The following is a 72,089-nucleotide window of genomic DNA, read 5'->3' on the forward strand; positions in this document are numbered from 1 at the left end:
GACATACAGAAGTTTCGCATTTTCTCATGGTTTCCAACGCCATATCATTTGCTCCATTCCAAGAAACCATTGAAAAATTAAAGCAAAATACAAACTCGGTACAACTTCTACCATTTTCAAATTATATTTAAACCGTTAATAGTTGTAAGAAACCTTTTTACATGAAAAACGGTGCATTTTCATAAGCTTTCCATATCATTTGCGTCGATCAGACTAGCCATTTTTAAATTAACCCCGAAATACGAACCCGACTGTTCAATTTTAGAAATTTCATCATTTTTGAAATTCCTCTTTAACCGTAGGAAATTTGGAAAAACTTTGAACATATGAAATGAGGGAATTTGCAGCATCTATTCAACGCCGTCTCATTTGCCTTATTCCGACAAATGGCTTAGAAATAGGATTAAAAATACTATTCACATTTTTTTGTACGAACACACGCGGTTTTCAAAATTGCTCTTAAACCGTGAATATTTTAGTAAAAATTCAACCTAGGCCGTTATCAAGGTGCCCATAGCTTTCAAACAATATATCGCAAGCCCTATTTGAACACTTTTAACAGAAGTTCAATCGAGCACCCGGAAAAGTTCAACTAGTATTGCTTGGACGAGTGAGCGTGGGATCAAATATTATTCTCATGTGGTGGTAGTTACGCTCACCTTTTCTACCACGGGATTCTTTGAGATGTGTGTTTTTTTAAGGCTCTGTTTGTAACCATTCAGATTATATAATTCAATTTTTATAATCTATTATGTCTTTAAATAGGACAGATTATGGTGTAGATTATAAAAACTAGATGGACAAATTATTAAAAACTCATAATCTACTCTACCCCAGCTAAAATCAGATTATGGATTGCTAATGGCCCATTACCCTTGTAAAGTTGTAGTTAATTACATTCCTACCACCTTCATCCTCCTCTTTTTAAAGAAAAACAAAGGACAGACAAGTCATTATGCAATGTAAAACCTGAATTACAGTTTATATAATCTGACCTCCAAATATGTCCACTTAAATTATTTTTATAAACCAGATTATATAATCTATCTTCAAAATCTAGATTATCATAATCTATTGTGGTTTCAAACAGGCCTAAACGGGTTGCCCGCTAGCGTTTATTTACCAACCCGTTTGGCAGTAACAAACCGTGCTATTTTCTTGCCTCGGAAATAATCAGTATTTAATTAGCTAGTCACATGGCCACCGCCCCGCTGCACTTTTGGATGGATCTTTAGCGGCTCGGCAGATTTCTTCCGAGTGAAATATCCAGTATTAACCAGTTTTTGCATCTACGATCTACATAGTAGGGCATTTGGAGTTAATGGCTTCTCATTCTCAATGGATCTGATTAAGAATTTTGGTCGCACTACAACCGGGGATCATAGGCATCTGACAAGGGGCATCAGCGGTTATCGGGCGATAGACTCGACGGAGATCCGTCGGTGATTGTGTGGAACGTGCAACAATGCCGATCTGATGCGTGTAGCCACGATCAATTCTTGCTAGTAATAGTAATCCCGATGATGTATGCATACCAACACATATGCACCGCGTTTGTATATCAAATGTCTCAACTGGTTGTACTATACTATAAGTAACATTCTTCTACATTTTCCAAAACAAAGTGTATAAACATTATACTCCTTTCCCCAAAAGACTATATTCTACATACTCCGGCGAGCTTTAAAAATATGCTCGGGCCAATGCTTCAGAATTACGTACATAGATGCACACTTAGTATTTAGGTCCAAAGAAAAGTATATATACATGTCTCTTTTCAGAAGAAAATGCTATATACCGCTATTTCAAAAGGGATGCAGACATACTCCATACTAGAACTTGTAAATCTACTCCCCTCCTCTTTTTTGTAGATGTACTCCATACTACAAGGAAGAGTATGTACTACTGTGTTCCATACTTAGAAAATGAACCATACTCCATACTCCATACTCCATACACCATACTTCATGTTTTTTCTTGCAACACCATACTCCATGTTTCTTTTGCGTTAATATACTCCATACCATATTCATGTTAGCATCACATACTCAAATAATACATGAGTTACAAATCAATATATATTGTACTATATGATAGGAAAAAAACTATGCAGTTAATACTATGTACTCCATACTTTCTATTTTTAACAAAAACTAAGCGCATCTCTAGCAGGCCCGTATAAAGTCGATCCATAAAAATCGTTTACAGTGCGCGAAAAACGGCTTTTGCGGACCAGCGCGGACGCGGACGGAGGCAGACCCCCAAAACGGGCACATAAAAAGGATATTCACATAAGATGTTATTATACGGATCGTCAATGTGGGGTCTTCTCGGACGCCGCCGCGTCGACACGCAAACCAGAAAACCTCCTAATAAAACATAGTTCGAATTTAACAACGATTCCAGCAAAAGAGTTTGAATTTAAACAATAAAACATAGTTCGCCCGCGAAATGAAAGCATAGTTTAAAAGACAAATGCAAAAGGACTTCTTGCATCCTGGTCGCTCTTCACTCTGCACCATCGAGGTCATCGCCGCCCCCGAATCCATCGACTCCCCCGAATCCATCGCGTGCACTTGTTCCTACTCCGGCACTTGTCCCTACTCCGGCACCAAAATTATCGGCGATATTGGTTCTGATTCCAGACGAGAAACCATTGTCGCCATAACATGCAAGCATCCTCCTCTTCAAGATTTCTCTCCTTGACATATCATGTCATTCTTTGCTGATGTCGTCCATGTCATTACGGTTCAAAGTCATGATCCTATTCTCTTCGGCAAGAAGGTTGGCCATGGTTTTATTCTCAGCGGCACGTGCTCTTCTCTCCTCAACGTCCTTGAGCAATTTGCACCTCTCTTGCTTCTCTCGTGCCTTCTTGTCGGCCAACTTCATCTTTGCCTCGAAAGACTTCGCTAGTAACAACTCATTTGATTGCACCATGGCATCTATCTTGTCCTGCAAGGTCGATGCTTCGTGTTCCCTTTTGATCTTCTCCTTTGTCTTTTTGTCACCAACGGGCTTGTTCAAGTTTCTTGGGCCATCATCATCTTCATCTTCATCCATGTCCATAAATGAACCTCTCTTCGGCGGGGATTCTTTGTTAATCAACTTCCACTTGTCGCAATCAACTTCCACTTGAGCACTTCCCAACAATGCTCTAGTTTAAATTTTTTGCCTTCGGAAGCTTCCATGTCTTTGTACCGTTGTTGGGCAATTTCTTCCTACACAATTAAAACAAAGTCAAACTGATGGAATCATTTCACATGATGAAAACCGTGTGCACAAGTTACTTTGGACGTGAAAACAAACTCACATAGTCGGATTCCATGGTTCCACTTGGAGGAGCATTGCGAACTTGTTCCAAGCAAGCCGCCCAACGGCTACAAGTCGGCTTGATCATGTCCCAACGACCTTGAAGTGACCGAAAGGTCCGTGTTGTCCTATTGGGATACTTGGCCATGAATTGGAAGTATTGCTCTTCAATTCTTTGCCAATACGTCTTGGCGGTTTGGGACACACCCATTCAAGGATCCGTAGACACCGTACTCTAAGCCTTGATCAAGATTTGATCTTCCAACATCGTGCAGTTCTTCGATCTCACGCTTTTTTTGCTTGCGGTTGCTGATACGTCCCCTCATCTACCTCTCCCACCTCATCTTCACCACTGTGGTCATCCACGCCACCCTCCAATTCATTGTAATCGAAACCAGCCTTGGGCTTGATCGATGTCGACGACGTTGGTGGCCAACAAGTTCACGAACTTGGCAGCCGCATTGTTCGAACCACCGCTACATTGAGTGACACCACATCACGACCTACCACAATGACGAAAGATCAAAGCAAAAATAAGTGAGCGAAGATGCCTTCCTTCCGGCCCTTTCATCAAACACCTCACCTGCGGTGGAAGCAATGCCGTAGAAAGGCACCGTCGGGAAATGTCTCGTCGGGGCGGAGGGAGTGGACGAAGGTTTTTTCGTAGGAACTTTCTTCCGCTTCACGCCCGAAACCTTGCTCATCTTCCCCGTCGGCGACCGGGCAGATTGCGCAGTAGGGGCGGTGCCCGGCGCGCCTTCCCTTTCAGCGGGGCCAGCCGGAATGACGCCCTGCACGACAACGTTGCCTTGCCGTTTGCGGGCAGGCGCGTTGGTGGCTTGGGCAACGGCGGGGGCGACATGACGGGCGACGAGATCCATCGGACAGGATTGCGCGTGCGCAACCTCCACGTTGACGAGATCCGCCAGCTGGGAGGCTTCCATGGCGGCGAAGAATGACGGGGAAGAAGGCGTGTAGTGCACGGTGGACGGGACAATGGCTGCCGATGAGGGGGGAGCGGAGAACGGCCGCACGGAAATTTCCCTCGCGCCAAATCTCGTTGCAGATAAGGGGCAAGCTTGGGCCGGCCTCCCACCCCTGAATGTGAAGGTTGAGGGCGAACTTTTGCCGCACCCCGCAAAAAAAATACGGATAGGATGCGTTTGCGGGGTGTGGTAGCATTTTTCGTCCGACCCGTATTTTAGCGATTATTTTATGGGTTGAGGCATTATACAGGGTGTGCTAGAGATGCTCTAAGTGCTTTACCTTGACTCATTTTCTTGCATTCAACTAAAAAAAATAAATCAACAACACATTCATGTGCTTATCTGAAATCTGATAAGCAGTTTGTTCAATGTACTTTCGCAGAAAATAAGAAGACGGTTGAATCACCACGTCGCTTGCCGGATTATTATATTAGAAAAAATAGATTTGGTGCTAGCTATTCGATTCCACTCACACGTTAACCCATTTTCCTCTTCCTGGTTGACTTGTCACTTGGTGGTACAGTGAGGGGGAGGGGGCACGTGGAGGGCAGATATGGATAACTACCACCCCTTGTAGACAAAAAAGTTGTAGATAAAATTTATAATATAAAAATAATGAGTTATTCTTCATTCGAAGTGACCTTACGACTGTTTTATAAATAAATTTTATTTTGTATAAAGATAGTTACATGCATATTGATTGAATATATAAAATTTCGCAAAAAAAAGCAAAAATGTAGATCATAAGACTAGAAAAATACATTTTATGTATATTTTACACTATGTTTTTAGGTTTGTAACTTTACATAACGTAAAATATTTTTTACGGCGATTTAATATTTAGGTATGAAGTAAGAAAAAATTACGAATCACAAAAATATGGTGTATTGATGGGAAAATTGAGGAGGGTGAAGAATAATGATTTCTCACCCACGGTGACGAATAGCGCGATCCTATATATATACCATGTGGGGTAACTACCCCTCGGTTAGGATGTATTTTTCATATATATATATATATATATATATATATATATATATATGGTGGATCTATTCTACAAACACCCTCTAAGACTCTTATTCTACACACACTTTTGCTTATTCTGCTAACACCGTGTACTAAAGAAAATACAGCCACCAGCCCACCACCCCACCTACCTCCTTCCTTCACCCCACCCGAAACTTCTGCCGACATCCCACCCACTCCGTAGCTCCCCAATCCCCACTAACTCTATGGCCAGCACCCCATCGGAGGCCACCAAACCCCCGGCGACCTCCCATCGCTGCCACCCCACCGGAGGCCACCCAACCCCCGGCGACCTACCACGTCCCCACTATTGGGGAACGTTGCATGGAAAACAAAAAAAATCCTACGCACACGCAAGACCTATCATGGTGATGATCATCTACGAGAGGCGAGATCGGATCCACATACCCTTGTAGATTTCTAAGAGGGAAGCGTTAAGAACGCGGTTGATGTAGTCGAACGTCTTCGCGATCTGAATCGCAATTGTCCCACGAACTCCATCCCGCTCTAGTACCGAACGGACGACACCTCCGCGTTCATCACACGTACAGCTCGATGACGATCTCCGCCTTCTTGATCCAGCAAGAGAGACGAAGAGGTAGCTGAGTTCTCCGGCAGCACGATGACATGGCGGTGATGGTGGTGGAGATCCTCCGACACGGTTTCGCCGTGCCGTACCGAACTAGCTACGGGGTGACACGAAGTGGTGGAGGGAGAGAGGGCTCCACTATGGCTTGGGTGTAAAAAGACTCTCTTACCTCCACTATATGTAGGTGGGAGGGAGGGGTGGAGCCCTAGGGAAAAATCCCTAGGGTTTGGCCGGCGCAAGAGGAGAGGGAGGAGTCCTCCTCCAACACAACTTGGAAGGTGGAGTCCTCCTTCCCCAATTCGGTTTGCCCACCTCTCCTTTCCTTTTCTCCTTCTTTGACCAAAGTGGCCCTTCTTGGGCTGGCTATCAACCCATTAAGGGCTGGTGCGCCACCCTTGGGCCTCTTTGGCTCTCTTCCGGGTGGGTGGCCCCTCATGGTGGAACTCCGGAACCAATTCGTCACTCCCGATACTTTATCAGTAATGCCTGAAAACCTTCCGGAAGCCAAATGGATACTTCCTATATATCAATCTTCGTTTCCGAACCATTCCAGAAATCCTCATGACGTCCGAGATCTCATTCGGACTCCGAACAACCTTCTGTTACCAACATCAATAATTCAACTATACCAAAACGTCACCGAACCTTAAGTGTACAGACCCCGCGGGTTCGAGAACTATGTAGACCGAGACACTCTCCGGTCAATATCCAATAGCGGGACCTGGATGCCCATATTGGATCCTACATATTCTACGAGGATCTTATTGGTTGAACCTCTATGTCAAGGATTCAGTTAATCCCGTATATCATTCCCTTTGTCCTTCGGTATGTTACTTGCCCGAGATTCGATCGTCGGTATCTCCATACCTATTTCAATCTCGTTGCTGGCAAGTCTCTTTACTCGTTCCGTAATACAAGATCACATGGCTAACTCTTTAGTCACATTGCTTGCAAGTCTTGTTTGTTATGTTGTATTACCTAGTGGGCCCCGAGATACCTCTCCGTCATATAGAGTGAAAATCCTAGTCTTGATCCATGCTAACTCAAAGGGCACCTTCGGAGATACGTATAGAGCAACTTTATAGTCACCTAGTTACATTGCAACATTTGATACACACAAGGCATTGTTCCGGTGTCAGTGACTTACATGATCTCATGGTCATAGGAATGTATACGTGACATGTAAAAAACATTAGCAACAAAATAACATGATCACATGCTACGTTTAAAGTTTGGGTCTTGTCCATCACATCATTCTCCTAATGATGTGATCCCGTTATTAAGTGACAACACTTGTCTATGGCTAGGAAACCTTAACCATCTTTGATCAACGAGCTAGTCAACTAGAGGCTCACTATGGACATTGTTTTGTTTATATATATATCCACACATGTATTTGTGTTTCCATTCAATACGATTCTAGCATGGATAATAAATAATTATTTTGAAACAGGAAATATAATAATAACTATTTTATTATTGCTTCTAGGGCATATTTCCAACACCCACTGCCTTCCTATGGGGTCGCGGCAGCCCAAGATCTGCGCAGCTCCGGCGAGATCGCCGTCACCCATGAGCTTCCCGTGCATCCGGGCGCTGCCGTCCACCGCACCAACCTCGGCGAGCCCCACCGCCGGCATCTCCCCTCCCAACCATGGCCCTCCCCCCGAGCCACCACGCGAGCCTCCTCCGTCGCACCAGAGATCCCACTAATGGGGTGGGCCGGACTTCAACCCCCCCCCCCCCCCCCCGCGCCCTCCTCCTCCTTCCTCCATCTCTCTCAGAGCCCCAACCCCGCGTTCTCCTCCTCCTTCCTCCAGCTCGGTTGGATCCCTCCCCAACTACTCTACCCACCAGAGCCTCCTTCCTCTCCCAACCGGTCACGTAGCCCCGGTGCCCTCGCGAATCCTTCCCCGACGCACCACCCAAATCTCCATGCAGAGCCGCCATGAGTCTTCCTTGTCGTGCTGCCCCCTCCCACTCCTCCACCTGCGCGCCGCCCAGTCCCACGCTCCGGGAGATGCCCGCCGGCAGCCGGATCTGGCATCGAGCAGTGCCCGAGCAACTCGATAGCCCCCTATCCCCAATGTTGGCGGATGCCGATGCAGCATGGCCGTTGCGACCTGCAATCCATATCATCGGTAGCCGGGAGGTCTCTCTTGCTCCCTCTCCAGCATGCCAGGTCACCAAGTCGACCTATGCCACCGATGTGTATTTTTTTTGTAAAAATAGATGCAATACATTCACACATTGCTTGCAGTTTGCGGGGCTCGTATGTGAAGTCCGTGCGGCACATGGAATTTGTTTCTCAAAGATGATTTGTGTTGTTTTCACGCACATGTATGTGATTTTATTTGAAAAGAAGTACACCTAGTATTCTGTCGCGGTTCATTTTTCTTGACCATGGGGTTCGCTATCATAAACTGCAAACACCCTTAAGATACAAAAGCTTATCTTTTTTGTCTACTTTGATTAACCGTTTCTGTAATCCATGTGCATTATGTTTTCATTCTACTTGAAACAGAGAAAAATGACGCTAAGCCCGTTATGGAGCTTTTAAGCTACATGTATAGTGAATGTTGACAACAACTGAGCCCACTCGTCTGCTCGACATCTTAATGGCTTCAGACAAGTTTGCGGTTCTTTTTTGCGTGAGGCATTGCAGTCAGCTGCCCACAAGCTTGCCTATGACCACCGAATCTGCACTCCTTTACATAGACCATCCTTGCTCCATTTCAATGGCAAATGAAGTTGGGCCTTTGATAGATGCAACCAAGGAGTTCCTTGCCAACAAATACAAGGATTTTTATAAGTTAGTGCTTCCCATATGATGAAGCCATGTTTTATTTCCTTTTCTGAGAAAACTACAAATATAGATGTCACAAAATCATTTATTCAGTGTACTCATGGTATGGTTGGTCTCATTTTAAGTTTGAAAGTGAGGTGATGAACATTTCTCTTGCTGGGATAGATCCAGTACATTCACTCATTGCTTGCGGTTTGCGGGGCTCGTATGTGAAGTTCGTATGGCACATGGAATTTGTTTCTCAAAGATGATTTGTGTTGTTTTTAGGCACATGTATGTGATTTTATTTGAAAAGAAGTACACCTAGTATTCTGTTGCGGTTCATTTTTCTTGACCATGGGGTTCGCTATCATACTCGAAGTAGTTCATTTTCTTTGTGCATGTAGTAAAGAATGAAAGTAGTACACTCGCTCAGTCCGTGTGGTCCACTTGAACGTTCTACGTGTGTTCGACATGAAGCACGGTCTACTTCCTTGTGTGAAAAAAATCCACATCTACGAAAAAAACTATGAAGTTCGCTTGCCCGATCGATGCAGTGCGGTCTTCAGTCTGATGCAGTGCGCTCTTTTGTGTGATGCGGTACACGCGTCGATTTCGGTGTCGCGAAAAACGAAGTGTCCGCGTTTTCAGTAATTTTAAATCTGCTCTTAAACCGTAAGGAATTAGAGAGAGTGGTGTAATGAAAATATGCGCCTCTTCGATATCTTTGTAACACTGTGTCATTTGCATCGTTCCGATGAGCGGGTTGGAAAAATTTATGAAAATACGTTCGCTGCAACTCGCACGCAGTCCCGCCGTTTCTAAAATTCATTTAAAACCTCGAGGAATCTTAATAAATGGCCAACATATGAAAGTTACGCATATTAGACAGCTTTTCAACGCCGTATCATACGCCTCGATCCGAGGAACGGTTTAAAACCTGCAGCCAAAACAATCCCAAAAAACGAAAAATTCAAAAAACAGAATTCAATTTTTTAGTAAACTTGGAATTACTCGCAAACCGTAAGAAATTAGAGAGAGTAATATGCATGAAAAAGATGCGGCTGGACGATATATTTCCAACATCGTATCATTTGCTTCACTCCGACGAGCGGTTAAAAAAATCGTGAAAATACACTCGCTATACCCCGTCATGCGCTCACCATTTTCGAAACTGCTCTTAAACCGCGAGGAATCACGAAAAATGTTCAACATAATAGAGTTGGGAATTTTCTGTAGCAATCCGATGACATATTATATGCCTCATTACGACAAATGGTTTAAAAACTGGAGCCAAAACGATATCGAAAAAGCACGAGCAGTTTTTTTTGTGACATTGGAGTGCTTGTTTTGAAAAGGGTGCAGTGCAGTAATGTTGCGCGTGCAACTGGAAAGTGTGTGCAGAATAATTATTCTGCTAATATTAGGAGAATATATATATAAACTAAGTTGATAGTATAACATGCAATTTTTTTGAAGAATCTATATACTGAAGCCAGAAGGAGCACATCACCACCACAAAATAAAAGAAAAGTATTCCTTCACGCTCACATAAGCACATTAATTGTTATAGCCCGAGGTTTGCCCCATGCTTTTTTAGCTTGCGGTCCTTATCACAGATTATGACACATTTAAAGGGGATTTCCTTGTTACCAAATCATGTCCTAGACATAGAATCTCGGAAATCAAATCGACCCTTAATTAATCCTTGTTGTCACCTCCCTTCCTATGAACTTCCTTCCCAACTGCCAAATCTGTGCACGCGAGAACACATGATACAAAAGAGGGGGTGGAAAGCCTATTACCTGGAACAGGATGGTGAGTAGGTGAGGATTGAGATACACGCCTTGGTGCCAACAAAGCCGCCGTCGATGATGTGCCCGATGGTGCCGATGCTGCTGCTCCTCGCGACGGGACGCCGATATGACATCATAGACGACGAGGCCAAGATACCCACCCGCACCTTCATCTGCATCGACGGACAAGGAGGGAAGGAGGGACTGTGGGATTGTGGCAGGTGGTGGTCGAGGTCTCACACATGAGTGCTTGGAGTTCGTAGTGGCGACAACGATGGTGACCTAGAGGCGGCACTGAAGGACTTTAATCGACGGTGAAAGTGTTCTGGGATCGGTGGATCATGAGGCAGCATCGACGACATGCGCCATCAAGATCAGGCGGGCTAAACGGGAGACGTACGACACCTAGGGTTCGCAGATGTGGTTATGTGGGTGGGGGTAGGGGCGGGGTTTCACTGACCTGTTTTTCTCCACCATTTTTCTGTTATTGCAGCCTCGGTTATTGATTTGTTGAGAAAAATCAGTGGGACAAGAGGAGGGAAGGCGTGGGGTGGGATATAGATGGAAAAAATCAACATGCATGGTCATGCATGAAAGAATGAACAACTTACAAAAGTTATCAAATATACCAACAATTGATTAAATATTGATTGTGATTCATTCCTTTCCATATAAAAGATACTAAATATACCAAAAATTGATTAAAGATTGAATATGAAAGTTACTAAATGTAGCAAAAATTAATTAAAGATTGATCATGATTTATTCCCTTCCATACAAAAGTTACCCAATATATCGAAAATTAATTAAAGATTGATCATGATTTATTCCTTTCCATACAAAAGTTACCAAATATACCGCAAAATGATCTTATTGGCAAATAAAATCAGTTTTAAAATATCATGGGCTAAAATAAAATCGGACGAAAAAATCAAACGAAGATGGAAGAGGAGACGAAAACCCCTAGAAAAGTAGGTACCAACTCCCCCTTTAGGAGTAGAGATACACGACGATGGTCTTAATCTCCCCCCTACAAGGCACGGGAGCTCCTAGTCGGCGCCTTAAGCGTCGGCTAGCAGATCCAGCGTCCACACGTCCTGAGCAAACTCGGCCCATGAAACGCTACGACCAACAAACTCAATTGGAAAAATCCCATATAAAATTCACCTGGATTCGAACTCAAGGCGTCCGTTCCACATCCTAACTGCCTAACCATTAGAGCCACATGACTTGAGTGATTTGTTACAACCTAAAATACCTAATAATAGTGTCGCATCGCTATTTGTTGACATATAATCATGTATTGTACTCCCTCCGTAAACTAATATAAGAGCATTTGGATCACTACTTTAGTGATCTAAACGCTCTTATATTAGTTTACACAGGGAGTATCTCTTAAATTTATGGGAAAAAAGCCGTGATAAATTTTTCGATAAAAAGTCGTGACAAAGTTGAAAATACTTCATCGATTTTCAAAAAGTGATCATCAATTTTCTTAATTTATTTTCAAGATATCATGAATTTAAAAATGTTTATAGATTTTGAGAAATAGTTCATCGCTTTTGAAGAAAGTTCACAAAACTTAAAAAAGTTCACCAATTTCGGAAACACTTACTCGATTTTTTTAGAAGTTCATCATTTTGAAAAAAGTTCATTGATTTTGAAACAAGTTCATTGATTTTGGCAAAAAAAATCATCAAATTTGACAAAAATAGTTCATCGAGTTTGAAAAATAGATCATCTCTTTTGAAAAAAGTTCATTGATTTTGGCAAAAAGTTCATCGACTTTGACAAAAAAAGTTCATCAAGTTTGAAAAGTAGTTCATCGATTTTGAAAAATTTCACAAATCTGAAGGAAAAATTCATCATTCTTGAAAAGAGTTCATTAGGTTTGGAATTTTTTTATCAAACTTAGAATAAGCTCATCAAATTTTAAAAAAGTTTATCAAATTTGAAAATGTTCATCAATATTAAAAAAATTCATTCAATCCCAAATAAGTTCATCCAATTGATAGTATGATCAAATTTTCATCGAATTTGGAAAAGTTCATCGAAATTGAAAAAATGTTCATAGAGTCGGAAAAAAAGTTTATCGAATGAGAAAAAAGTGTACGATTTTCAAAACAATTCATCAAAAAACGAAAATAGTTCAAATATTTGAAATAAAACAGAATAAAGAATAAAAAAACAAAAAACAAAAAAAGGGAAAAAAAGAAAAAAAGACAAAGAGAAGAAGTAGGAAGAGGCGAAAAAAGAGGTTAGCTTACATATCGGGCAAGATGGCGTGGTGGTTACCGTAGCAGAGTTTGTATGAGGCTAAGAAATCAAAGATGGGCCGGCCCAGCACTCCCGCGCTTCACGCGCCCGTTAGCAAAATGCACATTAACAAGCAGTGTGGCGCCAAATAGGAAACACCCCAAACCACTGGTTTGGAAGCAAGGTATAGACCTTAGTAGTCACTCGAAGGATTGGACGCGATTTGTTATCTCATTGGTGTTATTGAATTTTCACAAAAATATATTCCCTCTATTCTAAAATATTAGGTGCATTTGTTTTTTGAAAAATCAAATCCTGTTTAGTTTCATGAATTATTCAAAGAAATGCTCCCCCGTCCCAAAATAAGTATCGCTCACTTAGTATAAAATTTGTACTAGTTTAGTTATAAATTTGCGACACTTATTTTAGGATAGAGGGAGTATATCAAATCAGTGTAATTAGCTTTATTATGAAATGAATTTAGTCAAAGTTAAGGAAATTTGTCTTTTTAAAAATTAATACACCTTATGTTTTTGAACCAATGGAGTATTTTGTTTGGCGAGTTTGGGAGATGATGGAGTGCGTTTTATATTTATTTACAATGGGTTGTTACGGGGGCTTTCACGGTGTGATTCTGGGTTATCTGCTAATTGACCCATACTTGTGTGGCGAAATTTTCTACATCAATGATTGCATGTACTATATTGGTGCTATAATATGTTTGTACTTCTTTATTCCATGTGATGAGGTAGCGCGTGAGTTTGATATGTTTTTATAAGTTGGTTGATGTGATTTATTTGGAAAAACTCGTTGGCCACGTCAAAATATGAACCAAATAAATTAAATACCGCAATTAAATGGGAGAGCTCAAAATTAAGGAGCATGGTGAATTTAAAGAATGGAATGAGAGAGTTCCTTAAAAAATATTGACCCAGTTAAAATTTAGTGACAGGATTTTGATTTGGAGTCCTCAATTTATCGCGAGGCCTCTAAATTAGGGAGCTTAAAAGAATAGAATGAGAGAGATCCTTGAGAAATTGTTGACCTCATCAAAATCGAGTGATCTAATTCCAACTTGAAGACCTCAATTGATAATGAGGCCTCTAAAACTAGGGAGCTTAATGTATTAGTATACGTTGTTAGCTATTTCACTAACATGTCTACCTATGATGTTCTTGAACTAGACCAGAAGTTATTATCTAGGCGGGTTAGTGCTAAGATGAATGACTCTCTATTAGCACCTCATTCAATATATGAGGTTTGGAATGCTATACCATTTTGATGGAATGAAACTACAATTGTTATGATCGCTAAAGTAAATTCTTTGGATAAGACAACTTAGTTTGGAGACAGCGGCTTGTAATGTGGTTAATGATCTCAAAGATGCTTGTTGTGAGATTAAAATTAGTTCTTCTAGAGGTAACATATCTGATTCGGAGAGCTTTTGTGCTAGGATACCTTGCCACTGGTGATATTCTCGTGGCACATGGAAGTTACCATATAAGTAATAATAGAAGGGATGGGAAAGAAGGACTATATCCGGCGAAACCGGACATGCACAAGGCATATGACAATATCGAATGGATTTTCTTGGGTGAAATTTTTGCTGAGACTGGGATTCTATGTGGCATGGGCAAATTTGGTGATGCAACGTGTTGCTACGATAGAATGTCACATTCGAGTTAACTATAAGGAATATGAGGCTTTCACTCCCATGAGAAGTCTGAGATAGGATGGCCCATTTTCACCCTTCTTCTTCCTACTTTACACAGAGGGGATGGCAACCCTATTGTCACATGGTGAAGAGATTGACAGTCATAATGGGGTTAAAGTTGTAGGAATGCCTCTGCGATGAAAAATATTTTGTTTGTTTGACTCTTTAATTTTTGGGAGAGCAAATATCCAAAGTGTGGCAAGTTAGCAAGCTACCTTGTCATCTTACTATGGAGCGTTTCGGCAATCGGTGAGCGTGAACAAATCAAGCATCTGTTTTACTCCTAATACTAATGTGCAAATTACGAAAAAAAAATCTCTACTTCACATTATGATAGAAGTGCTTATTAAAAAAATTGGGGCTACCTGCCATGGTATGCATGGATAAATCCGATTGTTTTTTATATTTAATCGATCAAGGTTGGCAGATGATTAATTGTTGGAAAGAGAAGTTTCCTTTCCGATATGAGGTAAGGAGGTTCTCATTAAGTTAGTGTTTTAGCCAATACCATCATACACGATGTTGGTATTTAAAATTTCAAACCAAGTTTGTAAAGGAATTGTTGATGTGATGTCACATTTTCATGGGGAGATAGTAAAAATAAAGAGAGGATGAATTGGATGGTGTGATGGAAGATGCGTGTTTTAAATATAAAAGGAGGCATGGGGTTCCTTATATGCACTATTTTAACCCGACAATGTTGACAAAGCAAGCATGACGCTTATTTGATAATCTAGATTCTCTACGTGCAACAATTTTCTGGGTTAAATATTTTCCTAGTGTGGACTTGCTCAATGCAAGTATTAAGACACGAGCTTCCTTTAATTGACACTATTTTGGCTGGTGTGAACACCTCGGAAGCACATACACATTTGGAGAGTTGGTGATGCTTAGAAAATTATTTTTGGAATGACACATGGATTCCTCAATGCGTAACAAGGAGAGTGACTACAACCATGGTGTGCACTCCTTGTGTGAGGGTGTGGATCGTGACGCCTTTATTTTGATCGTACGCTAATCATACACGCAAATGCATACGATCAAGATTAGGGACTCACGGGAAGATATTACGACACAACTCTACACACAAATTAAAGTGATATATGCTTCATATGACAAGCCAGGGTCCTCGAGGGCTCGAATATATAAGCTCGAATACACATGAGTGAGCGGAAGCAAACGATACCTAAGTACAGACATAAGTAAACAAGTTTGCCTTAAGAAGGCTAGCACAGACATAAGCAACGGATCAAAAAGGCAAGGCCTCCTGCCTGGGATCCTCCTAATTACTCAGCAGCCTCCACGTGGTAGTATGCTTCTCGGGGTAGTAGTAGTCGTCAGCGAGATCAACTAGCTCCTGGACTTCGTCATGTGGTCATGGTACTCATATCAAGAGGAAAAAGGAGATCAAAGCAACGGTGAGTACTCATCCAAAGTACTCGTAAGACTGACATCAGAACTATGCTAAGTATGCATCAATATCAAAGGAATAAGGCTATATCTTTGGATTGTACTGCAGAAATGCCAAAATAGAGGAGGAAGACCTAGTCCTACTAAAGGCTAGCATCTTTAGAGTCTTGCGGCATTAGAAGAGTGTAGATCATTAACACATATGTAATAATTATGTTGCAGCAAATTTATTAGATACACCTATAGATCCTTCCTCGACTCCCTGCGAGAAAAAATCTCGGAGCCAACATTTCAATTTAAGTCACACTTATAGTTTTATTAGATCAGGATACAACTATGAGCATCTATTACCATGGACACAACTATTTGAATAGATATACTTCCATGCAGGGGTGCACAAACTTACCCAACATGCTCGATTAACACCGACTGGACACACTTTCCTGGGTCATGCCCGACCTCAGGTGATCGACATGCCGTTGTCCTACCTAGCCTCAACAGAGAGGCCACACACCGGTCTACATCCTAATCGCAAAGGGGCCATGGGGCATCTCCCTTCACAATCCTCCATGTTGTGAGGACGGTCCGTGTTAGTCCTAGCACCTCTTAATACAAGATCAATGCTTACGCAGGCCACCAGGGCGTGTACCGCTCAACTATGACATCTGAAGAGCTTTCGGGAGAATGTACAATGCATAGTGCCCATACTTATTCCTGCATGGCGGTTAGTGCGAAACATGCCAGAGGCCTTCTCAGATCACATATCCAAACCCATTAATGTTTTGTTAACTGCGGTGACGATCGATGATCCATGATATGTGGCCCCGTCGCCCCGTCTTGAGGATGTGTGGCAAGGGCCAAGAATGCCCAGCCACGCCTTGTCACAATCACACGGGAATCCACCCGCTCCACACATCTCATCATGTCCAATGTAAAGTTAAAGTAACCGTGTGTCTATAATATCAAAGGAATCCGAGGTATCGCCCTTGATGGATACCAATCGATGTAACCATCAAGGTGACCAGGGAGGAATCACCCTCGATGGTTCAAGCTTGAGGGGTTGCATAACAGAGTCATTATCGAAAGTGATGAAGGAGGAATCACCCTCCGTAATCCACCTCTTGTTAACTACACTACAGAATTAACATCAGGAGTGCATTATACCATGTCAATGCCTTTCCCTTCAAAGATAAAGGAAAGAGATTCTTCTTGACATCATCCTCGGGCAGACCTACAAGCTTAAATAATCCACAAACTTAATCCACATAGATTAGGTGCAAATCAGGATGTAGTGTTCCATCTCCTTCATAAGGATTAGCTAGCAGTTTTTCTATCATACCCAAAGGAATTTCATAATTAATATTTTCAGTAGGTGCAGAAGGTTGAGGATCATCTCTTTGTGCTTTCGGTCGGGGTGAAGATACCCCTAGCAAGCCCCTCAAAGGATTATTTTCCATAGTGACAAGTGACAGTAAATTTCAGCATCGTATATAAAATTTTCCTTACCAAGTTCCACTTACCAAAGGCGCTTCACTCCCGACAATGGCGCCAGAAAAGAGTCTTGATGACCCACAAGTATAGTGGATCTATCGTAGTCCTTTTGATAAGTAAGAGTGTCGAAACCAACGAGGAGCAGAAGGAAATGACAAGCGATTTTCAGTAAGGTATTCTCTGCAAGCACTGAAATTATCGGTCACAGATAGTTTTGTGATAAGGTAATTTGTAACGGGTAACAAGTAGCAATTGTAAAAAAGGTGCAGCAAGGTGTACCAATCCTTTTTGTAGCAAAGTACAAGCCTGGACAAACTCTTATATAAAGAAAAGCGCTCCCGAGGACACATGGGAACTTATGTCAAGCTAGTTTTCATCATGCTCATATGATTCACGTTCGTTACTTTGATAATTTGATATGTGGGTGGACCTGTGCTTGGGTGCTGCCCTTACTTGGACAATCATACCACTTATGATTAACCTCTCTCGCAAGCATCCGCAACTACGAAATAAGAATTAAGATAAATCTACCAATAGCATTAAACCTATGGATCCAAATCAGCCCCTTAGGAAGCAACACATAAACTAGGGTTTAAGCTTCTGTCACTCTAGCAACTCATCATCTACTTACTATTTCACAGTGCCTTCCTCTAGGCCCAAATAATGTTGAAGTGTCATGTAGTTGACGTTCACATGACACCAATAGAGAAGAGACAACATATATCTTATCAAAATATCAAACGAATACCAAATTCACATGATTACTTATAAACGGACTTATCCCATGTCCTCAGCAACAAACGTAAATACTCACAAAGCATATTCATGTTCATAACCAGAGGAGTATTAATAATCATTAAGGATCTAAACATTTGATATTCCACCAAATAAACCAACTAGCATCAACTTCAAGGAGTAATCAACACTACTAGCAACCCACATGTACCAATCTGAGGTTTTCAGATAAAGATCAGATACAAGAGATGAACTAGGGTTTGGAGAGGAGATGGTTCTCATGAAGATGTTGATGGAGATTGAACCCCTCTCGATGAGAGGATCGTTGTTGATGATGATGGCTTCGATTTCCCCCTCCGGGAGGGAAGTTTCCCCGACGGAAAACTCCGCCGGAGCTCTAGATTGGTTGTGTCGAAGTTCCGCCTCGAGACGGTAGCGTATCGTCCCGAATGCTCTGATATGATTTTTTCCAGGTCAAAACCCTTCATATAGTAAAAGAGGGGCACCGAAGGCCTGCCAGGAGTCTCATAAGCCTGCAGGGCGCGGCTAGGAGGGTAGGCCCCGCCCCTAGCTTTTGACCTCCTGGTGGGTCCCCTCTGGTACTTCTTTCGCCCATTATTTTTTATATATTCCAAAACAGTTCTCCGTAACTTCTGAGGACTTTTGGAGCTGTGCAGAATAGGTCTCTCACATTTGCTCCTTTCAGAGTCTCGAATTCCATCTTTCGGCATCCTCCCTCTTCAGGTAAATCTTGTAAACTAAGAGAGAAAATCAAAAATATTGCACCATAATGTGTAATAACATCCCATAACGCAATAAATATTGGTATAAAGCATGACCCAAAATTGACGTATGAACCTCCACCAAACCCACTTGGAGGAGGAGGACTCCTCCTCTTGGGTGCGGCCGGCCAATCCTAGGGTAAACCCTATGGCGCCACCCCTTCCCCCTCCCTCCTATATATAGTGGAGGAAATAAAGGACAACCATACGATAATCCAAGGCGCAGCCCCCCTCTCCCTCCTCTAGTTCGCTCCTGCTGCGGCAACAAAAGTCCTTCCCTGGCACGTAGGAATTCCTCTTGTTACTTCTCTGATTTGCGTTGGTTTTTCGCCTGAAGAGGAAAGGGTGATGCAGCACAGGAGCAGTAAGTATTTCACTCAGTTTGAGAACCAAGGTATCAAACCAAAAGGAGGGCCTCGTCAAGTCCAAAGTACCTGCGCAGAAACAAACAACCTTGCACTCAATGCTTCAAAGGGGTTGTCAATCCCTTCAAGATTTCTTGCAAAGTGAGATCTGAAGGCAGAAAGTGCAACGAAGTAAAAAGTGTAAGGCTGAAAATATGGTGTGGAGTAGACCCTGGGGGCCATAGTTTTCACTAGAGGCTTCTTTCAAAATAGCAAGTATTACGGTGGGTGAACAAATTATTGTCGAGCAATTGATAGAACCGCGCAAAGTCATGACGATATCTAAGTCAATGATCTAGCATATAGGCATCACGTCCGAGACAAGTAGACCGATACTTTCTGCATCTACTACTATTACTTCACACATCGACCGCTATCCAGCATGCATCTAGTGTATTGAGTTCATGACGAACAGAGTAACGCTTTAAGCAAGATGACATGATGTAGAGGGATAATCTCAAACCAATGATGAAAACCCCATCTTTTTACCCTTGATGGAAACAACACGATACGTGCCTCGCTACCCCTTCTGTCACTGGGTGAGGTCACCGCACGGTATGAACCCAAAACCAAGCACTTCTCCCATTGCAAGAATCATAGATCTAGTTGGCCAAACAAAACCCACAACTCGAAGAGAATTACAAGGATATGAAATCATGCATAAGAGAGATCAGAAGAAACTCAAATAAGATTCATAGATAATCTGATCATAAATCCACAATTCATCGGATCTCGACAAACACAGCACAATAGAAGATTACATAGGATAGATCTCCATGAAGATCATGGAGAACTTTGTATTGAAGATCCAAGAGAGAGAAGAAGCCATCTAGTTACTAGCTATGGACCCGTAGGTCTACGGTGAACTACTCACGCATCATCAGAGAGGTCATGGTGTTGATGGAGAAGCCTTCCTTGTCCGAATCCCCCTCCGGCAGGGCACCAGGACGTGCCCCAGATGGGATCTTGCGGAGACAGAAGCTTGCGGCGGTGGAAAAATGATTACGATGCTCCCGTGATTTTTTGTGGAATTTTTGGGGATATATAGGCGCAAACCCTAGGGCAGACGTGGCACAGGGAGCCCACAAGCCTGGATAACGCGGCGCCCCTCGCCGTGCCATGAGGGCTTGTGGGGTCCCTGAGGACCCCCTACCTTGGTTCTCAAGTCTCCCGATCTTCTTCCGTTCCGGAAAAAATCTTTTCGGAAGTTCTATTCCGTTTGGACCCCGTTCAAAATCCTCCTCTGAAAGGGGTAAAAAACATGGAAAAAACAGGAACTGGCACTGGATTAATAAGTTAGTCCCAAAAAATAAATAAAAGGCATGCAAAACATCCAAAGTTTGACAAGATAGTAGAATGAAACCATCAAAAATTATAGATACGTTGCAGACATATCAAGCATCCCCAAGCTTAACTCCTGCTTGTCCTCGAGTAGGGAAGTGATAAAGAATGAATTTTTGAGGTGGAATGCTACCTAACATAGTTGTCCTTTGCAACTTTTTCACGTGGCATGAATGTTCAGATCCGTACGATTCAAAACAATAGTTTGCTACTGACATGAAAGCAGTAATACTTCAAGCAAACTAGCAAGTGATCAAGAACTTTCAAAATAACAAGGCCAAAGAAAGTTAGCCCTACAAAATCATATAGTCTGGCTATGCTCCATCATCCTCACACAACTAATGTAAATCATGCACAACCCCGGAATTGGCCAAGTAATTGTTTTCGCACTCTTACTTTCTCAAACTTTTTATAACTATCACGCAATACATGAGCGCGAGCCATGGATATAGCACTATAGGTGGAATAGAGTGTTGTGGTGGTTGTGAGACAAAAAGGAGGAGATGGTCACATTGACTCGGTGTATCAATAGGCTATGGATATGCCCATTAATAGATATCAACGTGAATGAGTAGGGATTTCCATACAAGAGATGCACAAGAGCTATAAGTATGTAAAAGCTCAAAAGGAAAACTAGTGGGTGTGCATCCAACTTGCTTGGTCACGAAGACCTAGGGAAATTTTGAGGAAGCCCATCATTGGAATATACAAGCCAAGTTATATAAAAGATTCCCACTAGCATATGGTAGTGGCAAAGCAAGAAGCTCTCAATCATGAAGAACATGGTGCTAATATGAAGCACAAGTGTGGAAAAGATAGTAGCATTGTCCCTTCTGTCTTTTTCTCTCATTTTTATTTATTTATTTGGTCTCTTAGGCCTCTTTTTTTCTTTTTTTGTTTTTGTTTTTGGGCTATTTTTTTATTTCCTCACATGGGACAATGCTCTAATAATGATGATCATCACACTTTTAGTTACTCAAAGCTCAAAGATCACAATGATGATGACTCCATAGGAAATGCCTCCGGCAGTGTATCGGGATCTGCAACGATCTAGTATGATCATGCAATGGCAATATGAGAGTGACGGCGCAATTCATCAGACGGAACGGTGGTAGTTGCATGGCAATATATCTCGGAATGGCTGTGAAAATGCCATAGTAGGTAGGTATGGTGGCTGTTTTGAGGAAGGAATTTGGTGGGTTTGTGCACCGGCGAGAATTGCGCGGCACTAGAGAGGCTGGCAATGGTGGAAGGTGATAGTGCATCTATACCATGGGCTCACATTAGTCATGAAGAACTCATATACTTATTGTGAAAGTTTTTATTAGTAATCAAAACAAAGTGCTAAACTCATACTCCGAGGGGAAGGGTTGGTAGGTGTAAACCATGGCGCGATCCCGACCTCAACACAAAGGATGACAATCAATAGATCAATTATGCTCCGACTTCCTAACATAGCGGTTCACCATACGTGCATGATACGTGAATCACTAACTCCAACACAAGTATCTCTAAATTCACAACACCCTACTAACATAAATCTCAATATTACCGAATCCATGTCTCAAAACTAATTGAGAGGAATCAAAACTTCTCTTTCTACTCAATGCACATGAAGATGGAGGTTTTTGCATCCTCTTTGGGTACCTAGCACATTTGGGACTACTTTTATAGCATAAGCCAACTACCAAATCACGCACCGCCGTGCTCTAAATATATAAGTGAAGCACAAGAGCAAAAGGTATCTAGCTCAAAGGATATAAGTGAAGCACTAGAGCAAAAATATCTAGCTCAAAAGATATAAGTGAAGCACTATGAGCATTCTAGCAAAATCACGATGAGTGCATGTCTCTCTCTCTCTAAAAGGTGTGCAGCAAGGATGATTGTGACACAACAAAAAGAAAAGACTCCTATGATACAAGACGCTCGAAGCAAAACACATATCATGTGGTGAATAAAAATATAGCTCCAAGTAATGTTACCGATGGATTGAAGACGAAAGAGGGGATGCCTTCCCGGGGCATCCCCAAGCTTAGGCTTTTTGGTGTCCTTGAATTTAGCTTGGGATGCCTTGGGCATCCCCAAGTTTGAGCTCTTTCCACTCCTTATCTCTTTGTCCATGAGAACGTCACCCACAACTTGAAAACTTCACAACATTAAACTTAAAAAGAAACTTGTGATAACATTAGTACAAGAAAACAAACTACCACTTCTTTTGTTACTGTAGCAAACTTGAATTCTATCTATATTGATGATGGGCTACTGTATTCTCACTTTTCCATGGCTAGTACCCCCCGATACTAACCATAGTTTCATCAAAACAAGCAACCAACTCAACAAAAACAGAATCTGTCAAAAACAGACCAGTCTGTAGCAATCTGTATACTTCGTATACTTATGGTACCTCAAAAAATCTGAAAAATTACGAGGTCTGGAGAAAAAGCATATCAATCAGCAGAAAGAAGAATCAACTCAAAAGTTCTTTCTGAATAAAAATGAAAAATCATCTCGTGAGCGAAAAGTTTCTGTCTTTTTCCAGCAGGATCAAACAACCATTACCAAGATTAATCATAAAGGCTTTGCTTGGCTCAAACACAAAAAGAAACACAAAAAACACAATCACAACAGAATTATGAAAGTGTGAACGCAACAAAAGAGAAAGAAAAAGATAAATTCATTGGGTTGCCTCCCAACAAGCGCTATTGTTTAACGCCCTTAGCTAGGCATTGATAATTCAATGATGCTCACACAAAAGACAAGAATTGAAGCACAACGAGAGCATCATAAAGCATGTGAAAATCACATCTAAGTCTAACATACTTCCTATGCATAGGCATTTTATAGGAAAACAGATTGTCAAGACAACCAATAGTTTCCATATGCAAGGAAGAAGAAAGAGACAATAGCAATCTCAACGTAATGAGAGGTAATTTGGTAACATGAAAGTTTCTACCACAATATTTTCCTCTCTCATAGCAATTACATGCGGGATCATATTCGAATTCAACAATGTAGCTATCACATAGGATATTCTTTTCATGATCCACATGCATGCAAAGTTGACACTCTTCAAAAATAGTGGGATTATCATCTAAAGTCATGACTTCTCCAAACCCATTTTCAATAATATTGCAAATATCATATTCATCATGAGGCTTAACCAAATTTTCAAGATCATAAGAAAAATCATCGCCCCACTCATGATCATTGCAACAAGTAGTGGACATAGCAAAACTAGCATCCCCAAGCTTAGGGTTTTGCATATTTTTAGCATGATTGTCACTAATAGAGTTTATAGTGAAACCATTGCAATCATGATTTTCATCCAAGGAGCCCTCATGAATCACTTCATAAATTTCTTTCTCACAATTTTCAGATTCACGCATCTCAAGCAAAACTCAATAAAGATAGTCAAGTGCACTCAACTCACTAGCAATTGGATCAACATAATTGGATCTCTTAAAGAGATTAGCAAGTGGATGAGGATCCATATCACTAGATTTTCAGCAAGCGAAGATGCAAGCATATTGAAGGCACATGCCACACAAGCAAAGGAAACGCAAATGAAAAAGGCAAATGAGAAAAGGCAAATTGGTGAAGTGGGGGAGAGGAAAACGAGAGGCAACTGGCAAACAAAGTAAATGCAAGAGATGAGTTTGCGACACCTACTTGGATGAGTTCTTGACTTGATCTTCCTCCCCGGCAATGGCGCCAGAAATTCTTCTGCTGCAGCAACAAAAGTCCTTCCCTGGCGCGTAGGAATTCCTCTTGTTACTTCTTTGATTTGAGTTGGTTTTTCCCTTGAAGAGGAAAGGGTGATGCAGCACAGGAGCAGTAAGTATTTCCCTCAGTTTGAGAACCAAGGTATCGAACCAAAAGAAGGGCCTCGTCAAGTCCAAAGTACATGCGCAAAAACAAACAATCTTGCACCCAACGCTTCAAAGGGGTTGTCAATCCCTTCAAGATTGTTTGCAAAGTGAGATATGAAGGCGGAAAGTGCAAGGAAGTAAAAAGTGTAAGGCTAAAAATATGGTGTGGAGTAGACCCTGGGGGCCATAGTTTTCACTAGAGGCTTCACTCAAAATAGCAAGTATTACGGTGGGTGAACAAATTATTGTCGAGCAATTGATAGAACCACGCAAAGTCATGACGATATCTAAGGCAATGATCTAGAATATAGGCATCACGTCGGAAACAAGTAGACCGATACTTTCTGCATTTACTACTATTACTCCACACATCGACCGCTATCCAGCATGCATCTAGTGTATTGAGTTCATGACGAACAGAGTAACACTTTAAGCAAGATGACGTGATGTAGAGGGATAATCTCAAACCAATGATGAAAACCCCATCTTTTTACCCTTGATGGCAACAACACGATACATGCCTCGCTACCCCTTCTATCACTGGGTGAGGTCACCGCACGGTATGAACCCAAAACCAAGCACTTCTCCGATGGCAAGAATCATAGATCTAGTTGGTCAAACAAAACCCACAACTCGAAGAGAATTACAAGGATCTGAAATCATGCATAAGAGAGATCAGAAGAAACTCAAGTAAGATTCATAGATAATCTGATCATAAATCCACAATTCATCTGATCTCGACAAACACACCGCAAAAGAAGATTACATCGGATAGATCTCCATGAAGATCATGGAGAACTTTGTATTGAAGATCCAAGAGAGAGAAGAAGCCATCTAGTTACTAGCTATGGACCCGTAGGTCTATGGTGAACTACTCACGCATCATCGGAGAGGTCATGGTGTTGATGGAGAAGCCTTCCGTGTCCGAATCCCCCTCCGACAGGGTACCGGGACGTGCCCCAGATGGGATCTTGCGGAGAGAGAAGCTTGCGATGGCAGAAAAGTGATTACGATGCTCCCCTGATTTTTTGTGGAATTTTTGGGGATATATAGGCGCAAACCCTAGGGCAGATGTGGCCCAGGGAGCCCACAAGCCTGGACGGCGCGTGCCCCCTGGCCGCGCCATGAGGGCTTGTGGGGTCCGTGAGGACCCCCTGCCTTGGTTCTCAAGTCTCCTGATCTTCCGTTCCGGAAAAAATCTTTTCGGAAGTTTTATTCCGTTTGGACTCCGTTCAAAATCCTCCTCTGAAAGGGGTAAAAAACATGGAAAAAACAGGAACTCGCAATTGGCACCGAATTAATAAGTTAGTCCCAAAAAATAAATAAAAGGCATGCAAAACATCCAAAGTTTGACAAGATAGTAGCTTGAAACCATCAAAAATTATAGATACGTTGGAGACGTATCAGTTCCTCCTCTAGATTGGTTATGAAGTGCACGGCAGAGCCCTGCCGGATCAGCTCCACCACCATCGCTGCCACGTCGTTAGGCTGTCAGAGAACTCAGCTACCCCTCTGCCCCTTCTTTTTGGATCAATAAGGCGGAGATCGTCATCGAGCTGTACGTGTGCTGAACCCAGAGGTGTCGTCCGTTCGGCACTAGATCGGGATGGATCATGATGATATTGCGGGATGGACCATGATGAGATCGCGGGACAGATCATGATGGGATCGTGGGATGGATTGTGATTTGGATTGTGAATATGTTCGACTACATCAACCGTGTTATATACGCTTCCGCTTAGCGATCTACAAGGGTATGTAGATGCACTCTCTCCTCCCGTAGATGTTTGTCTCCATAAATTGATCTTGGTGAGCGTAGGAATTTTTTTGTTTCCCATGCGATGTTCCCCAACAGTGGCATCATGAGCTAGGTCTATGCGTAGATGACATCTCGAGTAGAACACAAAGGAGTTTGTGGGCCTTGATATTCAGATTGCTTTCCTCCTTAGTCTTTTCTTGATTCGACGGTATTTTGGGATGAAGCGGCCCGTACCAACCTTACTTGTCCACATACGAGAGACCGTTTCCATTGACTGACATGCAACTTGTTGCATAAAGATGGCTGGCGGGTGTCTATAGCTCCTACTTTAGTTGAATCAGACTCGATAGAGGCGGTCCTTGGAGAAGGTTAAATAGCAACTTGTGTATCACCATTGTGGTTTTGCGTAGGTAAGAATTGTTCTTGCTAGATACCCATAGCAGCCACGTAAAACATGCCACAACAAATTAGAGGATGTCTAACTTTTTTTTGCAGGGTAAGTTGTGATACCATATGGCCAAAGACATGATGCCATATATTTGATGTATGAGATGATCATGTTGTAATAGTTAATATCGACTTGCGTGTCGATGCTACGACAACCGACACAATCCATAGGGTTGTCTTTAATTATTTTGCGATTAGTGATGCTTTACTTTATCCCTAAAACGATAGCAATAGTAATACAAGCATAGTTGGCGCGACAACCTCGATTGAAGCACATTGATGGAGATCATGGTGGTGTACCGGTGATGATGGAGATCATGCCGGTGCTTTGGAGATGGAGATAAAAAGCACAAGATCATGGCCATATCATGTCACTTATGATTTGCATGAGATGTTAAGCCTTTTATACACCTTGTTTTGCTTAGGACGATGGTAGCATTATAAGGTGATCCCTCACTAAAATTTCAAGATAAAATTGTGTTCTCCCCGAGTGTGCACCGTTGCAAAAGTTTGTCGTTTTGAGACACCACATGACGATCGGGTGTGATAGAATGTACGTTCACATACAATGGGTGCAAGACAGTTTTGCACATGTGAAACACTCGGGTTAAACTTGACGAGACTAGCATGTACAAACATGGCCTCGGAACACAAGAGACCGAAAGGTCATACATGAGTCATATAGTAGATATGATCAACATGGAGATGTTCACCATTGAAGCCAACTCATATCACGTGATGATCACACTTGGGTTGGTGAATTTGGATCATGTATCACTAGAACAACCTAAGGGATGTTGAGTTGAGTAGGAGTTCTTAAGTAATATGATCAATTGAACTTATTATCATGAACATAGTCTAAGTTGTCTTTACAAAAGTATGTTGTCGATCACTAGCTTGCGATGTAGCTCCCTGTTTTTTAATATGTTCCTAGAGAAATTAAGTTGAAATATGATAGTAGCAATTATGCCGACCGGGTCCGTAAATGCTGGATTGTCCCCACTGGTGCACAAAAGGCTTATGTCTTTAATGCACCACTAGGTGGGCTACCACCCAAGCGTCGGTGGTGGATGTTGCCAACATCTGACAGACACGTTTTGATGACTACATGATAGTTGAGTGCGCCATGCTTCACGGCTTAGAATTGTGGGTCTAAAACATTTTTTAAACGTCGCGGAACATATGAGATGTTCCAAGAGCTGAAATTGGGATTTCAGGCTCGTGCCCGTGTTGAGAGGTATGAGACCTCCGAAAAGTTCTTTGCCTACAACATGAATGAGAATAGCTCAACTGGTGAGCATGTGGTCAGATTGTCTAGGTACTTCAATCGCTTGAATCAAGTGGGACTTAATCTTGGAGATGAGATAGTGATGGTTCTCCAAAGTCACTGCCACCAAACTATTGGAGCTTCATGATGATCTATGGCACATCAGGGATGAACAAGATGATCCCTGAGTTATTCACGATGTTTTGACACCGTGAAAGTAGAAATCAAGTACGAGCATCAAATGTTGATGGTTTCGAGAAGGTACTTCAACCACTAGTTTCGAGAAGGGCAAGGGCAAGAAGGGATACTTCATGAATGGCAAACCAGTTGCCGCTCTAAGAGAAGAAAGCCAAGGTTGAACCCAAACCCGAGACTAAGTGCTTCTATTATGAGCGGAACGGTCACTGAAGTGGAACTACCCTAGATACTTGGTAGATAAGAAGTCTCGCAACGTTGACGAAAGTATATTTGATATACGTGTTATTGATGTGTACCTTACTAGTACTCGTAGTAGCACCTGGGTGTTAGATACCGGTTCAGCTGTTAAATGTTAGTAACTCGAAATAAAAGCTACAGATTAAACGGACACTAGCTAAGGGCGAGGTGGCGATGAGTGTTGGAAGTGTTTCCAAGGTTGATGTGGTCAACATCGCACACTCCCTCTACCATCGGGATTAGTGTTGAACCTAAATAAATGTTATTTGGTGTTTGTGTTGAGCATGAACATGATTAGATCTTGTTTGTTGCAATACAGTTATTCATTTAAGTCAGTGAATAAAAGTTTTTCTGTTTACATGAATAATACCTTCAATGGTCATGCACCAATGTGAATGGTTTATTGAATCTCGATCGTAGTGATACACATGTTCATAATATTGATGCCAAAAGATTCAAAGTCAATAATGATAGTGCCACATGCTTGTGGCACTCTATGCTAATGGATCTTTTGACTTGCTTGATTTTGAATCACTTGAGACATGCGAACCATGCCTATTGGTGTAAAAATGCATGAAGAAACTCCATTTTGATGGATCTTTAGACTAACTCGATTTTGGAATTGCTTGAGACATGCGAACAATGCCTCACGGGCAAGATGACTGAAAGCCTTGTTTTTCAGTAAGATGGAACGAGCAAGTGACTTATTGGAAGTAATACATTTTGATGTATGCAGTCCAATAAGTGTTGTAGCACGCAATGGATATCATTCTTTTCTATCTTTCACTAATGATTTGAGTAGATATGAGGATATTTTCTTAAATCAATTACAAGTGTGAAAACGTTTGAAAAGTTCAAGCAATTTCAGAGTGAAGTTGAGAGTCATCGTAACAAGAAGATAAAGTTTCTACAATGTGATCGTGGAAGTAAATATCCGAGTTATGAGTTTGGTATACATTTAAGACACTGTGGAAATTGTTTCACAACTCATGCCACGTGATACACCATAGTGTGATGGTGTGTTCGTACGTCGTAGTAGTGACCTATTGGATATGGTGCGTACTATGATGTTTCTTACGGATTTACCACTGTCATTTTAGGGTTATGCATTAGACACAACCACATTCACTTTAAATAATGCACCATCAATTTCCTTTGAGATGACACTGTATGAACTACGGTTTTGGAAGAAACCTAAGTTGTTGTTTCTTGAAGTTTGGGGTTGTGACGCTTATGTGAAAAAGTTTCGACCTGATAAGCTCGAACCCAAAGCGGATAAGTGGATCTTCATAGGATACCCAAAGGAAATAGTTGGGTGTACCTCCTATCTCAGATACGAAGGCAAAATGTTTGTTGCTAAAATGGGTCCTTTCTCGAGGAAGAGTTTCCCTCGAAAGAATTGAGTGGGAGGATGGTGGAACTTAATGAGGTTATTAAACCGTCACTTGAACCAGTGAGTAGCAGGGCGGAGGAAGATGTTCCTATGGCGCCTACACGAGTTGAAGAGGAAACTAATGATGGTGATCATAAAGATTCAAATCAAGTTACTACCAACCTCGTGGGTCGACAAGGACACGTACTGCTCTAGAGTGGTACGGTAATCCTATCTTGGAGGTCATGTTGCTGGTTAACAATGAACCTATGAGCTATGAAGAAGCGATGGTGGGCCCGGATTCTGACAAATGGCTGAAGGCCATGAAATCCGAGATAGGATCCATATATGAAAACAAAGTGTAGAATCTGGAAGAACTACTTGATGGTCATAAGGCTGTTAGGTACAGATGGATCTTTAAAAGGAAGACTGACGATGATGGTAAAGGTCACCATTAAGAAAGCTCGACTTGTTGCAAACATGTTTCCAACAAGTTCAAAGTGTTGACTACGATGAGACTTTGTCCCCCGTAACAATGCTAAAGTCTGTTGGAATTATGTTAGTAGTTGCTGCATTTTTCGATTATGAAATCTGGCAGATGGATGTGAAAACACTGTTTCCTTGACGGTTTCCTTGAGAAAAGGTTGTATGTGATACAACCAAAAGGTTTTGTCGATCCAAGGATTCTAACAAGTAAGCAAGCTCCAACAATCCTTCTAAGGACTGGAGCAAGGATGTCAGAGTTGGAATATGCGTTTTGATGAGATGATCAACGCTTTAGGGTTTATACGAAGTTTATGAGAAACTTGTATTTACAAGAAAGTGAGTGGGAGCACTATAGAATTCCTGATAAGTATATGTGGTTGACATATTGTTGATCATAAATGATGTAGAATCTCTGGAAAGCATATAGGGTTGTTTGAAAGGAGTTTTTCAAAGGAAAACCTGAAGTAAGATGCTTGAGCATCGGGCATCAAGATCTATACAAATAGATCAAGACGCTTGATAAAAGTTTCGACAAAGACATGCCTTGATTTTTTTTGAAGGAGTTCAAAATAGATCAGTCAAAGAAGGAGTTCCTGACTCTATTGCGAGGTGTGAATTTGAGTAAGACTCGAAGCCCGACCACGACAGAAGAAAGAGAAAGGATGAAGGTCGTCCCCTATGCCTTAGTCGTAGGCTCTATAGTATGCCATGTTGTGTACCGCACCTAATGTGTGCCTTTCCATGAGTCTATCAAGGGGTACAAAGAGTGATCGAGGACTGAATCACTGAACAACGGTCGAAGTTGTCCTTAGTAACTAGTGGACTAAGGAATTTTTCTGGATTATGGAGGTGATAAAAGATTTCGTCGTAAAGGGTTACGTCGATGCAAGCTTTGACACTAATCCGGATAACTCTGATAGTAAACCAGATTTGTATAGTGGAGCAATCGTTTGGAATTGTTCCAAGTGAAGCATGGTAGAAGCATCTACAGTATGACATAGAGATTTTTAAAGTACACACGGATCTAAATGTTTCGGACCTGTTGACTAAAAACCTCTCTCACAAGCTAGACCTGATAAAACCCCAGAACTGTATGGGTGTTAGATTCATTACAATCACATAGTGATGTGAACCAGATTATTGACTCTAGTGCAAGTGCGAGACTGTTGGAAATATGCCCTAGAGGTAATAATAAATTGGTTATTATTATATTTCCTTGTTTATTATAATCGTTTATTATCCATGCTAGAATTATACTTATTGGAAAATCAAATACATGTGTGGATACACAGACAACACACTGCCCCTAGTGAGCCTCTAAAGGACTAGCTCATTGATCAAAGATGGTCAAGGTTTCCTGGCCATATACATGAGTTTTCATTTGACAATGGGATCACATCATTAGGAGAATGATGTGGCGGATAACACCCAAACTATGAACGCATCATATGATCATGTCAGTTTGTTGCTATTGTCTTCTACATGTCAAGTACCTGTTCCTATGACCTTGAGATCATGCAACTCCTGGACACTGGAGGAATGCCTTGTGTGTATCAAACGTCACAACGTTACTGGGTGACTATAAAGGTGCTCTAAAAGTATCTCTGAGGGTGTCTGTTGGGTTGGCGTGAATCAAGACTGGGATTTGTCACTCCGTGTGACGGAGAGGTATCTCGGGTCCCACTCGGTAATACAACATCACAACAAGCCTTGCAAGCAATGTGACTAAGGATATTGTATTATGGAACGAGTAAGGAGACTTGCCGGGAACGAGATTGAACTAGGTATGGAGATACCGACGATCGAATCTTGGGCAAGTAACATACCAATGGACAAAGGGAACAACATATGGGATTAACTGAATCCTTGACATAGAGGTTCAACCGATAAAGATCTTCGTAGAATATGTTGGAGCTAATATGGGCATCCATGTCCCGCTATTGGTTATTGATAGGAGAGTGTCTCGGTCATGTCTGCATGGTTCTCGAACCCGCAAGGTCTGCACACTTAAGGTTCGATGACGTTTCGGTATAGTTCAGTTATGTATGTTGGTGACAGAATGTTGTTTGGAGTCCCTAATGAGATCCTGGACATCATGAGGAGTTCCGTAATTGTCCGGAGACGAAGATTGATATAAGAAAGAGGTATTCGGATTCCGGCAAGATTTCAGGCATTAGCGGTAAAGTACTGGGAGTGACGAATGGGTTCCGGGGGTTCACCGAGAGCGGCCACCCAACCGAAGGGGAACCACATAGGCCTAGAGGTGGCGCACCAGCCCTTGGTAGGCTAGGAGGCTAGCCCCATGGGCCTATGGTCCGAATAGGAGAGGAGGGGAGGAGTTTGACTAGGAGGAGGATGAGTCCTAGCACCTCCACCAAAGCCCCTTGGAGGAGGACTCCTCCTCTTGGGCGCGCCCGGCCAACTCCAGGGGAACCCTAGGGCGCCACCCCTTCCACCTCCCTCCTATATATAGTAGACGAAAGAGAGGGCAGCTATACCACAATCCAAGGCGCAGCCCCTCTCCCTCCCTCTATTATGTTCCTCCTCTAGATTGGTTCGACAGCTCCACCACCATCGCCGCCACGCCGTTAGGTTGTCGGAGAACTCAACTACCTCTTCGCCCCTCTTGCTAGATCAAGAAGGCGGAGATCGTCATCGAGCTGTATGTGTGTTGACCGCGGTGGTGTCATCCGTTCGACACTAGGTTGGGACATCGTGATGAGATCGCAGGACGGATCGTGATGAGATCGCGGGATGGATCGTAATGGGATCGCGCGATGGATTGCAATTTGAATTGCAAATATGTTTGACTACATCAACTGCGTTATATACACTTCCACTTAGCGATCTGCAAGGGTATGTAGATGTACTCTCTCCTCTCATAGATGTTAGTCTCCATAGATTGATCTTGGTGAGCGTAGGAAATTTTTTGTTTCCCACGCGACGTCCCCCAACAATCCCGTGAAGAATATCATGACTACTAGAAGGCCAGTCGAGCTCCTTCACATGGATCTCTTTGGTCCCAATGCTTACAAGAGCCTAAGTGGAAATTATTTTGGTCTAGTCATATTTGATGATTTTTCCAGATTTATGTGGGTATTCTTTCTTCATTACAAGTTGTAGGTACAAAATATCTTCAATAACTTTGCTCGGAAAGCTCAAAATCAGTTTGAAGTGAAGATCAAGAAAGTTGAGAGCGACAATGGATCGGAGTTTGAGAACACAAATGTAGTTACTTTTCTTGATGAAGAGGGTATCTCACATCAGTTCTCGGCGACATACACACCTCAACAAAATAGAGTTGGTGAGAGGAAGAATCGGACTCTCATAGAGATGGCTAGAATGATGCTCGATGAATACAAGACGCCAAGACAATTTTGGCCAGAAGCCGTGGAAACAGCTTGCCACGCCATGAACTCACTCTACCAACACAAGCTTCTTGGTCAAACGGCATACGAGCTGCTTACCGGTAACAAACCCCAAGTTGGATATTTTCTGGTATTCGGCTCCAAGTGTTACATTCTTGATAAAAACACCGTCGTTCTAAATTTGCTCCTAAATCTCATGATGGTTTCCCACTTGGTTACAGATCAAACTCTCACACTTACCATGGCCACAACAACTTCACTCAAAAGTTTGAAGAGATCGTAGATGTGAAGTTTGATGAATCTAATGGTTCGCAAGTCGAACAACTGCCAAATGATGTAGGAGATAAGGAACCTTTAGAAGCCATTCAAGACCTGTCCATTGGAAGATTCGTCCCAAGGAGGTGAAAGAAAGTACTTCATTGACTCTAGTGGAAGTTCCTACATCGCGTGAAGGCGAACCACAAAACAACATGGAGGCATCCACAAGTGGTACACGACAAGATGAAGAGGAGGAAGAAGTACATCGTGATGATCCACCTCAACCACCTTCACCACCACCTCAACAAAAACAAAGAAGATGATGATGATGAGGAAGATCCACCATCCAACAAGCAAAAGCTATCATGAGTTCAAGCATAAGTGGACAAGAAACATCTGCTAGATCAAATCTTCGGTGACATACAAACTGGGAGAATCACTCGCCCTAAAACTCGTTTAACTAACTTTTGTGTGCATTACTCAATCTCCTCTAGCATTGAGCCTATGAATATAGAATAAGCACTTCAAGACCGTGATTGGGTGAATGTATGCACGAAGAGCTACACAACTTCGATAGAAATTAAGTGTGGACACTCGTGGAGAAGCCCAAGGACGAGCACAACATCATTGGTACTAAATGAGTGTTTTGGAACAAGCAAGATGAATATGATCAAGTGGTACCAACAAGGAATGTATCATAGCTCAAGTTTACATGCAAGTCGAAGGTATGGACTATAGTGAGACCTATGCCCCCGTTGATAGACTTGAAGCCATTCACATTCTTCTTGCTTATACCAATCTCCATGTTATTACTCTTTACAAAATGGATATCAAAAGTGCTTTTCTAAATGGTGAAATTGAGGAGGAAGTTTATGTGAAACAACCTTACGGCTTTGTGAACCCTAAGAAACCTAATCATGTTTATAAACTTAGTAAAGCTTTATATGGTCTTAAACAAGCTCCTCGACCTTGGTACAAATGCCTAACAGAGTTTCTTATTGAAAAGGGTTTTGAGATTGGTAAAATTGACGCAACCTTATTCACTAAAATAGTTAATGGTGAATTATTTGTGTGTCAGTTATATGTGGATGATATTCTATTTGGACATACTAACCCACATTTTAGTGAAAAGTTTGGAAGGTTGACGTTCGAGAAGTATGAGATGTCTATGATGTGTCAGCTGAAATTATTTCTTGTTTTGCAAATCAAACAAATGAGAGAAGGTACGTTTATATCTCAAACCAAGTATACTAAGGAATTGATCAAGAAGTTCAACATCCAAGAGTGGAAAGGTATGAAAACTCCCATGCCAACTAGTGCACACGTTGACATTACCAAGGTGGAAAAACCGGTTAATCAAAAGGTCTATCGATCAATGATTGGTTCATTGCTATATCTATGTGCTTCTTGTTCGGATATCATGTTGAGTGTTTGTATGTGTGCCCGTTACCAAGCGGCACCCAAGGAGTGTCATGTAAATGTTGTTAAAAGAATTGTGAGATACTTGATACATACACCAGACTTTGGCATTTGATAACCCAAGGGGTCTTCTTTTAATATTGTTGGCTATTCCGACTCGTACTATGTCCGAGACAAGGTTGATAGAAAATCCACCTCGATTACATGTCAATTTATTGGGAGATTTCTTGTGTCTTGGTCATCCAAGAAACAAAACGTGGTATCTCTATGTACCACCGAAGCGGAATACATTACCATCGGATCATGTTGTGCGCAATTTCTATGGATGACGCAAACTCTTAAAGATTATGGCATTCATGTGAAACATGTTCCATTGTTGTGTGACAATCAGAGTGCTATTAAAATTGCTCATAATCTCGTGCAACATTCTCGAACTAAACATAATCAAGTTCGACATCATTTCATTCGTGATCATGTTGGTAAAGGAGATATTAATCTCGGTCATGTTCGTACCGACAAACAATTGGCCATCATCTTTACCAAACCACTTGATAAAAATATTTTGTCATTTGAGGAGTGAACATCATTAATGCTTGAAAATTGAGCTAGACTCACTTGGATGCATGCAAGGGCATGATCTTGATTGACCATTCCATGATTTTTTTGATATGACACTATCTTATATCTTGGAAAACTATGCTCGCTTGTGTTGCACCTAACGTTTTGTAGGTACTTGGAAGAACTACACTCCACGAGATTGCCATCAACTCACATCAAAAGCAATCTTGTCATGGCCAAGTATCAACAACCTTTTCTTTGGAGGTGGAGGAAGAAGACAACAAATCATATCCTTGACAACTATTTGATGAATAAATTCAATCTTGTCATATGGATATATTATGTTCTTCCTTGCATGAGTAACCAATGTAGGTGAAAAGTGAACTGAAACAATAAGGATAGCTCCCAATTATAGATGAACTTCATCAACATTGAGCACCCACAAACAAGGTCACCCACATGCCATGTCATCAACATCTTTCAAAGGTATGTACTCATATCCTTGACATAGCTTTACTCCAAGTCATGTGGTAAAGAAACTCAAGTGATATGAAGAGATTAGCATGCTTATAAAAATGGCAACCACATTTTGCGCTTAACGATGAGTATGACCTATGATCAAGCAGCCTTGCTTGGGTCCTCAAGTCAATATACTCTAATATAGGTGACCTACTCACCGCCCAACATCTAGATGTAGATTCTTAGTGCTTCATGTTTTTGTTGCATGCCTTCTTGGAACCATTCAGTTCTTATCTATATGTATGTATATAATTCAAAATAAAATATTTTATTTATTTTGGATATTTTCTTCCCATTTAAGTCAATTAGTTACATTTCTATTTGCAACTCGGTCTCTCCGAGTTGGGCAAATCGGTCCTACTGGTTTCTCCCATAGGTCTAAGATCATTTTTAGTTCTACTGAATCATTTTGCCTCGGAGACTCTGAATGTTAATACTACCTTTGTTCTGTGTGATTTTCTTAGTTTTTTCCTAATGAGGATTCCTTCGACAAAGTTCACAAAATTTAAAAGGGGGAGAAACATCTAGGATCCCTACTGAAAGGGGGAGAAGAATCAAGGAATCCTTATTTATACTCAAAGGAGATAAATTTCAAGGAACCCTTACCTAGTGCAAGGGGGAGAATTATCAAAGAACCCTTATCAAACAAAGAAGAATCCAGGATCCCTTACTATCAAGGAACCCATTCCTTCTGGCCTTTTTGGAAATTAATGCCAAAGAGGGAGATAAATCAAAGCTTATAACAACTTCTGCCAAAGGGGGAAATATATCAAAGCTTACTATTAGGGCATATTTTTCCTAAGTAGTTTTGGTGATTGATGACAATGCATGTGCGTATTAATCGTCTGCATTGAGCATTTCAGATAATTCATGTCTAGGCACAAGACGATTCAGTGCCCCTCGGAGTCTTTCTAAGATGGCTGCTTTCTACGTTTCTTTTCGGTGGATTTGAGTCGTAGGAAAGCCGTACTATTAAGACGGGGTCTGCTTAAGAAAGGTTAGGGTGGAATCGGCACGTACACATCCATTCTTTTGCACCACCTTTCCTTCGCTTCAATGGAGCTCGAGTTCATTTCCCCTTGTCTGTGCAAAGTGAAATCACCAAGGCGCTTGTTTTCAGTGGCCAGCGGTAGTACCACTCAATGGAGCGGTAGTACCACTCCAAGCAGGGGCAGTCCCGTTGTTAGCAGCCTCTACTACGAGCACGTGCGGTAGTAAGAACGTACGTAGTTTTTTTTACTACCGCCCTCACGCGCTAGTACTGCAACTATGTCCGGTACTACCGTGTCGGATTTTTTCACAGCCGTAGCCTCGGCGTAGGTAGACATGGAAGTGATTTTTTACTTCCATGTACCTCCTGTGGCAGTTGGATACTACCCTCGATAGTATCGTAAGGGTGTGCAGTAGTACCGCTCCGGTGGTCCTACCACTCATTGCCCCGTGCAGTAGTTCCTCCCTCTGCCATTACCATGCGTGCAGTAGTACCACACCGAGCAGCGGTAGTACTGCTTTGCTCGGGCTGAAAGTGGGGGTAACGGTTGGATCCTTTCCCCCACTATATAAAGGGGTCTTCTTCCCCAAGAATACCATCTCTCCCCTTCCAAAAACTCCATTGTTTCTCCAAAGCTCATTTTCTCCTGATCTCTCTCCCTAGCCAATCAAACTTGTTGATTTTCTAGGGATTGGTTGAGAAGGTCCCGATCTACACTTCCACCAAGAGAAATTTGATTTCCCCCACTAATCCCTTGCGAATCTTGTTACTCTTGGGTGTTTGAGCACCCTAGATGGTTGAGGTCACCTCGGAGCCACATTCCATTGTGGTGAAGCTCCGTGGTCTTGTTGGGAGCCTCCAAGCTTTGTGTGGAGATTGCCCCAACCTTGTTTGTAAAGGTCAGGTCGCCGCCTTCAAGAGCACCGCTAATGGAATCACGACATATCGCATTGTGTGAAGACGTGAGGAGAATACGGTGGCTCTAGTGGCTTCTTTGGGAGCATTGTGCCTCCACACCGCTCCAACGGAGATGTACTTCCTTTCAAAGGGAAGGAACTTCGGTAACACATCCTAGTCTCCATCGGTTCCACTTGTGGTTATCTATTACCTTTACTTTGTACTTATTAATGTTGTGTTGTATTCCTTGCTTGCACTAGTTGTTTTTGTTGTTAGCATAATATAACTTGCTCAACTAGTTGTTCATCTAGAGAACCTTTTGTTGCTAACCCTAATTTGTTAAGAAAAAATAAAATTGGTAGTTTCCTATTAACCCCCCCACTCTAGTCAACCATATCGATCCTTTCAATTGGTATCAGAGCCTCGTCTCTTTATTGAGGGTTTCACCACCCAAAGAGTATGGTTGACGATGGTGGTAGTGGGAATTAAGTGCCTGAGACCGTGGAGTTGAGTTCGATCACACGTGACGACTTGAATGAGGTTATGGCCTCACACAAGACGTCCATGACGATAGAAGTCAAGTCCATGCTTAAAGAATTACTTGAGGGGTTGAAGAATTCTCCCGAACCGTTGCTTGTGGCTAAACCCACCGCATCGGAGTCAGAGGCCAATTCCAAAAAGGAAGTGACTAGAGGTACTCGAACTTCTTACTCTTTTGATAAGAATGGGACGAGAACCTTTGCCTCGGTTCCTCCTCCCCCATTCTATGGAGGACCGGTCCCTACACTGTATATTAATAACCTTGGTCCTCCTCCTAAATTTGTTAAAGGTAATTTTGCTAATTGGTTTTTTTGCATCAAGTCTCATTTGAAACCCAACTCAACAAATATTTGGAGAATTATCGAACAAGGCTTCTACCCACATGATCGAAACAACTTCACTCCAAGAGAAGAGGCGAACAATCAATACAATCATTCCACGTTGTCCATCCTTCAATCCGTGGTTCCTCCCGAAGATCTATCTCACTTGCGCCCCTTCATGTATGCAAAGGATTTTTGGGAGCACATTGTGGTGTTGTACAAGGGGAGCTCAAGCATTCAACGATCCAACTTTGAAGTGGTACTTGATGAGGCCGATGAGTTTGTGATGCTAGAAGATGAGGATCCTCGTGATCTCTACCTAATGGTGAGTACTCTTTTCGTTGTTCTCCAAGATCATGGGAGCAAGGATATGGATTACCCTTGGACGAAGAGCAAGTTTCTCAAGGCCATCATGCCATTCAACAAAACCATGTCCTCCGTAATTCGTCAAAGGCTGGATTTCCACACCTTGACCTCAAGTGAAGTGTTGGATGAGTTCATTGCCATGAATATCATGAACAAGACCGCCGACAATGCTCTTGCTCGTGTACGGTCAAAGAAAGCCTCACCCAACCTTGCCTTGAGAGCCAAGGCCATTTCAGATGAAGAAGAGGAAGAGGAAGAAGAGGGCTGCCCCGAAGACACAAAGTATGCTCATCACGAGCACATGGCTCTTGCATCAAGGCAATTTTGGGGCAACAAGAGAAACTCAAGGCTCAACTTCTCCAAGAACAACTCTAGTGGGTCCAAGAACATGCAACGAGTGAGGACATGGTACAATTGCGGCAATGTGAGTCACTTTGTGGTGGATTGTCCTTATGAGAAGAGGGAAGACAACGGGGGCAAGCTCATTCGCAAAGACAAAGCCAAGTCATTCCCAAACAAGAACAACTTCACCAAGAAGACTCCTCCAAAGGGTTTGGTGGCCCTTGAAAAGTACACGTCCAATGATGATGAGGATGATACAAGCCGTGAGGGGATAGCAACGACTACCGTGGACATTGCTACATCCTCCCCCAAGGTGTCTTTTTTCGGCGCCCCCAATGAGAACCGCATCGCCAAGTGCCTTATGGCCAAATGTCTCAATAAGGTAACCCCCAACATCAAGACCACTGTCACTACTACTCCTTCATTGTTAGATTGTGTTGATGATATTGAAGCAGTGGAGCTTGATGAGAATGGGTTTGACAAAATCTTGAGTAAGCTCAAAGGTGAATCCAAGAAACACTTGTTGCTCTTTTGGAACAACTTGGTGAGGCCAATGATATCATTGAATCTCATGAGGATACTATCTCCAAGATGGAGGGACATAGTCGTGAATATGCCGATGAGATTGTGGAACTATCCATTGCTCTAGAGGAAGAGTGTGGTCTTCGTTTGGCTCTCAAGGAGTCACACAACGTTGATCATGCTAAATTGCAAAAAGACCTTGATCATGCCATCGTCCTTACCCGTGTGCTTAAGTCCGAGAAATTTGCACTTGGAGTTCGCCATGATAGACTGAAGGAAGAGTTTGACACACTTGACAAGGCCCACAAGGTCTTGAAAGGTGTTCATTCCTCTCTTATGGAGTCTCAGGATCAACTCCAAGTAAAATTAACCAAGGAGATCTCTACTTGTCCCCCCTTCGTTCTAATTGATAATGCTTGTGCTACTAACCCTTGTTGCGAGCATGTGCATCTTGTGGAGGATAATTCCAAGTTGAAAGAACAACTAGAGAAGGGCCTTGTGTCATGCATCCAAGGCGAGAAGAACCTAAATGACCTTTTGAGTAATCAAAAGGAAGTTGTAGGAAAGGAGGGACTTGGATTTGCACCCAAGTCTAAGAAGAAAAAGAAGAACAAGACCAAGCAATCTCTTCCTCTCAAGGACACTTTTTTCAAAGAGGGTGAGAGTACTCATAATAAGAAGAAGAACAAGGAAGGGGGTGGCAATGCCAAGAAGGTCAAAACCGTCCCTACCAACAAAGCCGACGACTTTAACCCTCTTATGTTTTATCTCGTGCTAGTCATGGGCATGTTTATGCTAAATTTGTTGGAACTTATTATGAGTACGTTGAATGGTCTATTTGGGTTCTTAAGACCCTTGTTTCTAACATCAAAGGACCCATTCAAGAATGGGTACCTAAATCCAAGCATTGATCTCTTGTAGGAGGTTGCTTCCTCTGGGGTGTCATGGTTGTTCAAAACTAGAGCAACAAATAATATGACTGGGAGCAAGGACTTGGTGGTGGATGTGCATCCAATTCCATCTGTGCCCACCTATGTCCATTTTGTTGACGCCTCAACATCTAAGGTATTGGGACTTGGCAAGGTGGTCATCTCTCAAGATTTACCTATAGAGAAGGTCATGCTTGTTGAGTCCATTGCATACAATTTGCTTTCTGTTCATCAACTTGCAATTATGGGCTTTGCCACATTCTATGATTTTGATATTGTGGCCCTTTTGTGGAGCAAGACTCTTAAAGTATCCTTTGTTGTTGGACGTGTGGATAACGGTCTCTATGTGGTGAACTTTTCCGAGCGACCCACTAAGACCGCGACTTGTCTAATGGCTAAAGTTGAGGTGCGTTGGCTTTGGCATCGCCGGCTAGCTCATGTCAATATGACATCTTTGCAAAGTCTCCTCAAAGGGGATCATGTTCGTGGACTAACAAATGTGAGTTTTGCCAAAGACCGTGCTTGCAGTTCTTGTATTGAAGGAAAGCTTCATGAAACGGCTCACCGTCCCAAGACTATCATGTCGGGACCCCGATCCTAAGACATAGGAATCCAACATGTAACACACAACATCATTTTGCGGTCTCACACACGGTTACCCACGGCTGCCACCTTACCTTGGCTGGGACCGTTTGCATCTTTTGACTCATGTATGCAATGTATCGCTAGCATTCCAATGTCAAAGAACCTGGGTCGACATAACTAGTTATAAACCCAAGTGGCACATCCGTACAGAGACAGACATACATAACCCAGCAAATCAGGTGTCGGTCATCAGCGTGTGTAGATGAGCCGTAGCAAGCTACAAGGACTCCATTACACCGCGAGACATTTCCCCGAAGGGACAGACACAACAACTAAGAAGGATACATGCCGGTCAACCAATGTATCCGGAGCAGTAGCAAGCTACCAAGGCTGAGTGGAATCACAAAGGGGCATTTATCTGTAAGGAGTACTATTAAAGGCGCACAACTAGGTGTCGAACCCCATACATATCACAACACATCACATGTACGCATGACATACTCAATATGCATAGATACAACAAAGGCGTCACAACATAACCATTCAAGATCACAACATTTATTTAGAAGACTCGAAAGAGCCTTGCATAATATGTTCATACAGGCAGGGGTCACATGACCCGACACTCAAGTCATACAAGACATGCGGAAGCATTAAAGCTGTTTGAGTATAGATAGATGAAAGGAAAAGGCATAAAGCCTGACTATCTACAGATCCCTTCCGAAAGGGCCAAGTCGTAGCTGGGACACCAGCTACTCGTCATCATCGACGTCTAGGTAGAACCCACCAGATGGTTTGTGGGTGTCTTCTACAACATTTATTACGGAAACATGAGTACGAAAGTACTCAACAAGACTTTAAATCAGATCTAAGTACTCATACTCAAGTATCAACAAAGGTGGTTGTGGAGTTTCATGCAGCAAGCCAGCTTTGACTCTTGGCTAATCTACATTAAGACTTCAATTATTTTTGAATAAATTTTGATAAATCGTACACGAGTCCACTACCACCACAACAATACACTATCATGGGTTCTTTCTCGTTTCCCTACGAGAATTCCATCCATAATACTCACACTTATCTTGATACTTTTATGAGTAGCCATTAAAGTTATCTATGAACAATATATGTCTCCAAGTAGTCCATATCTGCGGACGCGGCTATTCGAATAGATCATAACCCTGCAGGGGTGTACTTCTTCACACACGCTCTCGCCACTTATTGCCATGTGCAATTTACACACCTCGGCAACCTTCAAGCGGAAGCCCAGCGAGGGAGTCGGCCACGACCGTTAACCACACTAATACCTAGTCCAGGTTTATCGCCTATTTGAGACTGAACCCGCACGAAAGTCCGGCCAAAGTTTCCGCTACGGCCCCAAATGATGTGCGCAGGGTTCCCAAGCCCACCATCCGGGTGGTACTTGGTACACCATGCCACTGCCTACCGCGTCACGGTCCACCTCTAAGGTCAGCACCGTGAACGGCCTCTAGCATGACTACAAACACCACAAACTACTTGCAACTCCTGGACCGAGTACTAGGTGATTAATAAGTCGAGAGGGTCCATTGGTTTCGAGCCCAATGTATGGTAGCAGCTAGTCTTGGATTACATACACGGAACTCAGTTCCTAAGAACGGTTCCAATGAGACAAACCGCCATGTACTCCTACATATCCTCTCATCGGTACCTTTACCAAATCAGGTTCAACACTTAACCTTTATCACCAGAACACATTTAACCATTCCAGTCCATCACCAAGATGAAACAGGCCTGACACAACTCTAGGCATCGCAAGCATAGCAAGTAAGCACACGTATGCTAGGTTGCAAGGTTTAGCTATTTACTGTCACAAGGATAGGTCATGCAAAGGAAATAGGTTCAACTACCGAGGCAAAAGCATTTATCACGATGTGTCCTGATGCAATAAATGAGAGCAGGAGCGAGAACATGGGATTTTATTGGAATGCTCAAAAGGGGTGCTTGCCTTGTTGCTCAACAAGGGAATATATCCCTTCAGTCGGGTAATCGGAGGTATCCGGTGGAGTAGGGCCTATCAAAGTAAACAACAACAATCAATACAATTCAAGTACGACAATATTATGCATGATCATGGCATGAAAATGAAATGTGACATGGGCTAATGTAGCTACCATTTATTTAATTGAAGCTGATTTGAATCAAAGTTCAAATATCACTTCAAATAAGGTATTTTTCAAATACCCTTTTAATTGATTTGACCTGATGCTCAGGTATAACTTGTTTTGTCATCCATGAAAATAGCACCATTATATTCCTTGGATTTTTCTGATCATTTTTCATATATAAATTACTTTGATCTAAGTTACAGATTAATGTCACAACCCTAGTCTCACTTTACTTTCCAAGCATTCATGCATGCACATTTAAATTATTTTGAATATGAAATGGGGAAGTGATCAAGCCTGAGGAACCAAAATTTTGTGAAATAAGCAATATAAAAATTGCTTCAAATAGTTCCAGGAAAATGTCCCTGGTTTTCCAATAAATTATTGGCATGATATAAAAATGTCAACCAATATTTTTGGATCACAAAAACATTTATTTTGGACCTTTTATTTAATCTGACAATTATTTGCAATGGAATTATATTTGCTATATATATAAAATATAGTTTCATAAACTCGGAAAATAATTGTGTGGCATTAGATAATTATCTTATGTCACATAAAAATATTTTAGGGTTTTATGAAAAATGGTTTGAATTTATTTTCAAATACAAACAAATGTGAGAAAAAGAAATAAAAGAAACAAAATAAAAAAAAGAGAACAGAAGCTTACCTGGCGCTCTCATGCAAGCCCAGCCCACCAGGAGGCCCCATGTCGTCTTCCTCCTCTTGCCAGAAGGCAGAGGAGAAGCACGGGATGACGCTCGCCGTGTGGAAGCCACCTCCTCCCTCCCTGCCTGCCTCCCCAAGCCAGCGTGACGATGGGGATGAGACCACCAGAGCCGTCCCGATCTCCTCCTCCTCTCCATTTCCCCCTCCCTCCTCTCCTCTACTCTCCTCTCATCGTCGCCATTAACGAGCTCTGCTCGAGCTCGCCACCGACGGCTCTCCGGCCGCAGCGAAGCCCCTGTGCAGCCTATCGACTCCGCCTCCTCGAGAAGCTCCTCCATGCCGAAGGAATCGAGCCGCATCCCCCTGTAGCGTCGCCGTCATCGCAGTTTTCCCCTCCGGCCACCGAAGACCGTCGTCGTCGGTTCGGCCTGCGCCGAGCTCCCCTTCCGTTGCCGTTGCTCCCATCAGCTCCGCGGTAAGCAGTAGAGCATTTCCCCCTTCTTCCACTTCTCTCCCGTGCACCGCAGCCCCATGCCCCGCATCGAGCCCGAGCCGCCGCCGCTGGATCTCGCCGCCGGCGATGCTTCGGTCCACTCTAGCCCCAATCGTTGCCCCCTCTAGATCGGGCGCTTCGCCAACTCTCTGTAGCCGTCAACCACGTGCAAAATGGACCTCCGTAGCGCCGGTTAGGGCATCTTAGGCGAGCCCACCGTCGCGGCTTGCTCGCCGCCGGCCAACTCCGGTGGGCGCCCACGCGGCAAGGCCATTAGGGTCTAATTAGCTCCCATCAGCCATTGACCAGTGGGCCCTGGGGTGGGTCAAACCCCAATTAGGGGCTGGTCAGCGCGGGTTTAGCCCTGGGTCACTGACCAGTGGGCCCCACTGTTCAGATTTGACCTAGACCAGCTGGTTGACCCGCTGACGCAAGGATGACATAAGCCTGACGTAGCAATTCAATTTCTGGTTTTAAAATAATTCTAGAAAAATAGCAAAACTTCAAAAATTCATAGAAAATAAAATATAACTCGGATGAAAATAATTTATATATGAAAAATTATCAGAAAAATGCAAGGAATCCAATGGTACCGTTTGCATGCATGTTGGAACAATTTAAACTCGCTGAATAGGAAAATTACACAATAAGCATATAAATGCTTATGATTGGAGTTTGGAAATGATTTATATTCATCAAATATACCCCAATTAACTTGTGATCACTTGCATTAGATAAAACCAACATCATGTTAACATGCAATGCTCATGCATCATTGTGAAGCATTTGTTGTGCTTAATTTGTTCTCTATTGATTTTGTTGATAGACCTTGCGAGATGTAGTTATCACCGACATCGAAGAACAGCTGAGTTCTTCTGATCGACACACAAGCAAACCCCCTTGAGCATTCCGATACAATCCCACTCTCTCGCTCTTGCTCTCATTTCAATGCATTAGGACATAAAGATTGAACTGCTACTTATGTCTCGGTAGATGAACCCATTCCTTTGCATGACTATCTTTGTCACAGTAAATAGCTAAACCAAGCAACCTAGCATACCTGGTAGATGCTTGAGCCATGTTGTGCCATTACCCTGATATGCTTGCTATGCTTAGAGTTGAGCTGGTCTGATCATCTGGATGATGAATTGGAATGATCATGTCCTACTGATGAGAGGCCATGTAGGAGTACATGGTGGTTTGTCTCATTGATACCGCACTTAGGACCTGATATATTGTGTTAGTGTTCCAAGATTAGATACTACCGCACATTGGGTTCCGGTAACTCGACCCCTCTCGGCCTATTAACTACTTTGTTCTAAGTCCAGGAGTCGCAGTAGTTCGAAACATTCATAGGTTGTGGCACGGCCTGCTAAGTGGATGAACGGTCCAACCGGGACCGGCTTGGGGCCCTTCTCACATCGTTTGAGGCCATATTGGAAACCTCAGCCTGACTTCCATTATGGGTTCCAACTCAGATAGGCGACTGCCTTGGGCGTGAGTCATCGTAGGTTAACGTCCGTGGCCGACTCCCTCGCGGGCTTCCGCTTGAAGGTTGCCGAGGTGCTTGTTTTTATGTGCACTTGGAGATAAGTGGCGGGAGCATGTGTGATGAAGTACACCCCTGCAGGGTAATTATCTATTCGAATAGCCGCGTCCTCGGATATGGACTACTTGGATATTTACATGGTTCATAGAGAACTTTAACGAATACTTTAAAATGGTCCACATAAGTGTGAGTGCTGAGGTTCCATGGTGGTGTATTGATGTGGTGGATATGTGGACTCGTGTGCGCTCTCTCGTAGGGAGACGAGAGAGGTATAAAACATTGTTGTAGTTTAGGTTAGCCAAAGGTCAAAGCTGGCTTTTCTGCAGTAAAGCCCACAACCCCGTTCATTAATACATGATGCATATGTAGTTAGTTCTGATCTAAGTCTTGCTGAGTTCCTTCGTACTCACTGTTGTTTTTTTCATTTTTGCAGAGATAGACATTGTTATCTCTATGTTTTCCTATTGTCGTTAACATCGATGGAATAGCATGGGAACCCAAATAGTGGTCTGGCTCCTATGGTAGGGTTGTTGTAGCTTTTCACGCTCTTCCAGACGCTTTTAATAGATGTCTGTACCCAGACATGTAACTTCTGCTTGATGCTTGTATGCTCTGAATGTTGGGTCATGTGACCCCTCTGTTTGTAACATTATACTATGTTGGCTCTTCAGAGCCTCTTCAATAAATGATGAGTCATAGAGTTATGTTATGATGCCATTGTTGTATCTACACATATCATGCATATTGTGTGTATGTTTGAAATGCGTTGGTATGTGTGGGATTCGACACCTAGTTTCTTGCCTCTAGTAGTACTCTTTACAGGGAAATGATTCTTTGTGCTTCCTCTGGGTAGCTCGCTACTGCTCCGGACACATTGATTGACCGGCATGTATCCTTTTTAGCTGTTGTGTCTGTCCCTTCGGGGAAATGTCATGTGGTGTAATGGAGTCCTTGTAGCTTGCTACGATTTGTCTACACACATTGTTGACCGTCACCTGCTTTGCTGGGTTATGTATGCCTGTCCCTGTACGAATGTACCACTTGGGTTCATAACTAGTCATGTCGACCCGGGTTCTGTGACATATGATTGCTGGCGACATAGTCATATACGTGAGCCAAAAGGCGCAAACGGTCCCGACCAAGGTAAGGTGGCAGCCGTGGGGATTACCGTGCGTGAGGCCACAAAGTGATATGATGTGTTACAAGCTGGAATTGTGTGGCTTAGGATCGGTGTCCCGACAGCAACGGTATCAGAGCTTGACTGTCTATAGGATTACCAAGCCAAACTGGTCGATGTTGAGTCTAGTAACACTATAGTTATATAAGGGAATTGATTATGGAAAGGGAACGCATATTCTTTTTACTTCTTTCCTCAAGTCACTCTATTCTGAGTCACCCTCTTATCTTCTATGGGGATTAAGGACTAGGCTTCTTACCTATCTGCTAGGATGAGGAGTTACTGAACCATGGACGTATAGGATGGTCGGGTGTCAAATCTGTTTCCATCCATTTTGTGAGAAGTGCTGCCTATGTTCTTGCTGCACCCTGAACCCATGATGTTGAGTTGTTATGTTGCCCAAATATATTTCAGGTTGCCTCATATTTCATGCCGGTACAGCCATTATGTTGTTTGATTTTCCCTAGGATCGTGGTGTTCTAGTGTTCTTCCTTGTTTCTGAACCCTGGTTGTTTCCTTCAGGATGTCGCCAGTAATCCGGAAATCTGCTGGTCGTGGTCAAAACCATGGAGATGGTAGGGATGAAGAAGGTTCTCGCGATCCGCCTTTGATGACATAGGTTATGTTAGAAATTGAGAGGAACAAGCGTGCCACCAATCGTCTATTGGAGCACATTGAGCAGAATAGAACCCATCAGCGCAATGAGCTAGTATCCATCAGAGACTTCATCAAATTGAATCCGCTCACCTTCCATCATTCCAATGAGCCACTAGATGTAGATGATTAGCTCCGAAGTATCAACAACAAGCTGCGTTATGCAAACGTGGCTGAAGGAGACAAGGTTACTTATGCCACATATCACCTTGAAGGTTCTGCTAGCCTATGGTGCAAGAACTTTGAGGCCATGCGTCTTGCAGGCCAAGTTACTTCATGGAAGGAGTTCTGTGAAGCTTTTCGTGAGCATCATATTCCGCAGGCCTTGATAGATCGGAAGCAAGAGGAGTTTTGCAATTTGTCTCAAGACAAGATGGATGTGGTTGCTTATAGTTGTGAGTTTGGACGCCTCGCGCGTTATGCACCAGAAAAAGTATCCACAGATGCCAAGAAGCAAGCTAGATTCAGGAAAGGTCTTAACCCAAAGATTCACGATGATCTCAGTCCGCATGAGTTCACTAGTTTCGAGGTTCTTGTGAACAGAGCCATCCAAGCAGAAACAAGCAGAATGACCTACGAGGAATCTCGCAAGCACAACCGTGATGTTCGATCATCTTCAATTTCTATGTCCTAGAAGCGGAGGATATGGATCTCGAATGCCGCTCTTCCTCCTATTTATGGAGCATGCTTCAAGTGTAGCCGACCAGGACACGATTCAAGGGATTGTCCTCTGCGTGGTTAAGTTCCACCCCCATCAGGAATGGGTGTTGTTCGTTGCAAGCCGCCAACCAAGAAGCTTAATGAAAGGTTAGTTTCTCCAACTCGTGGATGTGTGCACCATGTATCTGCAGAAGAAGCTAAAGATGATGTTGATGTCGTGCTTAAGAAGCTTCTTGTCAATTCTCATCCAGCTTCAATCCTATTTGATTGAGGAGCATCCCACTCCATCTCTGAACGTTATGCCTCCTTACATAATATTGCTTTCCAAGATATGCCCATCCCATTAGTAATTCAGGCTCCAAGTTCCAAATGGCAAAATAATGCAGTAAGCCATGGGAACCAAATCCTTGTCGATGGTTTAGTATTCCTTGCTTCTTTGATAGCCCTCAAGACTTCAGATATCAAAATCATTCCGGCGATGGACTGGATCTCAGCTCATCATGCCTAAATTGATTGTTTCTCTAGGACTGTTCAGCTTACCCATCCTTCTGGCCAGATAGTGAATGTCTCATCTGGTATTTCAAAACGCCAGATATATGCCCTCAGTGCCAATCCTCTTCCAGACCTTGAAAACATCCCGGTAGTCCGTGACTTCTCGGATGTCTTTCTAGAGGAACTGCCAGGTGTTCCACCTGACAGAGAAGTAGAGTTTGTCATAGAACTTGTCCAGGAACTGCTCCAATTGCTAGAAGACACTATAAGATGTCTCCCCAAGAATTAGCTGAACTTAAGATCCAACTCGATGAATCTTTGAAGAAAGGTTTCATTCGTCCTAGTTCTTCTCCTTGGGCTTGTCCTATCCTCTTCGTCAAGAAGAAGGATGGTACGGATCGGATGGTTGTAGATTATTGACCGGTTAATCTGGTCACGATAAAGAACAAATATCCGCTCCCCAGGATCAACGATCTGTATGATCAACTCGCTGGATCTGCAGTCTTTTTCGAGATGGATTTGAGATTAGGTTAATATCAAATCAAAATTAGGAATGGGGACATTCCTAAGACGACCTTTGTCACTCGTTATGGCCAATACGAGTACACCGTCATGTCCTTCGGTCTAACCAATGCCCCAGCCACCTTCTCTCGCTTAATGAATTTGATCTTCATGGAGTACTGTAGCACCCCAAAAATTGGGTTATCGATTTTTGTGCTGTTATTCCGTCCTAGCTTTTCTCTCCCGGATTTTTCCTCTGGAATTTGGCAAATGACCAGGTGAATCCAGTCTATCCTCAATCTCTCAGTACTTTTCCATATCCTTGTGCCCTCTTGTCCTTGCTGAGTAAGCTCCGAACCTCTTGGAAACCCTAGCTCCGAAATATTCGAACTAGGAATCCTGTCTTTGTGTTTTCAAAGGAGCCATCATTTCCCTTGCTCTGTTGATCCTCCAAGTCTTCCCAGAGATCATCATTCCCTCATAGACCCTAGATACGCAAAAATGTTGCCAGGTCATATGCAATATTTCCCCTTTGGAATTAATTCCTGTTTCTGCTTGTATCAGGAATTAAATCGAAGAAAATAGTTATCCATCTCCAATGCTCATGAAATCTTGTAGAAATGTTCTTTGTGACCCTATGAAGCTCTCAAAAAATATTGGCCATCATAGAATAAAGGAAAATTGGACTTTCCTGTTTTATGCCAATATAGCAGTTTTGGGGCCTTTCCAAAGGAACTACCATTTTGGTAGCTGCGAAAAATCCCAAATAATTTGTGGTGCTTCTCATATCCATATGATCATCGTTTCCATCAAAAGATCAAGTTCCCCAGTTCAAAAATTGAGCACAATATCCCTTTGCAAATTATGTCTTGATCTTCTGTTTGTAAAGGAAGTGCTTGATTCATTGTTTCCCTTGAGCTCAAATTTTGCAGAGTGGTTCATCATGTTAAATTATCTTTGTCCACCAAAATTTAGCCCATTTCATCATCCCATTCTTCCCCAGCAAATTATTTAAGATCCTGTACAGAATGAAGCATTGTGAAGGAAGTACCATTTAAGTTGTGCAAATGGTATGCATCTTTGCCAGTGTCTTCATATGCCTAAATCACGAGTCGCCTCCAAATTTCAGCCATTTCCATTTAGCCAATTAACCCCAACAACAACTTCTTCATTTCTGGTCAGTATGCCAAGTTACAAAGGAAATGCCCCATATGCTTATTGAATGTGCTGAATTTTGGCCAGTATGGTGACCTTAGTGAGTGGTCAACCTCAACCAAATATCATGCCAAGAGGTGCACTGTGGTGGTGACAGCACATCACAAACACCTTGCTGTTGGGGACTATTTGACTTTGGTGTGGTCACCTCATTGCTCCCAAGTGGTGTGTGTTGTGTCATTTCACCTTAGAACAGTATGTAGATAAGTTTAGACAAGGTTTGACAACTTGAGGGGCAAGGCAAGGCCATGTCCACGTGGTAACCATGGGAAGAGCATGCCAAAGCAGAGCTCTGTGCATTGAGGTCGACGGGAGCTTGTCTCGAGATGGTTCTAAGCTGTCCAAGAGTGTCGTAGAGCTTCCTCCAGCACATGTGAACCCTCTGGAACTCTCTCCCCCTCGCCCCCTTGCTCCTGGAGGTGCCTGCCATTGGAGCTTCTCCATGGATCTCGGAGCTTCTCCGGCGTCGCGAGAGCTCCACCCCCTGGGCTATAAATTGCGTCCCCGAGTCCCTCCTATGGAGCAGTAGAACCCCACGCCCCTCCCCTAGTCCTTGCGCCCTCCCTAGGTGTCACGCCCAAGATGCGACCCTATCCTCAATTTGGCACAAGGGCCTCGTCAGGGATAGAAGCGCATCTCGTCGTGTCGCAAGAATGGATATCGTTAGAAGTACATGTGCTGAAAAGAAGAGATATATAATAGAATTGGCTTAAACTCGCCACGAGCTATATCAGAGTCACATCAGTACAATACATAATCATCAAGAGTAAGAGCAGGGTCCGACTACGGACGAAAACAAACGACAAAAGAAGAACGACGTCCATCCTTGCTATCCCAGGCTGCCGGCCTGGAACCCATCCTAGATCGATGATGAAGAAGAAGAAGAAGAAGCAACTCGAAATGAAAAATCAACACGCTCGCGTCAAGTAACCTTTACCTGTACCTGCAACTAGTGTTGTAGTAATTTGTGAGCTACAGGGGACTCAACAATCTCATTTCCAAAGGTATCAAGACTAGCAAAGCTTAATGGGTGAGGTAAGATTAAGTGGTGAGGTTGCAGCAACGGCTAAGCATATATTTGGTGGCTAAACTTACGAGTACAAGAAATAAGAGGGGGAAGATCTACGCATAGCGGACGTGAGCTACGAATGATCAAATGAATGATCCTGAACACCTACCTACGTCAGACATAACCCCACCGTGTCCTCGATCGGAGTAAGAACTCACGAAAGAGACAGTCACGGTTACGCACACAGTTGGCATGTTTTAATGAAGTTAACTTCAAGTTATCTAGAACCAGTGTTAAAGGAAGTTTCCACGTTACCACATAACCGCGGGCACGGCTTTCCGAAAAGATTTAACCCTGCAGGGGTGCTCCAACTAGTCCATCACAAATTACCACAAGCCGCATAGAAATCCTCAATCACGAAGCTCGCGATCTCGTCGGAATCCCTAGTGGAAAACCTCAACTCTGAGATTACCCAAAGCATCACCGGAATCCCCATGCACAAGATATCTCGTCAAAGGTAAAACTAATCCAGCAAGGCCACCCGGTGTGTTGACGAACCCGATAGGAGCCGCGTATCTCGTTCTCAGGACACACCGTCTATGCATAGTGGACGGTAGCCATACCTCGAGTTGCCCAGAGGTGGCACCGCCGACTGCTAGGTGGGTGGACCAACACTCATGCGGAGCACTGGCCTCGGGGGTTGATTAAATTATCCTCGGGGTCCGGAAAGTCCCTATGCAATTTTATTAGGTGATTAGGCAAATGTATTAACAATGTTGGGCCTTGCCAGACCAGCTTTAATCTAAAAAGAATTATCAAGGGGGTCCCCACAACAACCCCGATCGTGTTAGGAGCGCTCAATTATGGAACATAACACCGGTAGCCGGAAACTAAGGGGCCAAAGGTGGAACAAAACACCAGGCTAGAAAGGCCGAGCCTTCCACCTTTTACCAAGTATATAGGTGCGTTAAATTAAATAGCATTTAATAAGGTGATATAACAAGGAACCCATGTTTTCACATGGAAGCAACTGCACCTGCAACTAGCAACGCTAACAACCGGGTTAAGCAAGCAGTAACATAGCCAATCAGTGGTTTGCTAGGTTGAACAGGTTGAAGGTTTCATGGCATTGTTGAGAGGCTTATATTTAACATGTGGTAGGCAAGGAGACATAATCGATAGCATCGAAATAACTAACATGGCAATGATAGTAATGGTAGCTGAGGAAATGGTCATCTTGCGTGAGATCCGGCTTGGAAGAAGAACGACTCCGTGAAGCAGACGAACCGATGTAGTCGAACGGGTCCTCACTTTCCCACACGCTTGCGGAACTCTATCGAGATGAAGGAAACCGCAAACAAGAATCAACACACGATATACACCACACGATGCAAGACACACATGATGCATGAACGGTCTAATGCAAGGCATGACAATCACAACAATCAAACAGTACACATTAAGTGAAGCTCGGTATGCAACGGGTTGCATATCAACGAAACTCCATATTTAATTATTAGTTCACTCCTGTTTATTTCCACGGCAATATTAAAATGTTGTTAACATGGCACGGGGTGAAGCACAAATTAAACTACCTATCTAGGCATTTTAAATGAGGCCGGAAACGACATATAGCATCTCCGAAATGACCCCATGTGTTAAATTCTAATTCTGTCCAGATTTGTCCTAATCACATTTTAAGTTTGTTAAACAGCAAAACAAAGTGGTTCACGTGATTCTACTCGTCGTTCTGCACCATTTACATATATGGCACATCTCCAAAGGAGCTATGGACGAGTAGTTACGATCTAAACCGTTTCAACACGTCGACACGCAAACCGATGCAAACAACACACTAAACAGTTCTAATTACGCTGGCCACTAGGCTAGACCTGTGATCGTGGCTAAGTTGCAGGTGTGGGCTAGGTGTAGCGCTACGTGAAGCACAACCTACAGCTAATCTGACCAAAAAAATTTAACGAAACTAGGCATGGCATGGCTGGGATTCGAACCACAGACCTCATGGTCCAGGCACGGATCGGCTACCAGCTAGGCGAGCAACAAGCTTGTGAAATAAAACAACACCGAGGCTTTCTATTTGTAATCCTTTGGACATTCTACAGGAAACCTAAAAAAATGCAGGAACAACCTGCAGAGACAGCACGATGCGGGGCTTTAGTTCGTCAGGAACGAGCTGGTGGCAGCGCAGGCGACTGGAGGGGCGGCTCTGACGGGGCTCTTCGCCGGCGGGCCGGGTAGATCCGGTCGAGGGGGTCCCAGATCCGAGCTTGATGACGACTCCGGTCACCGGTACCGGCACATCGAGGCACAACTTGAAGGACCTCCGTGCCTCCATGGCTGCTCCAGATTGCAACGGGGGAGAGAGAGATATTCAGACAAGTTGTAAGGAACAGGAGGAAGGAAATGGAAGATGGGGAGGGAGGACGACCTACTGAGCACCGGTGACGCGGGGGGTCCGGCGAAGACGCGGCCTAGACGCCGGCTACGGGTCCAATGGCCGGCTCTGACGTTGCGAGCTCCGTTTGTTCCCTGACAGAGAAGGGGAAAAAACCAGGAGAGAGAGAGATTAGAGAAGGAAGGAGATGGGAAGGAGCAGGAGGAAGAGAGCACGGGACGATGGGGTACTGGCCTGGGCGTGGTGCTGCTCCGGCGGCATCGGTCGCCGGTGCGGCTGCCGACGAGGCTGGCCACGAGAGCTTGCTGCCCCCGTTCTAGAGTGGAAGCGTCGGCCGGGGTTGGGACTATTGCAAGACAGATAGAGATGAGACGAGGAAGAGAGAAGAATCAGGGAAGAGAGGCGGAGAGAGGAGTAGGGGCACCGGGGTGGATGCAGGGAGCTACCGGTGACGGACACTGGCATCTGCCGGCTCCTGGACGCGTCCAACATGCAGAGTAGAAGGTGGCTCGGGGCATGCTTCTTGCTGGTTGGGTAGGGGAACGAGATCCTGAGGAAACAAGAGGAGTGGCGGCGGCGGTGATGGGACAAGATACCTAGGAATTAGGGCTGGACCTCTTTTTATATAAAGCTATTGAATTGGGCTAGAGTCTATCAGGACCCTCCGATGCAGATCAGATGGTCGAGAATACCTAGGTTAGGGAGTCCAATGGACAAACCGATGATGGTTTGCGGTATTATGGGGTTGAACCGGATCCAACGGTCACAACCGTGTGTTTCGGGCACCGGGAGGTTTCGGACTACGCTGCACGTAGGGACGAAGCACTGTGCAGAGGGTCTAGGCGGAGATGAGAGGGAAAACGGCACCCGGCAACTTAATTCTCACGACACCGAGAAACGTCCGACGATAGACCGAATACGGTGCCGCCATGGTCGACCGTTCAGGTACCAGACGGACTCCTATCGCGACGAAATTCAACAGGCGGCCTAGCTATATTAAAATAACACCGCACGTCAAATCTCACCCCAAACGGAGAAACTTTTACGCACACTTTTAAAACAGGGTTTCGACGATGCCGCGGGCGCGTGCGTGTGCGGTCGGACTCGGAACGAACAACGACGATAACCGGCAACTAACAACGGATGCAAGTTTTGAAAACCGGCGGCAACAGGGTGCCGATGCAATGCTGATGATGCGAATGATGCGATGATGATGCGACAAAATAAAATAGACAGACGACGAAAACGGAAAGGAAACGGGAATCTTCTGGAACGTCGGCATCGGGCTGTCACAACTCTCCTACACTAAAAGAGGATCTCACACCGAGATCCAAGAATGAAAGGGGGAGAGGATGAGAAAGAACACGAGGTAAAAACTTAGTCGCTTCTTTGACAAACGAGTGAAACGAACGATCCTTGAAGGTTGCAAAGAGATGAGGAATGATATGAGAAAGAAGCAAGAATTCATGGAAAATTTCGGCAGCACTTCGGTAGGAAAATGGGACAAAAAATTCGAAAAGATAGGAGAATTAGATAATATTCATAACAAACAAGTAAATAGAGCAAGGGAACACCATGATCTTGATAGAACAAGATTCTAGACCCAAAAGAGCAATATCACAATGCCTCCGGAACAATAGAATAGGAACTAGCTTATACGGAGTAAGAGAATGAAGAAAAGAATGACAACTACTATCTCAAATTAACTTGGCAAGAAGAATTGAACGTAGTTGTTGTTAAAACAACAATGAAAAGAACAAGATATAAGTGGGCTTATGGAAACCTTTTCAAACTAATGAAGTGACAACCAGCCACTAACAAAAACAAGGATCGTTTCGGGAAACAAGATAAGCAAAACTTCTTACACCAAGAGGATACATTGAGAACTTGGATTAATGACAAGCACCATGATAGCAACAATCCATAGGAAAAGCTTTAGGTGAAATCCAAACCAAGATAGCTCAACGAAGAAATCATGGGTTGAAAATATCTCATGATCATAGAATTGGTGGTTTTAATTATCTCATACTTTAGAGGAAAACTCTTCGAGGCTCCTACACTAACAAGAATGCTATAATACCACCGCAAAGGATAAAGGAAGAACAATTGCACATAGAAATGCAAGAGAAAGGATACTTGAGGTTCTCCAACAAGAATCATGAAGAACACTTTAGAATGAATCACATCCTTGAAGAACCACCATGACGAGCCTCCGTAACAAAAGGATGATGCAAAGATAAGAGGGATGAAAGAATAAGATTGAAGCCTTGCAAAGACTTTGATTAAGCTTCACGAAGAGATACTTGAGAAAACTTGGAACTCCGGAAAAGAAAAGATAATAACACTTGAGAAAAGAATTGATATCGTGAGCCACTCCGGAAGAAGAATTCAGATTACTATGAACAAGAATAAGAATTACGTTATGCTTATCCTTCATCAAGTTAAACTGATGACAAGCAACGGATTTAGCAAACCACTTAATCTTCTTGAAATGATTGAGGAGAGATATGAGCACAAACTAGAAGAATTGTTGCAAGAAACACCGGCGAGAATTGAAATGAAAGAGGAAATCATGAATGACTGGAGATACAAGAGAATGAAGAGATCATGAGCCACCCGAGAGAAAACTAGAACAAGGCACCGGAATAATTGAGAGACGAACGAAGAGACAACAATTGAGAAGAATTGAGGACGAAAGCTGAAAGCTGAGAACGAAGAATGTTCTGAAATGATGGCCTTCGGAGGAACGAGAAATAAAAACAACTCAGAAAAGCACCGGATAGCAAGAAATGAATCACTCATGAAAGAAACAATTGAGAGGATAATACGAAGCTGGGATGACAATCTTCACAAGAATGGAGCAAGATTTGAGAGAAACACTCCTTCAAATTTGCAAGCTAAGAATGATGACGAGAAACAACACCAAGAATACTGAGACACTCCGGAATAATGAAGAATGCAAGGTTGAGCCAAATATGAGAATTGATTCAAATAGATCTTGAGGAAGGGATATGACTGATGAAATTCATACTTACGTCATAGTTGAAAAGAATTAAAGATCTCCGGAAGATTACAAGAGCTATAACAGATCCTGAGAAAAACCTGTGGGTTATGGGCCCACTCAAAGAAACCACCGTTAGAAAAGATTGCTAGATCGAGAGATATTGCACCGATATGAAGAGAACTAGATGAGGTTAGCACCTCAAAATAATTAAAAGAATTGAAAACGAGAAACTACTGAAATATCTTCAACGCTACGGATGAAAAGAGAGGAATGAAAAACAAGATAGGCTCATAAGAATTTAACATAGGAAAGAATTACAAGGATGAAAAGGATGTGATGAATCACGGACAACTGAATTAAAATCACCAGAAAAGATGACAAGAATGAATAAAGATGAACATGAAGCTCCTGAGAATGTTCACCATGAATCACCGGTTATGAAAGCAAGAAGAGATAGCGGAAGCATCAGTGAAATGAAATGCAGTTGGATGAAATCCACTCACTGAAGAAAAAGGGCGGGAGGGCGTGGAAAAACAAAGACAACTTGGGACAGATGAGATGAACTCCGGAATAAATGAGAGAACAATCTTGCAAAATTCGGAAATGATATAATTCACTTGGAGAGAAACACACCGGTTGAAAAGAATTAACATGACGACTCCGGTTGACAAGAATTGATATGACAATTGATTGAGCAAAGAATTAGCATTCACATAAAAATATGAGAACACATATTAGGAAAGATCTGAAATCATCACTTGACATCGAAGCAACACGAATTACCACATTCAACCAAACAAAGGGTGCGGCTTGCAATTAGCCAGAACAAACTCATGAGAAAGATTTCGTCCGATATTTTCGTGGACAAAAATCCACTAGATGTCGAACCCCAACCTAACATCATGCATTTGTTGAAAGATTGTCCTATAAGCAACTACTTGAATTCCCACCTATGAATTCCCGAAATATCTGGTCATGCAATCTGGTACACGGATACAAGGAGTAATATCACACAACTCCTATACTAACGCGTCACCTGTATCACATCCGTCAACACACAACCAGAATCTTGGACCTTCATCTACTATAGACCCTCGTGATCACAACGATACAAAGTATGGCAGTACTCCCGAACAATCTGCACGAGTACTGGGGACATCGGGGTTAGCTCGCCACTACTAGTATTGAAGCAATTACGAACATCCTTCGTCCTGAGATACTAAGAAATATGAATGATAACGATGTGCTCAAGAATGCCCTGGAGCTCAACTCCCCTGAAACTTAAAGCAGACAGGAGGCACCAAGACAGAACTCCGTCACATCGGCATCATATAGATTCCAAAAATATCCGCGTGATCCTAATTTTTTTTTCCAGTGAGAAGAGGAGTAGAATTAAATAATTACGTCAAGATTCCTCACCAGAGCATAGAAGAGGAGAAAAAAGAATCCTACTCTCCGATATATAACAAGACTCAAAGAAGTTTTTCACTAGACTCGACTCGGCCAAGTTCGATCAATCAAAGGGGCTCCTAGGTCGGTACTGCTCTGATAGCAACTTGTCATGCCCAAGATGCGACCCTATCCTCAATTTGGCACGAGGGCCTCGTTAGGGATAGAAGCGCATCTCGTCGTGTTGCAAGAATGGATATCGCTACAAGTACATGTACTGAAAAGAAGAGATATATAATAGAATTGGCTTACACTCGCCACAAGCTACATCAGAGTCACATTAGTACAATACATAATCATCAAGAGTAAGAGTAGGGTCCGACTACGGACGAAAACAAAAGACAAAACAAGAACGACGTCCATCCTTGCTATCCCAGGCTGCCGGCCTGGAACCCATCCTAGATCGATGAAGAAGAAGAAGAAGAAGCAACTCAAAATGAAAAATCAACGCGCTCGCGTCAAGTAACCTTTACGTGTACCTGCAACTGGTGTTGTAGTAATCTGTGAGCCACAGGGGACTCAGCAATCTCATTTCCAAAGGTATCAAGACTAGCAAAGCTTAGTGGGTGAGGTAAGATTAAGTGGTGAGGTTGCAGCAGCGGATAAGCATATATTTGGTGGCTAAACTTACGAGTACAAGAAATAAGAGGGGGAAGATCTAGGCATAGCGGACGTGAGCTACGAATGATCAAATGAATGATCCTGAACACCTATCTACGTCAGACATATGCCCACCGTGTCCTCAATCAGAGTAAGAACTCATGAAAGAGACAGTCACGGTTACGCACACAGTTGACATGTTTTAATTAACTTAACTTCAAGTTATCTAGAACCAGTGTTACACAAAGTTTCCATGTTACCACATAACCGCGGGCACGGCTTTCCGAAAAGATTTAACCCTGCAGGGGTGCTCCAACTAGTCCATCACAAATTACCACAAGCCGCATAGAAATCCTCAATCACGAAGCTCGCGATCTCGTCGGAATCCCTAGTGGAAAACCTCAACTTTGAGATTACCCAAAGCATCACCGGAATCCCGATGCACAAGATATCTCGTCAAAGGTAAAACTAATCCAGGAAGGCCACCCGGTGTGTCGACGAACCCGATAGGAGCCACATATCTCATTCTCAGGACACACCGTCTATGCATAGTGGACGGTAACCAAACCTCGAGTTGCCCCGAGGTGGCACCGCTGACTGCTAGGTGGGTGGACCAACACTCATGCGGAGCACTGGCCCGGGGGGTTGATTAAATTATCCTCGGGGTCCGGAAAGTCCCTATGCAATTTTATTAGGTGATTAGGCAAATGTATTACCAATGTTGGGCCTTGCCAGACCAACTTTAATCTAAAAAGAATTATCAAGGGGGTCCCCACAACAACCCCGATCGTGTTAGGAGCGCTCAATTATGGAACATAACACCGGTAGCCGGAAACTAAGGGGCCAAAGGTGGAACAAAACACCAGGCTCGAAAGGCCGAGCCTTCCACCTTTTACCAAGTATATAGGTGCATTAAATTAAATAGCATTTAATAAGGTGATATAACAAGGAACCCATGTTTTCACATGGAAGCAACTGCACCTGCAACTAGCAATGCTAACAACAGGGTTAAGCAAGCAGTAACATAGCCAATCAGTTGTTTGCTAGGTTGAACAGGTTGAAGGTTTCATGGCATTGTTGAGAGGCTGATATTTAACATGTGGTAGGCAAGGAGACATAATCGATAGCATCGAAATAACTAACATGGAAATGATAGTAATGGTATATGGGGAAATGGTCATCTTGCCCGAGATCCCGCTTGGAAGAAGAACGACTCCGTGAAGGAGACGAACCGATGTAGTCGAACGGGTCCTCACTTTCCGACACGCTTGTGGAACTCTATCGAGATGAAGGAAACCAGAAACAGGAATCAACACATGATATACACCACACGATGCAAGACACACATGATGCATGAACGGTCTAATGCAAGGCATGACAATCACAACAATCAAACACTACACATTAAGTGAAGCTCGGTATGCAACGGGTTGCATATCGACGAAACTCCATATTTAATTATTAGTTCACTCCTGTTTATTTCCACGGAAATATTAAAATGTTGTTAACATGGCACGGGGTGAAGCACAAATTAAACTACCTATCTAGGCATTTTAAATGAGGCCGGAAACGACATATAGCATCTCCGAAATGACCCCATGTGTTAAATTCTAATTCTGTCCAGATTTGTCCTAATCACATTTTAAGTTTGTTAAACAGCAAAACAAAGTGGTTCACGTGATTCTACTCGTCGGTCTGCACCATTTACATATATGGCACATGTCCAACGGAGCTACGGACAAATAGTTACGATCTAAACCGTTTCAACACGTCGACACGCAAACTGATGCAAACAACACACTAAACAGTTCTAATTACGCTGGCCACTAGGCTAGACCTGTGATCATGGCTAAGTGACAGGTGTGGGCTAGGTGTAGCGCTATGTGAAGCACAACCTACAGCTAATCTGACCAAAAAAATTAACGAAACTATGCATGGCGCGGCTGGGATTTGAACCAGAGACCTCATGGTCCAGGCACGGATCGGCTACCAGCTAGGCTAGCAACAAGCTTGTGAAATAAAAGAACACCGAGGCTTTCTATTAGTAATCCTTCGGACGTTCTACAGGAAACCCAAAAAAATGCAGGAACAACCTGCAGAGACAGCACGATGCGGGGCTTTAGTTCGTCAGGAACGAGCTGGTGGCAGCGCGGGCGACTGGAGGGGCGGCTCTAACAGGGCTCTTCGGCGGCGGGCCGGGTAGATCCTGTCGAGGGGGTCCCAGATCCGAGCTTGATGACGACTCCGGTCACCGATAGCGGCACATCGAGGCACAACTTGAAGGACCTCAGTTCCTCCATGGCTGCTCCAGATTGCAACGGGGGAGAGAGAGATATTCAGACAAGTTGTAAGGAGCAAGAGGAAGGAAATGGAAGATGGGGAGGGAGGACGACCTGCTGGGCACCGGTGACGCGGTGGGTCCGGCAAAGACGCGGCCTAGCCACTGGCTACGGGTCCAATGGCCGGCTTTGACGCTGCGAGCTCCGTTCATTCCCTGACAGAGAAGGGGAAAAACCAGGAGAGAGAGATTAGAGGAGGAAGGAGATGGGAAGGAGCAGGAGGAAGAGAGCACGGGACGATGGGGTACTGGCCTGGGCGTGGTGCTGCTCCGGTGGCATTGGTCGCCGGTGCGGCTGCCGACGAGGCTGGCCTCGTGAGCTTGCTGCCCCCGTTCTAGATCGGAAGCATCGGCTTGGGTTGGGACTACTGGAAGACAGAGAGAGATGAGACGAGGAAGAGAGAAGAATCAGGGAAGAGAGGCGGAGAGAGGAGTAGGGGCACCGGGGCGGATGCAGGGAGCTACCGGTGATGGACGCTGGCATCTGCCGGCTCCTGGACGCGTCCAACATGCAGAGTAGATGGTGGCTCGGGGCATGCTTCTTGCTGGTTGGGCAGGGGAACGAGATCCTGAGGAAACAGGAGGAGTGGCGGCGGCGGTGATGGGACAAGATCCCTAGGAATTAGGGCTCAACCTCTTTTTATATAAAGCTATTGAATTGGGCTAGAGTCTATCAGGACCCTCCGATGCAAATCAGATGGTCGAGAATAACTAGGTTAGGGAGTCCAATGGACAAACCGATGATGGTTTACGGTATTACGGGGTTGAACCAGATCCAACGGTCACAACCGTGTGTTTCGGGCACCGGGAGGTTTCGGACTGGGCTGCGCGTAGGGACGAAGCACTGTGCAGAGGGTGTAGGCGGAGATGAGAGGGAAAACGGCACCCGACAACGTAATTCTCACGACACCGAGAAACGTCCGACGATAGACCGAATACGGTGCCGCTACGGTCGACCGTTCGGGTACCGGACGGACTCCGATCGCGACGAAATTCGACAGGCGGCCTAGCTATATTAAAATAACACTGCACGTCAAATCTCACCCCAAATGGAGAAACTTTTACGCACACTTTTTAAAACAGGGTTTCGACGATGCCGCGGGCACGTGCGTGTGCGGTCGGACTCGGAACGAACAACGACGATAACCACCAACTAACAACGGATGCAAGTTTTGAAAACTGGCGGCAACGGGGTGCCGATGCAATGCTGATGATGCGCATGATGCGATGATGATGCGACAAAAGAAAATTGACACATGATGAAAACGGAAAGGAAACGAGAATCTTCTGGAACGTCGGCATCGGGGTGTCACACTAGGTCCCGGGCCGCCCCGTCCCTCCTCTGCTCACCGCGGTATGGCCACCGCCGCCGCACGTCGCCTTGGCCGCCCCAGTGGCGGAGCCGCCTGCCTTGGGCGCGGGGGGCATGGGACACCAGTCCTTGCCGCCGGCTGCACCTCCCGTGCAGGGGAGCAACACCAGCAGTGCCGGTCGGCGCCCCCTCCGTGCCCGTGTCGCGGCTGGAGGTAGGAGACGGATAGAGAGGAGATGAGATGAGAGGAGAGGAGAGGAGAGAGAGAGAGAGAGAGAAAGAGGGGTGGGCCCCAGGCATAAGGGAGAGAGAGATAGATATAGCCCGGGCCCAGGAGAGTAAGTGGACACCAATTTCCGAAAAATATGTTTTCCTGTTGGGAAAACGTATTCTGACGAAAGGCGGGTTCGGTTTCAGCGCCAGGGACTAGTTTGTAGTTATTCTTTTTACAGATTGGTCCCTGGTGCTGTAACGAGTGTATCTTTGCGCTCGTAACTCCGATTGAGGTAAAACCAATGCCCACGTCTTCGTCTCGTCGAGCCCGTTTTGATAGTGTCATTTTCATAATGTGTTTGCACAGTAGAAATGACCATTTTTCCCTTGCCTTTGTTTGAGCCTTTCGAGAGGGAAACCCTCTTCGACAAAGCTTTCCGGTGTGTTATTGCGCTCTTCCCGGAGTATTCGTCGACCCCCAGGCAAGACAACCTCTTACTATGAGCTCCGGACTTGCGTGATGACGTTGCTTGCACTCTGTGTGTTCATCTGTATCACCTGTTAGCTAACATTTGCATATAACGGTGACGACATTGGTAATAGTTACTAGTATTACTTTTTATCCAACTTATGCCCTCAAACCTTGCTCTGTGATGCTCTTGGATATTTAATTAATAATGCTCATATCCGAATACCTAGTGAGGTGTTGTGTGTGACACTGACGAACCCTTGCTCGCATTTCCTTCAGTAATGGCACCATGCCCGAGTCTGTGCTGTTTCCGGCCGTCCGGGGTGGATGCCACTTTATATTTCTCTTGTCAGCAGCTGTCCCGTGTTCTGAGCTATTTTTCGGCCGTCGCGGGCAACTGTTGTATTTCTTTTCGTGGTGGTGACCCTATGCTCTGAGCTGTTCTTCGACCGTCTTAGGGAACTGCTACTTTCTTCTTATCAACACCGTCTCATGCTCTAAGCTGCTTTCCAGCCGTCTTGAGTCGGAGTTGAGTTATTTCGGTAATGTTCCAGATCTGTGTTGTAAAGACCGTTCTGGTGGCTACTGATTTATTTGGTGATTTTATGCGAGGGTTCCGAAGGTCCCACCTACAGTTATAATTGGTAAAGTAATAGTTTGATGTTCATATTATACTGTTGAGATTACTGTCTATGATTACTTTGTGTTTTATCCGACAGTTTATGAATGTAGTTTAATAGTAGTGGTTAGATATTATTGGATTGATATGATATCAGAGTGTCACCTATGACAAACAATATTCAGGATAAGATACCTAGTTGGTTGATCAGAGTCACCTGTCCGGGCCCATTCGCACAACCACCTCTTGCCGATATGGGACGGCCGTGACTTGAGCTAATCGCGTGATCTCTCATCGATATGCCCAAAGAGGGAGGATTATGCACGCGTGTTGACCCTGATCAGGTAGGCAGTGATAATCCTGTGAGCCGAGTTAAGTTGAGTTGGGTACCCGTCCCCGGTTGGGACAATTTTGTTTGGCCACGACGGTGGCAGGTGTCATGCGGACACAGGTGTCATGAGGACACAAGGCTACCCAGGGCAGGACTCCGGAAGGGAGTGGTTGCCGGGATATGACGAGAGAGTCACGGGTTAGGAAAGTTTCATTGGAGCAATGCTGGTCCACCCGAATGGGATCACAAGGTCAATGCTCCAGGGTGTGGGTAAAGTGTGCAACCTCTGCAGAGTGTCAAACCTATTCCAATACCCGAGACCACAGTAATGGACAACCCGATCAGACCTGAGTAGAGAGTCAACCATCTCAGTATTAGTAATGATGCAAGAACTTGTCTCGTGTGAACATCAGAGGATGTTGATAACATGTTGTGTTAGCCAAGAGAAGGTTATATGATGAATGGTCAGAGGACCGTGGGATGTGATGTGATCCATTCAAGTTGGATTACGAGTATGTCAAGGGTTGTGGTACAACCCAGAAGAGAGTAAGTTGATATTCGGTAACACTAAGTTAGTTAAGCAATTGTTGTGATCTTTGCCATGCTAGTGAGGTATATTACATGATTAGTCCATGTCATGCCATGCTTGATACATATTTTTCCTGCTAATTCCATGCCATGCTTAGAATAACTATTATATAATTATTATGCTTGCTTTGTTATCTGTTTGTTTGGATGCCATGTATTTGGTTGTCTTGCGAGTACATTCAAAGTACTCACCTGGCCTTGCACGTGGCCAGTTGCAGGAGAAGACGCGTCGTGCTAGATCGTAACCAAGCCAGTCTTGCAAGTTATGGAGCCCAGCCAGGGACGTCGATGACGCAGTATCAAGAGCTCTGCTGCTGTTTAGCTGGCCTTGGAGTCATGTAATATTGTTGTAAGCAACATTATTGTAACACTCCATCATATTAATAAAACCATCTTTGCCTGGAATTTCTGTATCATGTCTTTGGCGTGCGTGTGGTCTTATCCTGGGGACGGATGTGCTCGGCCCTATATCGGGGTGCCACAAGACGTGGTATCAGAGCTAGGCTAGCAATAGGTTACCCTAGCACCCAGACCACCTTAGGATCGACCAGTAGTGAGCCCGATAGATTTGACCCGTCTCTGGCATACGACATGGCCACTATTGACCAATAGATGGCGTAGTCAGAATGGATGTATCCCTACCCAGTTGTCCACCCACCCAGCCACTCTAGATTGGACGTGACCCTACCTAGTTGTCGGCCGTGCCTTCTACCCGGCACGAGAAGGATCTACGCCATCTTGGTGTGTTCCAGCCCGACTGCCTATTTAAGCCCTTCCCACTTGTGAGCCGTAGCTCTCCCTACCCAGTAAGCTAGATCCTTGCAAGAGAACCCAGACTAGTATCCCCAAACCAGCAGCCATGGCCAGTTCCTCCAAGACACCCACTTTCCATAGCCGAACCCTAGCCAAAGGATAGGCTGGCTTCCCGCCCATCCTTTCTAGTATGCTTTCCCGAGTCTTTGGCCTTAGTAAGCCCCCAGTGTATTTGATGTTCCAGTCGGAACCCGTCCCCCATCTTTGCCGGTTCTATGCAAAGGTGCATATCAACCCAGGGCCAGCGGCGGATGGGAAACCCACGAATATTCATGGCCATCCCATGCCCAATCTTGAGTTGGCTGTTCAGATAGCCGCTGTGGAAACTATCACCCGTCTTCGGCTTTAGTTTCCGCAAGTGGCGGAGATCTAGGAACTTCGCTCTTGTCCCCCTGCATCGGACACAGTCTGCAGTTGTCACATCCCTAACCCTTAAGCAAGTTAGTCTTGTGCTCATGTCTTCTTTGCATTTGCATCTAAGAAGTTTCAACAAAAATAACAAAGTGGCAAAGGAAAAACCCAAAACCCTAGCCACTATTTCAATTAAAGGAAATCTCAAACTAGTTCAAATCAATGAACCCAAAATGGCCTCAAGAAATGTTCAAACTTTCTGATAAATCATGAAAGTAAATGAGCATTGGAGAAAACTATTTTCTTGACACCTTAAGCATTTTTAAATTAATACAAAAGCCACTGGTTTCAAACTGTAAATTTGAAATCAGAATCTATAAATTTCCAAAAATGTTGGAAACTTTGGAAATGGTTGGGAATGCTAGAACAATATTTCAGGAGGTCTAAAATAGTTTTTACTTTTTGTTTTGGAGCTGAAATAAATAGCAAAACATAAAAACAAAAACAGAAAAAAATGGGAAACCCTTACCTGTCGCCTAAGCCTGGCCCGGCCCATCCCTGGCTCGTCCCCTCCCTCGCGCCAGTAGGAGCAGGAGGTGGCCGCCGCCTCCTCCGGTGCGGCCACGCACCTGTGCGCCTGCCTGGCCGCCGCCTCGTGCTGGCAAGGCCGGGGATAAGCTCCCCGAGGCCTCCCCTATCCATTCCCCGCATCGGCTCTCTCCCTCCTCCCGGATCTCATCCTCCTCCTTGCTGCCGCCATTGGAGCCGAGCAAAGCTCGAGCTGCACGTGCCCCTACCCATAGGATCCCCTCCCAGAGCACGCTGTTAGCTCCGCCTCGTCGCCCTGGTCATCCCTGCAGAAGCCGAAGCCACTCCGAGCCCAACAACGCCCGCGACGCCATCGTCTTCCACCTCCGGCCGCCGGACCTCTCCCGTCGATTCGTCGCCCCTAGGCCTTCCCCGAGTCGTCTAAGCCCTGCTCTGCACTCCCCGTGAGCATGCGGTCGTTTCCCCTAAGTTTTTCCCGTCGATCCCCTCCTCTAGCTCTAGTTTCACCGGAGCCCGACGAGGACCGCCGCTGCCGCTCGTCGCCGGTAGCCCTCCGATGATCAGCTCATCCTTCCGAGGGCACCAGCAGCTTCAGGTCGACGCGTAGATGCTGTAGCAGCTAAGAACCGAGCGTAATTTCCTCTCAATCAAGGACCCCGATGACGCCCGAGCCTTGGCCGCCGCCAAGCTCGTCGCCGGCCTCATCTCCGGCCAGATCAGCCCCGGTTAAGTGCAGAAATGAAGCTGCGGGAGATGTGTCGTTCCTCTGGTGCTCTCCGCGCAGCATTTGGCCCCCTGTGCGCCGTTTCCGAGCCCCTCCGCCGTGCTGGTGGTCGCCGGAGGCTCCCCGCCGGCGAGGACGACCTCGCCACCGGTGGATCTCGGCTGGCCTGAGCCACTGACTGGTGGGGCCAGCCTCTGGCAAGTTTAAAACTAATAAAAATAAATCAAGTAAGTTAATCAGTCACTGACATGTGGGTCCAGCAAGGTTAATCAGTTAATTAAGTTAATCTTAATCAAAAAAATTGACTAGAGAGACTGACCAGTGGGTCCCACTGGTCAGGTTTGACTTTCAACTGCCAGATGGACCTGCTGATGTCATGCTGATGCAATAAAAGTATTTCCAGTATAAAACTAATTCAGGAAATTGCTAAAACTTGTAAAAATCATAGAAATTAATCTGTAACTCCAATGAAAATAATTTATATATGAAAAAGTATCAAAAAAATTCAAGGATTCTGAATATGCTATTTTCAACTATGTTTGAAAAAGTTACAGAACCCTAAATTGTGGAATAAGGAATAATGCAATTATTATAATTACTTTTTAAAATGGAATTTGGAAAAATATTCGAATTTCATTATGAATGCAATGATCACACACTGTCCTAGATACAAATCAGTACCATAACATGACATTTCATGCATGTTAACATCAGGTTGATCTGAGCATCAGGTCGAATCAATTAAACCGGTATCCGAGAATACCCGTTTGAATTGCTATTCGAATGTGATTCTAATCAACTCTAACCTAATACATGTTGAAAATAATAACTTATCACCTTGCATTCTCATGCCATGCTCATGCATCATTTTGAGTGCATATGATTGTTATTGAATGTTGCCATTCATTCGGTAGGCTCCGCACCCCCGGATTCCACCGAATATCCCTCTGACGGATATCGTTCCTCCTCTGAGCAACAAGGCAAGCAACCCTTTTGATCATCCCGATAATTCCCATGCTCTTGCTCCTGCACTTATTTATTGCATTAGGATCAAATGCTTCAACTGCTTTTGCCACGATAGTTGAACCCACTTCCTTTGCATGACCTAACCTTGTCACAGTAAATAGCCGAACCTTGCAACCTAGCATACCTGGTAGTTGCTTGAGCTATAATGTGCCTTATCCTGCTATGCATGCTATGCTTAGAGTTGTGTATGGTCTATCATCTCGGAGATGAACAGAATTGTGGAATGTGTTTGGTGAGCAAAGGTTGTGTGTTGAACTTGATTTGGTAAAGGTACCGGTGAAAGGCTGTGTAGGAGTACATGGCGGGTTGTTTCATTGGAACCGTCCTTAGGAACTGAGTTCCGTGTATGTATTCCAAGACTAGTTACTACCACATGCTGGGCCCTGAAATATGACCCCACTCGGCCTATTAATCGCGTAGTACTCGGTCCAGGAGTTGCAAGTAGTTTCTGGTGTTTATAGTAATGCTGGAGGCCGTGCATGGTGCTGACCTGAGAGGTGGACCGTGATGCGGTAGGCAGTGGCACGGTGTACCAAGTGGCACCCGGATGGTGGGCTTGGGAACCCTGCGCACATCGTTTGAGGTCGTGGCGGAAACCTCGGTCGGACTTCCGTATGGTTTACTCTCAGATAGGCGATAAACCTGGACTAGGTACTAGTGTGGTTAACGGTCGTGGCCGACTCCCTCGCTGCGCTTTCGCTTGAAGGTTGCCGAGGTGCATGACGTGCACATGGCGATAAGTGGCGAGAGCGTGTGTGACGAAGTACACCCCTGCAGGGTTATGATCTATTCGAATAGCCGCGTCCGCGGATATGGACTACTTGGAGACATATGTTGTTCATAGATAACTTCAATGGCTACTCATAAAATTGCCACGATAAGCGTGAGTGTCGTGGACGGCATTTCCGTAGGGATACGGAATGATTCCACGATAGTGTATTGTTGTGGTGTTAGTGGACTCGTGTGCGAGAAATCAAGTTGTCAAAATTATTTGAAAATGCAAGTTGTCTAGCCACGACTCATATGCTGGCTTCCCGCATGAAACCCCACAATACCTTTTGATACCTTGCATGAGTAGTTAGTTCTCCTAAAGTCTTGCTGAGTACCTTTGTACTCATGTTGCTTAATAAATGTTGCAGAGGTTGCTAATGACCCTAATGGAGGGTTCTTCGTAGACATCGACGACGACGAGTAGCTGGTGTCCCAACTACGATCTGGCCCTACGTCGGCTCTGTAGTATAGTCAGGCCATGTGCCTTCTAGTTGCCCTGTCTGTACCCAGACAGTTTATAACTCTTCCGCTGGCTTGTACTTGTATGACTGCTATTATGGGTCGTGAGACCCTTAATGTGTAATATTATGTGTGTGGCTCTTCCGAGCCTCTTAAATAAAGCTTGTATGTTATGGTTATGTTGTGATGCCATCGATGTATCTATACATATCGGTATGCCATGCGTACGTGTGTCTTACTTGATATGTATGGGGTTCGAATACCTAGTCGTGAACTTTAGTAGCACTCCTTACAAGGAAATGCCCCTTTGTGATCCAACGAGCCTTGGTAGTTCGCTACTGCTCCGGACACATTGGTTGACCGGCATGTGTCCTTCTTAGCTGCTGTGTCTGTCCTCTTTGGGGAAATGTCACGCAACGTAATGGAGCCCTTGTAGCTTGCTACGACTCATCTACGTTCGCTGATGACCGACACCTGCTCTGTTGGGTCATGTATGCCTGTCCTTGTGCGGTACTGCCACTTTGGTTTATGACTAGACATGTCGATCCGGGTTCTTTGACATTGGATTGCTAGCGACACCATCGCATACGTGAGTCAAAAGACGCAAATGGTCCCGGCTAAGGTAAGGCTGCAGCCGTGGAGTTAACCGTGCGTGAGACCACAAAGGGATGCGATGTGTTACAGGCTGGATTCCTATGGCTTAGGATCGGGGTCCCGACAGCAGTTCCTCCGGCAAAGTCAAAAATGCAGACCCAAGAATAGCTTGGCTGATCCAGTTTGCTGCTGCCCAGGGGTTATTGCTCTTCGGCATTCTCAAAGAGCTCAAGGCCGTGGATCAGGACGGCACACGGGTTGTTGCGGAAGCATACCGTGCTGCTCGTCAAGTGGAGCCCTAGTCAACCAAGCCCCTATTGCCAGGCGCAGTGCCACCTTCGCAGCTGGTACTGCCCTCGCAACCCGTGGACCCATATCTGCCTGGAGACATCCACCGTAACTCCATTCTGGGAGCTATCAGGCGACTTCGTCATCGGGATGTGTTCCATCAAGCCCCCTTTGCGGCTCCAGCAATTGAGTCCCAACCCATAGAAGTGCCCAAAGACCTAGACAAGAGTTGTCTCAACCTTCGTCCTCTAGGAGAGCCCCAGGAGGAGTAAGCCCATTTGCGGCTTCGTCAGTGAACGAAGCCAGAAGATGCCGCGCGTAGGTGTGCTGCGAAGACTGTTTCTTCGCCTGCACATAGGGTTAGGACACTGTTGTTTGGAGTGCATTGTTAGTAGCCGCCCAGTATGGCAGTGTATTGTTGTACTGCTTGCACCTGTGTGCTGTTGTAATGATATGTATGCCTGTTTGCTCTATGTGCTTGGAATCATTTGTCACCTTGTTAAGCAGAAATGCTTAACATAGCAGACATTGGATTTCCTAACAATATTTTGATCGGTCGAGCACTTACACATAATAAACTTGGACTCGCCCAGAGTCCCTAATAAAATGTGAGCCGGTGTAGGTGTACGTATGCCAGGAGTACATACACCCACTAGCATTAAAACACCTTAGTGTAATCGGCTTGTTATGATTCTTTCTTTGCCTGCATTTTGCCATCATGTGCATTCTG

The sequence above is a fragment of the Hordeum vulgare genome, chromosome 5H, assembly GCF_904849725.1.
Source record: "Hordeum vulgare subsp. vulgare chromosome 5H, MorexV3_pseudomolecules_assembly, whole genome shotgun sequence".
In the NCBI taxonomy this organism is placed as follows: Eukaryota; Viridiplantae; Streptophyta; class Magnoliopsida; order Poales; family Poaceae; genus Hordeum; species Hordeum vulgare.